The sequence below is a fragment of the Xenopus tropicalis genome, chromosome 3, assembly GCF_000004195.4.
Source record: "Xenopus tropicalis strain Nigerian chromosome 3, UCB_Xtro_10.0, whole genome shotgun sequence".
Classification (NCBI taxonomy): Eukaryota; Metazoa; Chordata; class Amphibia; order Anura; family Pipidae; genus Xenopus; species Xenopus tropicalis.
Window position 1 is genome coordinate 96199066 of NC_030679.2, and position 72089 is coordinate 96271154.

The 72089-nt window shown below is 37.9% G+C and overlaps 1 protein-coding gene and 1 long non-coding RNA gene across 3 annotated transcripts; one reads left to right on the forward strand and one right to left on the reverse strand.

Annotated features, from left to right (window-relative positions):
• Window positions 1-21916: 21916 nt before the first annotated feature.
• Window positions 21917-24507, reverse strand: foxb1 (forkhead box B1). 2 transcript variants are annotated; one of them, XM_012969995.2, is made up of 2 exons: window positions 24152-24507; window positions 21917-23966 (listed from the first exon to the last, which is right to left on the reverse strand). In XM_012969995.2, the coding sequence occupies exon 2, from the start codon at window positions 23941-23943 to the stop codon at window positions 22975-22977; it is 969 nt and encodes a 322-aa protein (XP_012825449.1). In that variant the 5' UTR covers window positions 23944-23966; window positions 24152-24507; the 3' UTR covers window positions 21917-22974.
• A 71-nt stretch (window positions 24508-24578) lies between these two features.
• On the forward strand, window positions 24579-40911 carry LOC101733305. The gene is made up of 3 exons (XR_209029.4): window positions 24579-24719; window positions 36638-36799; window positions 40353-40911. It is a non-coding gene; the product is annotated as an uncharacterized LOC101733305 (long non-coding RNA).
• Window positions 40912-72089: the final 31178 nt, after the last annotated feature.

A 72089-nucleotide genomic window follows, 5' to 3' on the forward strand; every position in this document is an offset into this window, starting at 1 on the left:
TTTAAATGTAAGGACAGCTTAAAAAGTAACAAAATGTTTTAGTAGACTTAACATATGGTGATCCAAATGACCACCTCCTAAACTTGTAGTATATTATTTTCAATTTGCTGTCATATAATTGTAAATACAGAAGAGAAAAGGGAAAGTTTGCTAAAAAGTAAAAACCAAACTTCAGACACTTTTACAACTACCAAAAAATTGTTTCCCTGTACTACTGTCTTTTTTAAACATTTAAGGTGTTTTACTAAGGTAGTCCAGACAAATACACAAATCCCACTGCTGCTGCTGCTGTAAGTAAAAAGTACAGGCTGTGTTTATTCCTATGTTCTCCTGCAGTGGAATGAATGACAGATCAGCTGCAGGGAAACGCAGAAAGTGCGTAAGAGGCCTTACTTTGCAGTCCTCTGTCCAACCCAGTGTCACCCCATACTGTAACACTTTTTTATAACCACAGTAGGTGCCTAGTACATAGATGCCTGCCTAAGACTTCTGATTTGTTTTCCTTTAACTTGAAATGTAGACATATTTGAATCTCAAACAGTATATTTTGTTGTTGTCTGTTTCATTATACATGCTGACTTTTGGTCTTAAAGCGTATTCTATTGCTTTGTTACTTCATTTATTCTAAAATTAAGTTAAGCTAAATACCTTTGCGTATTCATCAATCTCATTTCTCCAGTATCTATTGCATAGGTTTAAATGCATTTACAGTGTCTGGATTTGCAATTGCAAACAATAAAAAGACCTGGCAAATTAAACTTTTATGTATAAGGATAGACCAGTTCAATTCCTACAAGAAGATAATGTTTGCAGATGCGTGCAAATTGTATTTGTCCTCTACGGACAGCAGCTCTTTCAGGAAAATTAATGAATTGACAAGAACAGAATTTCACCTCTTTACCCTCAGCTCTATAGCGAACCTAAGCTAAATAAACATGTGACCATTCAATCTTCTCTACTTAAGGTTAACTTGAGTTTATTATTCAGGCTACTGCCCTTGTGTATTAAGCAAAGCATAAATTATGCATACTAATTACCTTGGATGGGGCAGCTATTTAATGAATTCTTTTAATTAAACTGCAACACAGTGGTTTTGCACAGGATGGTCTATATTTCATCTTTAAACTCTGGTAACCTTCAATTTTGTCTAGAAAAATCACACATATGCAAGGGATGGGTTCTAGATGAACACATTAACCCACTAAGCACATCACAATTTTTACTTGTATTTATTATTAAATACCATTTTAGACAAAGTCTATAGCCTGCAAGTCTATAGCCTACAACATGTTAGGTAAAAAGGCTAAACTCTTCCAGAACTACTGGTCAAAGAAAAAACTGGCCTTTGAGCTAAGTTAAATTAAATAATCTAATATGTTATTATTAAAATTAAGCACATATTTTGTTATGCAAGCATATGACCTATTATAAAGAATACGTAGGACTATCATCATCACCATTATTATTTATATAGTGCCGGTAACTATGTAGTTCTTCACATTAATTTATAACAAACAGGGGTCTTACAGTAATTTAACAAACAAGGGTTACAGAGTCAAAATAGGATCAGAGGACTCAAATAGCAAGAGCTATTTTATTATTACAGAGGAAAAGCAAATAAAATAATTGTTTGACTGTTTAGGACTATGAGAAATTGTACTCCTGTATATTAGAACTTTTATGGTCTATTTAACAGATCTCATACATGCACAGGCTTGCAATAATTAAGGACTCATTTACCTCTGCCGGGCATTGTGCAGATTGCAAAAGAAACAACACAAAGCACTGTATTTTTTGTACATTGCTCCATTTTTGCATCCTGAAGAGCAACTAGTTTTACTCTTACAATGGAGCACAGAGTGTTGCAAAAGTTGGATCTCACTATGAATGCAGCACTGTATGTGTTCAGCTGCACTGCATACAGAAGGGGTGAAACATGGCTATCCCCTGGGACACCTCCAAGCTTGTGCATGACTCCAAGGCACAAGCAAGTGAGCCCTGAAGGATGCAAGTAGCTAGGGAGCCCCATTATGAATGCAAGCTTATGACAGCCATTAAATACAGGGATCCCTAGAGTCTGACATCACTACGCTTTTACCTTGCACAGCATTTATAATTCAGTGCAGAGTACATCTTACAGGGAGGATGAGCAGGGGCACAAATGGTAATTACATGGGGTCTAAGGGGAGTAGTTTGCAGAGTTTTGGAAAAGTTTCTGAACCCGCAAACTATCACTCACTGAAATGCATTGAAGTCAAAAGGTGTTTTCTAGCTCTGCAATAGCATATACATTTCTCTACCTTGTTAGTAGTGATGAGTGAATCTTTTAAAAGATTTGCGAAACGGCGAAAGTTTTAAAAACAAAAAATTGTCGCCCGCAACTATTCTTTTGATGCGCAACTATTCTTTTGTCGTCTGCGACTATTCTTTTGTCGTCCGCAACTATTCTTTTGACGCACGACTATTCTTTTGTCACCTGTGACTATTTTTGGATGTGAGGCGTATTTTTCCGCAGCAAATTTTTTCATCCAATTCATGAAACAATCTGCCAATGGTGAAAGCCTGGTTGCACAATAATTGCCCCCAAAAAAGAATTTTCTTAAATGTGATTTGTATAAATTAATGTTATATTTCACACAAAACACCATAGTGGTTGGTAACATTTTTCCTTGAACAGCTATGGGCGTATTGCTGAGACAAAAACACAGAACTATGGAACATAAGATGGTAGATTGCAGACTTTGCGCACATTGTTTAATGAGTAACTGTACGTTAGATTAAGGTTCTGTGTAATACTTAAAGGTACTGTTATAGGAAATGGTCCATTTCTTAAGGCATATGCCTTAAGGTCATATGCATGGAATAAATGTTGCTCTATTTTTATGGAAGCGGATAAGGTGATATTAAATCATATGTACTGTACAGTCAAATCTGTTCATATCTTATGTGCACACTGATTACAGATATGCTTCACTCTTTCAGTGCAATATTTTTTTATGCGAGGGTTTACATATATAGGTTAACTTTTAAGAGAGGCAGCTCTTTGCTTAATGGGTAAATCTACAACAGAGAATCTTCTCTACCTTAAAGAGGTTTTATAAATTGTTGCACTACTTTGACTGCTAATGTTCACGTAGGCCTTACCCTTATTAAGCATGGGTTACAATTGAGACACCTTATAGTCAAAAATAAACTCTAACATATTGGCAATTTGCATTACTATTGTTACACTCAGAACGGGTGAAGGTTATTGTTTAGGGTACTTAGTTTCCCAGCAGGGCCGCCATCAGAAATCACGGGGCCCCTCACAACTAAATTTTCTAGGCCCTCCCACGCCCCCAATGGCCCCTCCCCCAGTGACCCCTCCCATCAATACAAAGTACACATAGACATTGGTAGCCAGGGCCCCCTAAAACATTGGTAGCCAGGGCCCCCCTAAAACATTGTTGGTCCTCCCCCAAATTACTCATACTATGGCCCGCTCCCCGCTGCTTACTGCTTCCTCCCGTGTCCTTTGGCTCCCCCCCAGCATCCTCCAGGGCCCCCCCAAGCATCCTCCAGTTCCCCCCCCCCAGTGTCCTCCTGCTTCCTCCAGGCCCCCCAAGCATCCGCTAGTCCCCCCCCCCAGTGTCCTCCTGCTTCCTCCAGGCCCCCCAAGCATCTGCCAGTTCCCCCCCCATGTCCTTCTGCTTCCTCCAGGCCCCCCCAAGCATACTGCTGCTTTCTCCAGCCCCCCCCAAAGATCCTTCAGCTCCCCCATCACCCTCCAGTTCTCCCCCCAGTGTCCTCCTGCTTCCTCCAGCCCCCCCCAAAGATCCCCCCCCCCCCCCAGTGTCCTCCTGCTTCCTCCAGCTCCCCCAAGCATCCTTCAGTTCCTCACCGGTCCCCCTGCTGCTTCCTCCGGTCCCCCTGCTGGCTCCCCTGCTGGCTCCCTTGATGTCCGCCGCTATGTCCCACTGCTGTCTGCAGCATCCTCCAGGCCCCCCAAGCATCCGCAATTCCCCCCCCCCCCAGTGTCCTCCTGCTTCCTCCAGGCCCCCCAAGCATCTGCCAGTTCCCCCCCCATGTCCTTCTGCTTCCTCCAGGCCCCCCCAAGCATACTGCTGCTTTCTCCAGCCCCCCCCCAAAGATCCTTCAGCTCCCCCATCACCCTTCAGTTCTCCCCCCAGTGTCCTCCTGCTTCCTCCAGCCCCCCCCAAAGATCCCCCCCCCCAGTGTCCTCCTGCTTCCTCCAGCTCCCCCAAGCATCCTTCAGTTCCTCACCGGTCCCCCTGCTGCTTCCTCCGGTCCCCCTGCTGGCTCCCCTGCTGGCTCCCTTGATGTCCGCCGCTATGTCCCACTGCTGTCTGCAGCATCTGCGCTTTTATAAAAGTTGCACCCCGTGCGTGTGAGGTCACTACGCACGGGGCGCAACCTTATATAAGCGCAGATGGAGCGGAGAGCAGCGGGACATAGCGGTGGACGCCAGTAGTGACAGGGCCCGGACTCAATTAAAGGGGGCCCGACCTAAGAAAACTCTAGCACGGCCGGGCCCCCTTTAAAGTTAGAGACGTCCGGGCCCGGGATGATTGTCCCCCCAGTGCCCCCCTGATGGCGGCCCTGTTTCCCAGAACTTATATTGCACTACTAAAGCAATTGGACTTTTAGGAATTAGCGTTCATATCATAGCCTCCCCTGAGATTATGTTGAAAAGACAGCTGTTAAAGAGATTAACTGACAAAGTAGGTGGGGTCCTTGGTGTCAGAAGGAGGTAACTTTGTGGAGGAGGGCAGGGGAAAAAAGCAAACATTTAAAACATTTTTCTTCATTTTACATAGCTAAGAAACTGTTACATTAAGGTTCCCTTTTAATAGACCCAATTCTGATAGCTGAACTATTGATGTCTGGGTTATTCAGGAGGAGGTCTAAAAAGTAAATACAGATCCCAGACCTGATGGTATTCACCCTAGAGTACTTAAAGTGGTTATCCCTGTGATTGCCAAACAACTTTTCTTAACATTCCAGGATTCTTTGGTGTCTGGCATGGTTAGTTTCACACTAAACTGAAGTGTGTTAAAAGCCACCTTAATTTTGATGGATTTGATTTTTTGTGTACAACAGACTATGCAACTCTAGGCAGTGTCCACCAGTAGCTACTAAAGCAAATACACTTTCTTGCATAAAAAGGACATTGATTCAAGCGATGAGAATATAATTTGGGCTCTTTATAGATCCTTGTAAGGCCTCACCTTGACAGTTTTAGGACCCAGTTCTTAAAAAGAATGTTAATAAGCTGGAAATGGTGCAGACATAGGTATTTTAACTGATAAAAGGTATGAAACAAATAAATTATGAGGACTGGGAAAAGTTTGGGTTGCTAACTTTGGATAAAAAGCTCTTGCGAGGGGACATGATTACTCTTTACAAGTACATTAAAGGACATTATTGGCAGATGGTGGAGGATCTTTTTCCTGATAGAACATAACAAAAAATAAGTGGTCACCTGTTTATAGTTGAGGAAAAGAGTGTGTGTGTAGCTGTGTATAAAATAAAGTAATAAAATATATAACAACTAGAAAGGTCCTAGTTATTTTTGCTCATCTAAAATAGAAAAACTATAGCCTATAGCATGACACTTTGCCACTGGGACAAACTGTAAAAGCCTTTAAGCTTTATTTAAAGCAGCATATGTTTTTGATATGCAATCTGGACTGCATTCCCAGCTGAATTATACTAGATGCTGAGACAGTCAGATGTGTGTTACCAAGGAAAATCCCTCATTCCTAAACTACCAATACTTTTTCCATTGTATGTGCTGTTTTAAAAAGGATTCTACCACTAAACACAAAAACACCACATGGGGGATATCAATATTGTGTCTTTTCATTAAGTCTAATAATATTTCTAAAACTCGCCAACAACCTGTTTCTATACTGCTTCATGTGCAGACCACATATGCATCCTCTTTGAATACAAGAAGGCTTTATTATGGTTATATCTCCTTTTTAGATGTAATAATTATGGCTTAAGCTCATTAATATCTTTTGCTTTTGTTGTCATGTTATAAACTCCAAATTTATATTTTCTTCTCATTCCCTCCCATGCAAAACTCTGCTGCTATGTTCCCTGCTTTATCTGCATTGACAACTGTCCGTCAGTTGTCTAATAATTAATCATCTGTTACAGTGAAATGAACTTGAATAATTTATAAACAGAAAAATGAAGGAGGAATCAGAAGATGCAGAACAATGCTGCAACTTACTTTATTGGCTTTGCACCACACTACATGTTTTTAGCCCAAAATTATTGTGCTGGGACAGGAACACAGAGGGTTAAGCCTTATAATATCCTTATAAGCCACGTCTGCTTGAACAGAAAATTATTTTATTGTGTATTTTGTATATGTAACACTGTCTCTGCTCTCATATTGTCCACACTGTTCCTTATCCCAAAGAACTGACTCTATCCCCTTCAGTTATTCTCCTGCATGTCAATAACACATATGTAGACAGCACAGACAACTATCGAAATTACCAATACTGTGTCAAAGTTCAATTAATAAATGAAAAGGTAAAAGATTAGAGTCCACTTTCACAAAGAGATTTAATTGGCAGCAAATTGCATTACACATGACCCACATGGTTTACTGAGTGCAGTGCAGAGCACACCATGCTTGATGCTGTATGTAGGATTAAGCTGTGATGACAGATTTTTGTATGCTTTCCAAGGTTTGGTAAAGTAAAGTACAGAAGGGAAGAATTGTTATTGGCTGGTGCCCCGCCCATTAATAAAGATGATTAATTGAAGCATCTGGCACAGACAACCAAACCCATTTACCCACTAAAATGAGAGATGTCCTATTTGCATAGTGATCACCAGATCTATCAGTAAATATATTTAGTCTTCATTTGTTTGGCATTGTGCCAAGCAATGTCCCTAAAAAAGGCATTAGCTGCTGTACAAATATAATACCTAGAATGACTTATTCAGCAACATAATTTATAGGAATGGAAATAAGGAAACATCTAAACTATACCGTAATATATATGCAAGTGGAAGCAATAACAACTTAGCAATTGCCAGAAGTAACTCTGGTACTTTTAATCTAATACTCACATTTTATATAATCAGGGCCAACTACAGAGACTCAGGAAATGAGATCAAGCCATAAGGGTCACGCGTCAAGCTGTACCAAGATGTATACATTAATATTCAAACCCAAATTACATGTTTTTGTATTCTGCTGCACTATAAAATCCGATGTAACATATGGCAATCAGAAAGTTGATTCATTCTGAGTCTGTCATTTATACCACTGCCTGGTTTCTACAGTCAGTAGGACTAGATAATAGTTTTAATTAAAAAACATTATATATTTATATATACAGAAACATGCACTGGACCATTATCAATATATATAGGACTTTAATACATTCTGTGCATTAAGCTATTAGAAAATAGGCTCTTTCCGTAATTTGGATCTTTCCGTAATTTGGATCTCCATACCTTAAGTCTACTAAAAAAATCAATAACACATTAATTAAACCCAACAGGATTGTTTTGCATCCAATAAGGATTATCTTAACTGGGATCAATTACAAGGTACTGTTTTATTACTACAGAAAAAAAGGAAATCAGTTTTAAAATTTGGAATTATTTTATTAAAATGGGGTCTATGGGAAACTGGGTTTCTGTAATTCGGAACTTTCTGGATAATGGGTTTCCAGATAAGGGATCCCATACCTGTATATTCAAGATGGCCAACTACATCAAAGTTATCACCAGTTTTGTCATTCCTACACTCACTTTCATCTGATTTATTAAGAATTCTACTGCTTTATTACACATTTAAAAAGGGACTAAGTTTTACCTGCAACTTGCTTTCCTATGTTAAAGCTCCCAAATTGCTGCTCTTTTTATTGGCCACCACTGGGATCACCTGACTGTAGCTGGAAAGGGTGGGGCTACAACATGGAGCTGGCCACTGCTCCTTTATAAATAACAGCAAGAAAGGGAAAATTGTGCTTACAACTAAGTTTTAAACTATTAGGCAGGGGTGCAATGAGGCTGTGACCCCTAGGGCAACCATTTGGGAATTTAAACCTAAAAAAAAAATAAGTTGCAGGTAAAACTTAGTCCCTTTGTTAAATGTATATTGAAGCAGTAGAATTCTTAATGAATAAAATGAAAGTGAGTGTAGGACTGGCCAGACCGGGAATGACTTTGACACAGTTGGCCAGCTTGAATATATTACAATATATAGATAAACAATACCTGTTTGTTTAACAAGAGAGGTATTTCTTAGTAGCTTAATGCACAAAATGTCTATAGTGGGCTATTTCAACTATATTACCTATCAAGGCATGTATGGCAAATTGGGGGCTGTTTTGACTGATAATTCAGTGATCCTGTTTGATTGAGGATTAATTGTTACTTTCTGGTACATTCTGGGATGTTTTTACCCAAGATAATCATCCCTTAGAGAATGTTTCTGCTAAGTGTTCTGTTTATCTACAACACTCTATATCCCCTTCGTAATTGGTTAAGTCTGATTTTTGTTGAAAGTTGGAGGATTCAGCAATTCAAACTTGTCCATTTAGGATATGGAAAACGTTTTGTTCGTAATAAGTGCTTTAAAACAAACTCTTATTGCCCCAAATGTAACGAAACTGGTGTTAATTTATTCTACTACCTATGGTCTTGTCCGAAGATTGGTAACTTCTGGAACATGGTGGAAAGATTCTTGAACCACAGGTTGAATTTAAATATAAAGTTATCTCCTAGTTTCGCCCTATTGCACATTAAAAAAGAGGAAGTGTTTTTTACCAGTCTCCTTAGCACAAAAAATTGATAAATTATTATTTTTGTTTATGGCTGCCTCTAAAAAAGCATTATTTTATTATTGGTTAAAAGAGGAAACCCCTCCTATAACAGAAATTTTTTCTTATCTTAATCAGCTTAGCTGGCAAGAGGCCATTAAAGCAAAAACAAGTGAACCTAAATCCAGGATTCCTTTTAAAAATACATGGTCATTTTCCTTTAATGCTATAGATATAAGTAATAAGGATCAGATTTATAAAATGCTGCATATATAGATTTATTTCAATAATTCCCGAACATATAAGCAAAATTATCCTTCATTTTGCTCAATAGGAAACTTTTCTTTCCTTTTTTTTATATAGTTTATCCACTGGACAAAGTTAGTTAATTTGTTTTTGTTTTGTTTTTCTCTATTTATATTACTTATTTTGTTTCTCTGTAGGTATTCTATTTTCTTCATTTCTTGTCTTTTTGAAGGACAAACTGTTGAATGTGACTATTGTTGTACAACCTATGTTTAAATAATTTGTCATTATTCATCTTACATGTTTAGTGCAAAACTTCAATAAAATTTTTTAAAAGAAAAAAAAGAGGATTAATTGTTCTGACTAAAGATTTTCATTGGTTGGCAGAAATTAAGTTGAAAAAAAAGCAGCTTAAGCTCATCTTCACTTGCTGCTAATCATTCAGGAGTTCTGTCTGAACTAACATAACAACAGAAACGCAGTGATACATGTATATGGTCACAGACATGATAAGTACTGTCATTGCAAATAAGGGAACAGCAAACAATTTTTGTTTAGATGAAGCACAAGTGCAAAGAATAAAGAGAGGACCAAAAAATGGGGATCATAAACTAAAGTGAAGCAAGAACACAGAAAAGGGAAATAAATTGGGGAAAAATAGTAAGAAAATCAAAAGAAAAAGGGTTAAAAGGAATACTGGCATGGGAAAACATGTTTTTTTCAAAACACGTCAGTTAATAGAGCTTCTCCAGCAGAATCCTGCATTGAAATCCATTTTTCAAAAACACAAACAGATTTTTTTTAATTTAATTTTGCAATTTCACATGGGGCTAGCCATATTCTTCATTTCTCAGGGAGACAAAACTCCCTGTTCGCAGTCGACTAATCTCCCCGAGTTGCGTTCCCCTGCCATCCCACCGGCGAAAATGTAAGTCGCCGGTGGGATGGCACACGCGGCGGCACAATTTTGCGCAAATCACCGAAGTTGCCTCGCGAGGCTTTTTTCGGCGATTTGCGCAAAATCGCGCCACCGCATGTGCCATCCCACCGGCGACTTACATTTTCGCCGGTGGGATGGCAGGGGAAGGCAGCTCGGGAAGATTAGTCGCCCGCGAACAGGGAGTTTTGTTGTGGGTGACTAATCTCCCCGTGTGCCAGAGCCCTAAGGGCTCTGGCGGCGGCGCAATTTCAGTGAAATTGCGGAAGTTGCCTTGAGAGGAAACTTCCGCGATTTCACTGAAATCGTGCCGCCGCATATGCCATCCCACCAGCAATTTACATTTTCACCGGTGGGATGGCATTTCGGGGAGATTAGTCGCCTGCGAACAGGAAGATTTGTCATGTGCGACTAATCTCCCCATGTGCCAGAGCCCTAAAGAGAAAATCACTTGTATAAGTCTGTGTTTAATATACTCTTTTTAGCATTGCTAGTCAAAAAGAAAATAAATCTATCAAGTTTTAAATACAACACCATAATGTATAAAAAAATTATTTTAGCAGGTCACTACATTTGACAAGATATGTAGCGTCTGGTAAGAGATTGGACTGCAGTAACTGAGAAATCGGTAAGGACATTTTTTTTTATCTCTGATGATAAAATTCTGATATTCTATGATCCTCAAGTTATTTACTACACTATTTCTTGATATCTGTTGTATTACTCTAATTACTCTAATTCTGTGAACTATTCAATAAAATGAAGCCTTTCAAAATAATTTGATAAGTAGAGATATCTACTGTCTATTTGAAAAAAGCAGCATGATGACTTTTCTGTAGTCCAGAATTGTGCAGCTCATACGAAAGTTATAGTCATTCAGCCACAATAACAGGAATATGTAGGGCAGCAAATTAGTGTTCACCTAATACCTCTATCTAATGCACCCTTAGGGCCTTGCTAGAAGGGGGGAATAGTCACCCCGCCTTGAGAGGAAACTTCCGTGATGTAGGGAAATCACAGTGCCACATATTCCATCCCATCTGCGATTTATATTCAAGCCGGTGGGATGGCATATTGGGGAGATTAGTCGCCCGCAACAAGGGAGATTTGTCGCAGGCGACTAATCTCACCGTCGCCATGGCCCTTAGGTTGGTTTACCAGAAATATCTAGGACTAAATAAACTGTCTTTACAAATCCCAATCTGCTTTTCATGATGTCTGTCCCCCCAACCTCAGTCCCACACTTTAGAACCACTTATTTAGGGGTTAAAGACTTGGCTTACAGTAGGGTGTAAATACAAGGACTTTCCTGCTTGTAGATTACCAAATTATGCTGAATTATGCCATATAATAATATTTAATTTTTACAATATCTAAGACAACTAGCATAGCTGACAAGAAAACACTGTCTGTTACAAAACAGTTGTAACAAATGGCATGGTGTTTTGTTTTTTTTTCCTGTTAGATTCATAAGTAATCACTTCAACCATTCCGATTTAATATTTGCAAGAATATGTCACCTTTTTTAGACAGATTACCTTATTTTGATTCCATCAATGAACACAGAGAAGCAGCAGAAAAGGCACAGTAAACAGAGTTGATAGCCACTCCATCTGTATTATGGCACACAATGATAGCTAGATGTTAAAGATTTGATATATAGATCTATTTTTATTGCCAACCCTGCCCCTGAAGAAAGTATTAAAATTTCCAGATGAGTAACCAAACAATAAATAGATGAGCTAGTAGTTGAGAATATAAGATTTTTTTTTGCATAATAATGAGAAATTGCAGGATAACACTTTGCAGTTGGCAGTTTGTCGATATTATCATTTTGATTGGCTAAATGTAAAAGGAAGAAAAATACAACAATAAACCCATGTCAGGTGTTTTATTATTTAGAGATTTAGCTCAGTCATTATTTGGCAATGGCCTAAAGATGATCTTGAAAATCATGGTAAAGTAATGCTTACACTGAATTTTTGTTCTAGAGGGTCATTAGGAAATTCTGCCTTCCTTGTTTTTTCTTAAATGTTATACACTTTATATTTAGAATAAAATGTATACAAAATTGTCCAACAGGGTAGCGTGGGGGGGAGACTTAAGTGGTCATCTTGGCAGGACCCTGGCAACCAATTATTTATATATAGATGCCACAGACAAGACATGGTATATGTGTGTGTGTGTGGTGTTTGTGTATGTTACAGATACTTTGTGAATTATATATATATATTTTTTTTATTTTTTTTTTTTAAATTAAGTATAAGTGGCTAAAACTGACTGATTAACCCTTTTCTTTTGTCCGCAGAAGACATGGCATATGTGTGTGTGTGGTTTGTGTGTGTTACAGATACTTTATGAAATATATATATATATAAACCATATAAAACTACATAGTGTTACTGTTAATTATAACATTAATTATTGTTTATTTCCTGTTATTTATATAGCGCCACACATTTCCGCAGCACTTTACGGAGATTATTTATCATTCACATCAGTCCCTACCCCATAGGAGCTTACAATCTAAGGTCCCTATCACATTCACACATACTATGGTCAATTTAGTCAGAAGCCTATTAACTGTTTTTGGAGTGTGGGAGCAAACCAGCATTCAGGCTGTTACAGGGAAACAAAGGTATAAACAGTTATTGCAAAAAGGGCAAATCTTATTCAATAAATGCAATGAGAAATGGTAAAACTTTTGCTATGAGTTCCTTTTCCATGCCACTGGGACCAAAGAGATGAATTCTGGCCTGAATTAAAAGAACAAAAGAATATGGCCGTGTACATGTATGACTATTGAATGTCTTTCTTTAATCTCAATGTTCTGCAGGACTTTTAGGTGATGAAGTACAGTAACATGGAAAATATACAGCACTATTGTCAGTCAACATACCCCTTACAATACTTCCCAAATACATATACACACACACTTGCCATTATCTTTTTGAGAGGGAATTAAACCATGATCTCATGGCTCAGTAACTTTATCATAAACTGATGCTTCAGGGTTGTCTGCAGGATTTTACCCCAATATTCCCACCTTGCCTCTAGGGGAAAAAAGATTGGATCACAAGTACGGGGATACAGGGCTGTCAGGGCAAGGACATATCAAAGAGATACTTACACCAGAAATTAAACATTTTTTTACAACTATCATAACATTGTCTTTGCCTGCTGTTTATAATTTTGCCATAAAAGTATTTGCCTGTTGCTTTTACATTACCTATCTGATCCCCCATGTTCCCCTATGAGGGGGCTGCCATATTTGTGCAGCAGAAGTCCATTAGCGTTAGAAGCTATAACTGACAGGCTGAGAAGGGACAGTCAGGTCGGTAAAACAGTCAGGTTTAGGAACTTCAAGTAACAATTACTTACAAAAGCAGATCTATCAGTTGATCAACATGATCTATAGGTAAAAGACTCGCGAGTCTTTTTCGGCGATTTCGGTAAATCGCGGTGCCGTGTGTGCCATCCCGCCGGCGACTTACATGTTCGCCGGCGGGATGGCGGGTCATGGCAACTCGAGGAGATTAGTCGCCCGTGAACAGGGAGTTTTGTCGCGGGCGACTAATCTCCCCCGTGTGCCAGAGCCCTTAAGGACAATGAAAGGTTAAAAAATAAAACTCTTATTATAAAGGCATTTTTTTGTATAACTTACAGCGCTAGCTTATTCTTGTGTGCATTCTGTCATTCAGAAGGAAATGCACTGCTTGTATAAAGTGAATCCAGGAGCTGGCTGACGTCACAGAGTTTACTTTCTATTTCCTCCCGCTGCTGCTGGCAGCCTTAAGACGCATTAGCTGATTTCTATCTATTGCGCATGCCTGTAAAACTAAATTCTCCTCTCAGCAATAACATGCAGCTCGGGACAAGTGGACGGAATTTTTGCACATGCGCATAAGCAATTTGTGGTCAGCGCTTCCTTTACTAAGATGGTGGCGGTGTTACTACAGACAGGATGCAGATTAGGAACAGGTATAACTTTTTAATAAAAGGATTTAATGGACTAAAAACATAGCGATCTGCTAGTACTATCAGAGACCTATTATAGGGGCAGGCATTATATTTTTACCTTTCTTTCTTCTTTAATGACATGTATCCATCACCTAATAAGATTGATCTGATTGATTATCTTATTGATGTATGGCCAATTTTTGGCCAGATATGAGTCAGGTGGGCCCATCAGAATGCCCCACGGGCAGATAAGCTGCCAACTCGGACTGAGGGAGCCAAATCAGCAGCTAATATCTGTCTATGGTCAGCTTTAGTCCTAAGGGCTCTGGTACACGGGGGAGATTAGTCGCCCGCGATAAAACTCCCTGTTCGCGGGCGACTAATCTCCCCGAGTTGCCTACCCCTGCCATCCCACCGGCGAACATGTAAGTCGCCGGTGGGATGGCAGACGCGGCGGCGCAATTTCGCGCAAGTCGCCGAAAAAGACTCGCGAGTCTTTTTTGGCGATTCCCTGAAATTGCCCTGCCGCGTCTGCCATCCCGCCGGCGACTTACATGTTCGCCGGTGGGATGGCAGGGGTAGGCAACTCGGGGAGATTAGTCGCCCGCGAACAGGGAGTTTTATCGCGGGCGACTAATCTCCCCCGTGTGCCAGAGCCCTTAAGGACCCCATACATGGGCCGATTATAGCCGATTAGCTTATCAGCCCGTGTGGGGGCAGAACCGAGGGGCCTGGCCGACCGATATCTGGCCTGAAATTGGCCAGATATCGATCGGCCAGGTTAGAAAATCCAGCCGGATCGGGGACCGAATCGGCTCGTTGATGCGGTCCCCGAACCGACTGCCCCTTTGCCGCGTGTAGAATTCGATCGTTTGGCCCCAGGGCCAAACGATGGAATTCGCCTACATGCCTCCCCGATATCGCCCACCCATAGGTGGGGATATCGGGTGAAGATCCGCTCACTTGGTGACATCGCCAAGAGAGCAGATCTGCCAGTGTATGGCCAGCTTAAGGCACAGGGTTAGTAACAGGCTAGAAAACCTGTTCTGTGTCTATGATGGAAATAACAGGGTTCCAAGTGAACTAAGAAGGTACAGTTCAGGGCTGTATAAGCAAAAAACAAGCATTGTATAGATGTACAATGTGATCTGCCCAGGAAAGACATGTAGTGCACTTCTCAGTGTCACACAGATGTGAAGCTTGGGATGCTCAGAGAATGCCACAAGCCACCTAGCACATTTCCACATTATGGAAAGACCTCTCAGCATTTTGGATAATAGAGTTCAGGCCTGTAATACTATGGGGCAGATTTACTAAAACTCTAGCTTTTATCATTTTTTTCTTTTTAAAAATTTTAATTTCCACAAATGTCTGACATTTACTTGAAAGTCTGAACTGAAACAGTACATGCGGTAAAAAAGTCACAGAAAAGTTGCAAGACTACAACTTCAAATTGTTGCACCAAGTCAGTCAAGCAACAATTTTTTTTGAAGCAAGTTTTGAAGCAAGGAAGTATCCTCCAGAGAAGGAGGGGGCATCTGCCACTGACTTCTACATGATCTTGACAAGTTTTAGCTGGCAAATTACTGTATTCTGATTTTGTAGCAGTTTTGTTGGATAGTAAATCTTAAAACACTTTTTGGCAACTTTTAGAGCTAAAAAATCCAAATTGGAAAAAAGAAAACTGACTGTTAGTAAATGGTCTCCTAAATTATTTTGCAACATGAGTTAAAAATGAATTGCCATGCCAGGTCATATTTTTATGGGTTGGCTCCTTCCTGCTTGCTTGCATTTCTTTGGAAAAGTGTCTTATGGCCAAAAGCATTGGTTTCACAGACTAATCACCTCCTGTTGTAGCTTTTATAGGGGAAAGATCTCCAAGACCAACACCAATTTAATGGCATTAAATAGATGGATCTGAGGGTACTATAAGCAATGTTGGTCTTCCTTCCTGTAGAATGGAGGTCCTCAAACTGAACACTGAGAATATAATAGAGAAGCACATAAATGGTGAGAAATTGTAAGAAAGCATGGACAGTCTCAAGGATATGAATCCTTCTCCAGACACTGCAATGTTCCTGTCTATACCATAAACAATGTTACCAAAAAATCTGAAGCCTATACATTGCAGCCAGTATCCTTGGATATGGACACAAGTCCCCAATACAACATTCAAGTTATTAAAAAATAATTGAGACTTTTTGTCTCAACGTCTCTTTGTTTACAGTAAAAGTGAAGCCTTCAAAATAAAAAAACAACATGTAAAACATGAAGGAGGTTTGCTGATGTTTTTGGTTGCTTTGCAGTTCCTGACACTGGATGGCTCAAGTGTACATGGCACAATAAAATCATGAGAGGAGGCATTTTTGAGTGTGATATTAAATCCATTTTCAGAAAGCTAGGTCTCCATCGCAGATCATGGATCATCAGGACAATGACCTGAAGCACTCTTCAAAAAGCACCCAGGAATGGTGCAGGACTGTACTGAAGTGGAAACAAAGGGTCCAGGAGTAAAGACCCTAATCTGCCTGTATCCCTGCCTGATTCTTCTAAACTTTGCCATTTTGGGGGTCTGTGATTTGGGGCAATACCATGACCATTGAGTAGTATTTTAACTGCATTCAACCTTTTCTTCTTTAATTCTTTGTCACGCCTTGTTCCACCTTAATGTGTTTTACGTGTCAACATATTGTTTCATGCTTTGACATCGACTGGCCAAATTTAGCTAGTTATCTGGAAGAAGCACACCCAGGATGGATTTCAGGTGTTTAGCCTGCAGCAATTTTCGCATGGTACCAGCAGTCTTGTAATTGTCTGCTGCTGTCTCCAAGTGTGTTGAGTGGGAAATGCCTGAAAGTTGCAGCACTGATGTTTTTTAGGTGAGTGTAACCTGATAACAGTCACTAAAACTAAATTTGCCTGAAGAGCTACAGCATAATTAAAAAGCAGGGCAGGCAAAATGTCCAAAATCTGCCAGGTTTGCTATAGACATTGTCATTGTAAAACATTTTCAAAATAATATCTCATTTGTTTGTTATGGGTTATTATTAACTTTGCCTCAGTTATTAAATTACTTCCATGCATAGTTTTTCAAATTAAACCAAACCTTTACACCCCACACAAGAATTGCACTAATTGACATCTGACAGCAGCAGTGGGTGCAAGAAAGCAAGAAGGCTTTGTGGTTAAAAAAAAAAAAAGGCCCTTTGTACTTGTTTTGTACATTGTGTGCCTTGTATTCTTTTAGTAAATAAGCCCCACTTTGCTTTGCAGGGTTATCAGGAGGTGACAGTTGTTTATTAAAAGGGGCACTCCAGGACAACAGCACTCAGCAGGCTACCAGGGGTGGCAAAAAGTAACCAGTAACTTTAAGAACCAAAATTACAGATTTGAAATTGGAATTATGGCTCTTGTGGTGCAGAGAGGGCAATTGCACCCCGCCCTTAACCCACTCTGACCCTACAAATGTAAAGGCGGGGGCATCATCTAAGCTGCCTCAGGGTGTCACTGAGTGCTCAATTGCCCCTGCTTACAAATTGTCTAAATGCCCCACTAAGAAAGTAATCCTTTTTTCACCTGCACAGATGCAGCTTCAGTTTTGGACTCCAACTGTCCTAGGGTTAAGTTCCTACAAGAAAATCCATCTTAACAGCAGACCGCACAATATGACATTAAAATTTTCTTAATTTCTCTTGATTTAACATGCTTAAAAATGAAAATAGTAAGTTATTGCTTAAATATTCCTGATAAGAAATAAAGAGCCTTTGTCTGTAAACTTTTAATGGCAAAGACAATTAGCAGTGACATTATGTGGTATATTACAGTGGCTTCTCTTTTGTTTTAGCCTAGTAACTGCAACACTTCTGTGCTTAAGCAGCCTAAGGGACTGGCTCATCCCTCCCCTTTTATCATAGTGGAACGTTGTAAATGAGATTATTAAGGGGATTCAGAGGAGAAAATGATTACCACTGGACACAGGATGATGCAGTAGTACATCTGTAATCCACTTGTACAGTCTGCATAGAAAGTGAATCACTAGATATTCCTGTGCCCCCAGAGACCATGATACATGTCAACAAAGTTGCCAGATTAACAAACAAAACAAGTTTAATCATCAGCAAGTGACACAATTCTATTTTCTTCCTGGTGTACATTTTTTATCCAACAACAAAACATAAAGTCTGCATGCTGGTACACCTAGGGTTAATATTGAAAATTCAAATAAATACATTCTCTAGATGCCTCCAGTAGTTTTACATAATCTGGTAACCTAACATATAGGTCAAATATGTATTATATTGTATTATAGCATTGTAGTGTATTAGCAAAGCATCAAGAAAATTAATTAAGGGAATCTAACTACAAATACTAACTAAGGCATTTAAATCACACACACACTTAAAACATAGTTGTTTTTATTATTAAGTGCAATTGATTTATTTTCTAATGGATAATAATGGGTTTAAATATATGTTTGGAAAGACATATTTTATAGGGTGTTTACATATAACTAACTATTTATAATGGCACTGGGTGGGGGTCAGATCTCTTATGGCACCATAGTGAGTGCTTCCTTTTCTGTATGTGCTGATTCATAAATCATAACAACCACTCCTGATGTACCTGTTAATTTTATTAGTGTGGCTTTATTAGCTGCAAAATAAAACCGTCAGTCCACTTTTCATATTCACTGAAGATGTTTTCATTTCACTGCGGCCGCACAGCAGAAGAACTGCAAAGTGACAAGACCTTTCAAATCGAGCGGGTAAATACCTGTTGATGTGTTAAGTAAATTAAATATTGAAGTTGCCTGCAAATATGCATTTCATACATGGAAAGGTATCACACCCGCAAAAGTAGAAATGGTTTAATGTCCCTTGTTTATTGATAGTGCATAGCAAAACAATGATGTAACCATTAAATAGAAAGGAATTCTATTTCAGGAAACCATTGTGCTGCCAGAAGTTTGTTCTTGATCCGCTGGGCAAATGGTGCCTGTAAACCCTTTTCACAACCCCCCCCCCCCCCCTTTTTTTAACAGAGGATGCCAATATAACTTGCACTGTAGTGTAAACAAACCCTAAAAGGAGGGGAGATAACACGAATTTAAATTCCAAAGGAGTTTCAGAGCTGGTTTCCTAGTCCACCAGTCAGTAATGTGTTTGTGGGAATTCGGTCTTTTTGTCTCTGCAGAGGGAAAAAAAGCTAAATCTACATCGGTGGCCCAGTCTAGGTTTTGCTATTCTTTAGAACTTCTATTGAAGTGAATGAAGTGGCCTGGGACCCTTTATTTAATCTACTCAATTGCATAAAGTGACAGAATTCTAATATATTTGTTTAATGCTCTTCAATGGGGTTTCCACTTTCTAACTTTCGAATAAAGCCGGGATCTTTAAAGATTTTTTTTGTTTGCACATGGCACTAGCACATATTTCATATACTCAAGCTGCTGTTTTGTGAGGGATGCACGAATGTTTTCCCACTCAGAAGTTACATGGAATGAACCCGTCAGTTTAGATTCAGAGAAATGTAATTCTATTGAAGGGAATTTTCAGGGGTTAATTAATTGAAACGAGTTCATTAGGTCATCTTGTCTATTTTTAAGAAGAAATAGCATTATTAGTAAAACTGTCGAATGTTTTGAAAACGATTAACATTTTTTAAAACGATTACTTGAAATAAGATTGGAGGTTTTAACAACCTGATGCATCTGTAGTAATCGTAATGGTAACAGTAATAATAATATTTCTTCGTTGGAAATATCAAGAATAAATCATTCTTTTTCATGTAAGGAAATCTGAACACACGTTTCACTTGTTTCATTGTTTCTTTGCGCAATAAAATCAGTTTGTATGTGAATGAAATACTAACGAGTTGAATGTTTGCAAAACAGTTTGCCTTCACTAGTCCCCTTCCCTGCACATTCCCTAAATGTGTGTATTGACTTTGGACTTGAGCCATTAATGGAGATTAAATAAAAACAAAGCAGTTTATTCATCCCCCTATAAAGCTACTTTATTTGCCGATACGCTTGGAATTAGTGGTGCATAACACAGACCCCTAGTAGGTCTCTGCATTATCTACATTAGCTGTTTTGTTCACTGATCTTTTACTTTCTGTATATGCATTCTCCCAAAGAGAAGGAAAAGTAGACCGGACATAATGTTAAAAATAAATATTACTTACGGTGTGCAAAATGGAATTAAAGCTAATTTTCAATGTATAAATGTTTCCCTCTAAATTTAACTTCTTTATTCTAAGGTAGTAGGCAAACTATATTTTTCCCATGGAAACGCATGTGAACCCTGGGTGCCAGAAGAAGTACCCACACAACTGTGAGCCTATTTTAGGAGATAAGGTACTGAGTTAAGAGCAGTTTCCCAGTTCTCTATGTAGCTGATCATATTGATATATATATTTATATAGAGGCCTGGGCTGAACTCGATGAATGAGATGACTTGTGTGCGCCGTGACAAGCCTTAGTAACTTCATGCATTTTAATAGGGTGGATGATTCATGGATTTTCTACCCATTTCTGCTTGATGCACAATCTAAACCAAACCGCAGACCTGAGCTAATTCCCATTTCCATAGTAATGCAGAGCGGAGAAAAGATGCGCAATGTAGCAGCAATCAATTAATGGAAGACAGGAGGGCAAGCCCTAAGCGCCCAGACACTGTGGCTAAAGCAGGTGTTAGTGGCAGGGCCGGAGAATAAACTTTCAGCTGAGCAGGGGGAACTTATTGCACTCACTGACATACACCGCCTAATAGAGCAGGGAATCTAGCTATCTGCACGGATCGCACTAAGGTATCAGAATGAATGGCAGCGCAGACGCTAAATCACAGTCTTGGTGCTCAGAGGCAGATTTAGCCAAGCAGCCCAAAAATGAACATCTGCTTTAGGATAGGTGTGTGGCATTGCCCATGGGCTTCCTCCCAGTCATCCAGAGAGGCACCTTAGCTAACCCCAAGGAAACTCTGTCAAATCTGCAAAGAATAAATATGTGTATTTACACACTTACGCACATATATTACATGGTGTTAATTTACCCTCGCTGGCACAGGCGCACCTATGGTGTGTCAGTAGCTAAATAAATAGCCATTGGTAAATAGTACTAACAACGAAATATAGATAAATTTAATAAACAGGATATCTGTTTGTCACAAATAACTAACTTTTTTTGAAATTGAGAAAGTCATTATGGATACAACTCCTAATTGTAAGTTCCACCTTGTTGAACTCTATCCTCCCTTGCTATCAACAAGATAAGGAGATGATAGATATAGATAGATTAGATAGATAGATAAATAGATAGATATTCAATATATACATATTGTTTAAAAATAGTGCATGTACAAAATTTTACATGTATAGGACTCGAATTGTAAAATCTACACCTATATACAATACGATATTTTCCACCTTGTTCACATCTCTTCTCCCCCGTTCTTATGAAGATAGAGTTTGATGAGAGATGATAGATAGATAGATAGATGATAGATAGATAGATAGATAGATAGATAGATAGATAGAGTATATATTATATATGAAACAATTATACACCTATGTACAGCTATATAACAAAATATAAATATATATGGAATACCTACTGAAAACAAAATCAAAATAGCACATAAAGAATTATACACCCATTTCCAGTTACAAGGACAGCTACTTTCCTTCTCAGTACCTATCATGATAGACAGAAACAGAGAGATTATAAAGAGATAAAAAGACAGACAAGCAGACATTAAGAGCATGAAAGAAAGACACAGACCGATGAAAGACAAGGTTTTGACATATACATCTCTTTCTACATTTTCCAACCCAGAACTCTACTGGAATCAAAGTGTCCAAAACCCAGCCCCAATAAATATGTAATAAACTTTGTAAAACATCTGACAAGTTTAGGAATCAGGTATTTTCGTTCTTAGAAACCCCCTTGTGGACAGGAAAAAAGACAAGCAGTAAATATATTTTAGACATTTTAATGAGAAAATATTATTTGCACAACTATTATCATAATTTAACGCCGTTGTCTTTGTACATGGGCCTGTGTTACAGTACACACATGCTGCGAAGGGAACACAACACTGGAGATGCCATGCTGCCTGTACAATAAGCAATCGCAAGGGTCATTTACTTTACAATTCCGTGACAGCCGATTTACTTGGAATGAGACAGTCCAGCACATACAGCAAAGAAGCAAATTTCAGCTTTTAAAAAAGCATAGAAACCAGCTGGGGGTCCAAATCAAAGTGCATTATACACAACGTATATTCTTTCCTATTCACAAACATTTACAGGTGCCTCACAGGAGCAGTATTACAGAGGTCTGAAAACAAGCAATAGCTATATAGCTAAATGCCTGACTGCTCCTTTTTTTAATAATAAATATAATTTTCTCGGTGTGTATCGACTAAATAAATCATCCCTCAGGCCTGTGAAATGATAACCACTGACAAAGATTGCTACACCGAGCAGAATAGTGGGTTCAGTATTTACATATGGGCAGGTAATGTGAAAACAAGGTCGACAGCAAATTTCTGTCACTATGATGTATTTGTTTTTATTATAAGTTGTAGTAGCTATGGATCTGATCACTTCTACTTGGAAGGTATAGCTGTAACTGCAGAGGGAACCCAAAATGTAAAATAGGCAAAGCACAAAACTGCAAAAGTACATTGTGAGTGCTGATTACTGTGACAAGTCTATGTAACTAGATTAATTAGGGACAGTTAATTGCAGCCATCACTAATTGTGTAATTCAGTGGTTATCCTGATATTTAGGTTTCATTTTTCCACAGTTTTGGAAAGACATTTCATTTTCTATGGGAATTCCCACGTTTCTTTTTGAACACCCCTAGTGCCCACATACTAGGAATTACTGTCAGAAGACAAGACTTGCCCAAGTATGTTGAAAGGGGGACGTGATGCAAAGCTCTATTCAGAAGTGAAGAGTTTCTCACTAAGAGCCAACAAACAAGTGGGCAGCAGACTGTGCGGATGGGTAGAGTGCCAGCAGGTGGGTCAGTGCACGGCTACAGAGAGCAGAGCAGTGGGGGGGCTGGTGAGGGTGTCGCTGGGAGTAGCAGGGCTGCTTTGGCTTGTGGCTGTCTGTGGAGAGGTTGGACTCAGGGATGGAGAGGAGTTCGATAGGATAGCTGGGATATGTGTTGGGAGGGCTGGAAGCGCTGGCACAGATGCTAGCGTTGGTTTTATAGGGACTGGGATGGCCGGTAAGGTTTGTGCCCCATGGCATATAGGTTTGATAGGTACTCCATAGGCGCTGACACTGTAGTCGCTGTTGCCCATTGATATGGGGGTGGTTGTGTCCAGCATGCTGGAGCTGTACATGTGGGGCCAGCCTGTGCCAATGGAACTTCCAACAGTAGTCAATTGGTTATGTAGAGGGTAGGCGGCTGGCATGGGCTGCATGGTGGAAAAGGCAAGTCCTCCAGGCATTTTATACTCTCTGGCGATAATATTCTCAATGGCGAAGGGGTGTTTAAAGCTAGAAGTCTGGGATACCCCTAGATTATAGGTGGACATCTGAGGCAAGTGAGTGCCAGAGGCCGCTAGGGCGCTGAGTCTCAGCTTGGCTTGTTGCTGCAAGTATTGGGCGGCATCCGAGGCTTTGCTGGGGGCCAAATGGTCCGATTTCATCACCTTGAACCTCTTTCTGCGTCTCAGGAAACTGCCATTTTCGAACATATCCCCACAGCTGGGATGCAATGCCCAGAAACTGCCCTTTCCAGGCTGGTCGGGTCTCCTTGGGATTTTGATGAAACAGTCGTTGAAAGACAAGTTGTGCCTCAGAGAGTTTTGCCACCTCTGGGTGTTCTCTCTGTAGTAGGGGAACCTGTCCATGATGAACTTGTAGATCTCACTAAGGGGCAGCATCTTCTCTTGGGAGCTCTGGATGGCCATGGCAGTCAGGGAAATGTAGGAGTAGGGAGGCTTCTGGTCGCTGTAGGTGTTTCTCCCAGGACGAGGCATCTTCACTTGCAAACTGGGGAAACCTGTCCAGAAGAAGAAGATCAGGTCACTTTATGGGAGAAAGCGTTAATAGGAATAATGGCTTAATATGAAACATGAGGCGATGAGACCTAAAGAGAATGAACTGATAAGGCTGCGGATAACTACTATTATGGAACAGTATTCTCGCCAACCCCATCCCACTCAGGGTGATTCTTGATAGAAATACCTTGGAGTTTTTAGAAGTTGTCACTCTGCATCCGGAATGCAGTTTAGAAGGAAAAGACTTGTCCAAACGCAGGACCCCCTCCCTGGCAGAGCAGATGGGAATTCAGCCCTTCGCCAGCCTGGTCCCTCTTCGGAGAAACTCTGATCTTCACTTCAGCATCGGGAATGAGCTCCTGTCCTGGCCAGTGGCTGAATTAACAAGGGTTGGGGGGAAAGGTTTCCTTTCTTGCAGGGTGGGAGATAAGCTAAGTAGTTGTCTCCATGTCCTTCCTCAAACCAACTGATAGTTTTATGTGGTGACATGAGCAGAAAAGACCCCTGTAGAGGCGCTTCATTAATGTGCCACTTCTTTGCTATCATCTGACAATCGCCTTGGGAGGAGGAGGAGGGAGCAGAGGGGAGAGGCGGGGGGAGGGGGGGGAGAAAGGCATAATCTGGTTTCATTTACACCTATTTACATGGACACCTTGGGCCAATAGAAATCATTTCCATTTGAAGACAAGGCAAAGGGTGAAAAGGCTCAGCAACCGGAATTGAAGTGTGATGGCACCCAGTAACTGTGTGTGAAGGTATGCACTAACCTTTCTGGGGGATTTGCAGGGGGCTTAGTCTGCAATTCACACTTACAAATGGAGCTAGTGAGCAGTGGGATGTTTGACATGGAAATTGCTTGGCTGTGGTATTCTGTTTGTTCTATATTGTTATCTGATTTGTATTGTTAGCTAACTTAAGGCAGCGCTTTTACTTTTTAACAAGAGCGGGGGGAGGTGAGGGTTACACTCATCCTGACTATACTAACTGCCTGATCTCACTTCAGCTCCACAACTAGATCCGTATGGGGGAAAGTGCATACTTAAAAACACACACACTTGTCAGCCATTCTAATTTTCCGGTATTCCAGAAAGTAGGCTAGAATGATAAATAAACGAGAATTTACTCGAACTTATAAAATGACCATATCCTGGTCACAGAGTAGCTTTAAGTTTATTAACGTGTTAATGTTATTTCTTCTTTAATCATTATTATGCTTTGCCAGCCATTACAGACACCAGATTTGTGCCTCAGTTCCCTGTATTTCATAATGTTATTAAAAACTAAGCACTTTCTACTGACCAATTGGAACTCATGGCAAATCTTAGTTTCATTGTTTAGTCATATATAGTGATATTAAGGCCTATAATAAGCTTTGGGCACCCATAATGCCTTGCAGGTCTTTTTTAACCCAAAAGTTATAATTAATATTTGCAGTGTCTATAATATTGACAGACATGCAGATATATTTATATTGTGTGTGTATATATATATATATATATATATTTTCCATGCATTCCACTGGGTCTTTTTTAAATTTTAGCTTAATGGAAACAGTGATTATAGTGATTACACCATTTTCGTGAAAATGACCATCGTCCCAAGAAATATATCCACCAGCAAATTGTGATTCAGAGATAACTCTCAATTCTGTGCTAAATAGAAGCACTGATAGAAGCACTGTCTCTCTTTAGTGAACTGGCCCTTGCTAATGTGCCAGACTCCCTATAAAAGACAAATGTATTATTACAAATCTTTTATTAATGCCAACACTTTCAGCTGCTATGTGAATTCATATGAAATTAGTACATCGACATAACACGATCATAGCCTGGATGTACCAGCACTACTGCCTGGGTGCACAGAAAACTGCAGCTAAATAAAAACATAAAAACACTCGCACACTATAAGTCTCATCAGGGACCACATTCCCAATGGGACATCACAGAGGCTGCCCCCCCTACACACACACAAACACATCTATCCAGCCATCAGCATGCGTCTGACTCCTAATGGACAGCCTGTATGTTGCAGACTGAATAGATGAAGTCTGACAGTGTGACTGCCATAAGCTTAGGCTGTAGGTAGATAGGTTCAACTCCTGAGACTATGCATTTGGGAGCAATACTCCAGTGAGTGAGAACTGCAGTAAAGTTCTGCCCCTAAGTTATCTAAAATACAAATAATGGTGAATACACAGGAGTGGAATATGTTTATGGATTTGAACCCAGCCTTGTTTGGACCTGGGTTATGGGTGATAGTTGATCCATCTTGGAATCAGGAAGGATTTTTTTCCCCTCTCCTGCAAATTAGAGAGGCTTCATATGGGTTTTTTTTCCTTTGGATTAGCTAGTGGTTAGGCAGGTTATATATATGCATTAAGGTTGAACTTGATGGACGTTTGGCTTTTTTCAACCCAACTTACTATGTTACTATATATGAGTCTGTCTCTGTTACTATGTTTATGTTGTAACTTCTGGGATTTTTTTTGTAGATATGGTCACTTTGGATTTTGTTCTTGAATCAGATAGAAGTTAGAAATAATTTACTTGGGTAAAATGAGATGCATGGGTGTGGAACCATGATTTCACAGGCATTCCAGAACATTTAGAGACACTAGAACAGATAGCGGTCCACTAAACTTTTTAAGGTGCTAGTGACATATGGACACATAAGTATAGGTGCATGTGTGGTTGTATAAACCAGAGGTACCCAGTCAAGATTAGTGTAGATGATCTCTTACCTCTTTGCACCTCTTGACTACCAACCAATTGAGAAATATAACCGGTGTGAGAACTTGAGGTTCTATTTTGTGTTGGAATGAAGGAATAGCTGCACTTTATGTAAAATCAGAGCCCCAAATAAATCCCCAATAGCTACTGTCATACACAGGCAACGTGTCATTGTGTCATCGCTGGCAGGTAATTGGGGATCCATTGTAGGAGTAGCAGAACAGTGGATCTTTCAGGTTCCTCTGGGAAACATCCTTCTCCATGGCAGCCCCAGATGAGTGATGAGCCGATCTCATGTACAAGAAATATAGGCATAAACATCTGACCTTTATTTCTTTATTTCTCTAACTGGCATCTTTAGTCAGAGCCACAAAAATATTGTACATTTTAGGTGTAGAATGCCATCAGAATAATCTTCGTAAATAGATAATTATATATTACCTGTCTTTCTGTCTATTAATCATTTAATCTGTCATCTATCTATCTATCTATCTAATCATCTATCTATCTATCTATCTATCTATCATCTATCTATCATCTCTATCTATCTATCTATCTATCTATCTATCTATCTATCTATCTATCATCTATCTATCATCTATCTATCTGTCTAATCTATCATCTGCCCATCCTATGCTCTGTCAGTCAATCGTCTATCTCGTTATGTTTCTCTTTATACACAAGTATAAAACTAACCCACAGAGTTAGGATTGTGGTGTGTAATCTGGGCTAGTTAAAGCCCAAATGCATCTGTACAATTAGTTGGAACAAGACAAGTGATGCTTTGGGGCAGCCCAAACATAAATGACAGCTTCTTGCTGGTCAGTAAATCACCGAATCGTTACTTAAACACGATGAATTTAGGAGATTAAACAATTTCATTAATATTGAAATAGCTGCTGGGATTCAGATTAGTTGCTTGAAATGCAGAATCACGTTTTCCAATATTAACAGAAGCACTTGAGTACTAACATATTATGACCTTCTAAATTCAGGTAAAAAAAATGGAAGTGCATATAGTGTGCAGAGTTTTTGACCTGAGCTAAGAATATTTTTTACTGTTAACCCCTTCTTTTTATAAAGGGCTAATAATGGTTTTGCCTCTTCTAGGGGATAGACTATTAATCGTTACGAACAGAAAGTATAAATGAATTGCAATAAGGATTTATATATGGGTATGGCAAGGTTATGATTAAACACTCTATAAAATAACTGTAAAGCATAGAAGAGAAAATACCCGTCATTAGTTCTATTGCTAAAAGTTTAATCGAACGAATTAATGCGATTGGCTTTAAATCGTTACGATTAATGTTAGCTGTCATTTTTGTTTTGCGTTATTTAACTTAATCACTTTCCATATACTTTCTCAGCTCGAGTTATCAAAAAAGGCAACTATTTGTTATCGACCATCTTCAGTTAAATATGAATAATAACACAGTAGATATAATGTAAGAACCAATAATAAAAAACATAGCAAATCCAATAAAATATTTGTGTTCGCAATTTAAAAAAAGAAAAAAAGTTTATCGCCTTCATTTCTTCATATCTTTGAGGGGAAGTTGTAGCAATAATAAGTGTTATATACATTTTTACTTGTTAGAAGAATTGTTGTTTTCTGTCTGGTCGTCTCCCCAGATTTCGAATCCAGATGAATTTACTTGCACACATTTTGAATTTAGGTAGGAAATTCTCTAGCGCCAAGCTATGTTACAGACACACCTGTCCTTACTCTGTGCGCTGCGCTGCACCATTGCGCACTGTATTTATCCGAGGCAAGACATTAACTGCCGCACAGAGGCAGCTTCATAACCCAGACAAAACAGGTTTATTTTCCTTTTACTTTGTTGCAGTCAATCAGGGAAATTAATAGCATGCTAAATGTGTATCTGGGATTTGAAGTGAATGTATCCTTTGTAAATAAACGCCGAACAAATAAAAGAACTTTTCTGTGGAACTCATTTAAATAAGAAGCTTGGCTAGTTGTTGGGAAAACGGAATAAAATACACATAAGTCAATGATATCAATGTGCAAGGCAAATGGGCATCTATTTCCAGCGAAGGCTATTCAGCCTTTCTATGGTGATCAGCAAGACTCAGCTTTCTGCATGAAAGGATTGCAATAGACCCTTTTTTTCCCCAAAAGCAGGACCCCACACGTTTACAGATTTGCCAATAATTTATGCTAATTTCTCTCCCATAAATCCACAATTCGTTTCAGTGGCATGCAGGCTGTTGAGATGGGCAAGAGAAAGCCAAAGATAATAGTCACTAACACAATATTGGTTTTCATCCCTTATGGTTTCAATGCAGGTGCGAGTGTGCAGAGGTTCCAGGCTCTGTCCCAGAAAAGGAAAATACCCCTTTTACTGAACCCGTGCTAATATTTACAATAAAGCGATGGGGAGAAGTTAAGCAGCTTCCTAGGGTCTCCCAGGCTTCAAACAATGCGGAGAACAAAAGCAGATTTCTCATCTTGAAAACAACTCAACGCATTTCGCGCTAAATCCTAGATTATATTTGATGAACTTACTCGCAGTCGCTCTGTTTGCTTACTGACAGGGAAAGGAGAAAGCACAGAATTGGGTCTGAGACTTTCTTTTGTGCAGCTGCAGGTTTTTGAGTTTACCAAAGTGATTTCGTAGCATATGGGGAGCAACAGAACAGATGAAGTTCTTTGTCAGCATCCGAATAATCTTTACCAAATCTGCCACATTTTTGTGTAAGAAAAATGCTGTTTCTTAGCTGTGGAGACTTGAGGAGTGGGTGCAATGTTCTGCTTTGCTGGGAGCTAACTGGGTGCCCTATTCATCAGGCTTAAATAGTGGGTTTCATATGAACGGATTTTAGAGATTCTAATTCTGCTTTTGTATTATTTTACAAGTGGAAGATACTACAAAGCAACATTTGTTCAGCAAATCTTTATAATATCAAAGACAATTAGTACTTACAAGTATTTACCTGAAAACACCATTCTGTGAAATATATATTCGGCTGGATACATTGTGTAGTTTTGAAAAGGCATACTCCCAATGTTCCATTTAGACAGTACAATAGGCAACAATAAGTAAAAAAAAGTGTATGTTTTTATTTAACAATGTATACTTCTTTTTTCTTTTATTTTTAAAACATCTCTTCAAAAATACAATTAAAAAAAAAACAACCAACTGGTGTATTATTAAAATTAACTTCTTATAAGTAAATATGGTTGTGTATTTCTGCTTTTAATAACTTTGAACTTTATCACTGTTTAATTTAATAGTTTTTTACACCCCCAACCCAGTTATTTTGTATTGCAGTCATTGAGGACGTTAATGCTACCAGTAAAAAGTGTAGTAATGAAAGTAGGTTGGCCTTTTTTTTTGCAGTGCTTGAAGGAGGCAATGTAATGACAATCTAAAAGTAACCAATAGCATCCAAACTGACAGTTTCTTACAAACAGGTGACCATATGCTACCTGTTGCTGAACTTGAACTCCCAAACTTGCAGTGAAAGCCAGTGGCTGAAATGAATATTTCCAGGTTTTATACATAAAGAAATGTATTTGTACATGTAACAATACAACAAACAAAAAAAATATACATATCTCCTAATTCAACTGCTGTTTTACACAAGTGAGGTAGAAGGTAATGGCATATTGGGTCATCTGGGATGTCTTGGGGTAAAGTAATAAAACATAAAAAGTTTTCATCAGATTTAGTAACTCACAGCAACCAATTAGCATATAGAATTTAAAGGGGTTGTTCACATTTGAGTTTCCGTAAGTATAGAGTAATGTTCTGAGACAGCTTGCAATTATTTTTTTATTATTTGTAGTTTAATTATTTACATTTTTGTACAGCAGCTCTCCAGTTTGGGGTTTCAGCAGCTATTTGGTTGCTGGGGTCCACATTACCTTAGCAACCAGGGAGTGGAGTAAATGAGAGAGTGGAATATGAATGGGATAGGACCTGAATAGAAAAATAAGTATTAAAAAGAAAAAATAACACTGCGGCCTCAGAAAGCCACAGTGCTGGGGTCAGTGACCCCCATTGAAAAGGTGAAAACAGTCATAAAAAGTAGGCAAATAATTTAAAAACTATAACAAATAAACAATAAAGACCAACCGGAAAACTGCTAGAAGTGGCTTGTATCCAGCCTGAGGTGCAGAGCGCAGACATACCACAGACGTAAGCACTCTCTGCATGAACATTAAGGGGTAGTTCTTAAGGTGGCCATACACGGGCCGACTATAGCTGCCGATTTCGGTCCCTTGGACCGATTCGGCAGCTAATCGGCCCGTGTATGGGGAGAGCAGAGCGATCAGATTATTTTTTTTTAACCTAAATGCTCCCCGATATCGCCCACCCGTAGGTGGGGATATCGGGGGAAGATCCGCTCGCTTGGCGACATCGCCAAGCGAGCGGATCTGCTCGTGTATGGCCACCTTAACTCTCCTTAGGCTCTTGCACTTTTGCCTGGGATTTGTATGAATAAACCCTATTTTTTCATTTAATGTTATCTAGGTGTCCAGATCTCTAAAAAAAGAACAAATAAAAAACAGTTTTTCCCCCACTTAAACCTCTTATAATTAAGATTTATTAATCACAATTCTATCACCATGTGTTTTTTAGGTAGAAATCCTACTAGTGTGCCCCAGGCCAGTACTAGTGGGCAAAATTGCTCCTGGGTAGTTCTACCTGCAACTCTGGAAAAAGCGAAGTACTGACATAATTGCTATGGGTTTCTGCTCCGGTACAATTTGCCCACTGGTACTGGGGCACACAACTAGGATTTCTACCTGAAAAACACGTGATAGAATAGTGATGTCCAGGTCAGGAAACCTTAACCTGCACCCTAACCTGCAAAATGTTGCCATTATAAAACACCCAACCCGTATCCTTGTCTTTCCACTCTGTACCCTTCTTCTGCAAGTGTCTTAGGTTCCAAGAGAGGGAAACTTTGGGAGCAGAGACAGAGTGTACTTCCCCAGACTGACCTACATCCACCCTTAGCCTGCAATGGTCGCCTAAATTTCATCAATGTGATAGAACACTAACAGCACTTGGTTTGCTTTCTTTTATTGTTAAAAATTTTTTTAGTAATGACTACTGAAATTGTTTCCTAACATGTTCTCCTAAATTGATTTCTCCATAAAATTCAAGTATCACACAAATATCTAATTGAAGTAGATCAACATATGATAATGTATTCTTTCATTTATACCTTTTCTAGATTTTATGATTTTGTTGTTATGAGTTTGCAAAACCATCATACTGTATGGCATGAAAAGAGAGTAAAATAAATTTTATCTTAAAGGAGACATATCCTATAAATATTATGAATGTACCAGGGAATTATACTCCTCTAGATATAGAAGGATTGTGCTTAAAAAAGTTGTTTCTGACTGATTTATTGAGAAATTCCACAAAAACCCCACTAGCCCCGCCCATCTGTTCCACTTCCTGCTGGCTGAATTCTCTGGATGAGCTGGGGAGCCGGCAGCCCTCCGTACCCTGCACTGTGGGATAGGAACCAATCAGCAGCTAGGCTGACCTGATAGGGAACTTAAGCCTGTCTGTGCTTGTGTGAGTGCAGGGCTGTGATTGGCTCTCCCCCTCCTACTGTGCTTCTGGCAGGGACCGTTAGGACACGCCCACTCTTCATTTCAAACTCGGACAGAGAAGTGATAGGATCTATAGGGAGCTCCAATAAAGGGGCCATTGTTACAGATAGGGTTAATGTTTAGCCCAAAGTGAAACCACCGGATATTATTCATAATTGCCTACAAAATTACCTTTTTTTCCCATTTATCCAATATGTCTCCTTTAAATATTAGCAGAAACAAATGTGGGGATTGGCAAAATGGTGTGGCAGGAAGAGAAGAAGAGTGACTGGTGAAGTTTATGAGCATGAACGTTGCATTTATTATGGGCTGTAGTTGTGAAACCCTCTTGAAACATAGTCAAATGTAGCTTGCAGCAATTAATATATCACATTATGAGACAGCAAGTTATACCTTTCATAGTAGTAACATAGTAGGAAGTTTTGTGATGACTGGTCATGTTGTAAAAATATTCTATAGGTTATAATATGCTAAATTTGTTGTTTATTGACTATGAGTGAAGGCGATGCTAGAATCAAAGATAAAATCAAGGCACCAGTCGTGGGGAAAGGGAGTGAAAGCAGAGATGTTAACTGCAACAGAAAATTCTGAGATTTTATGGTTCTTGATGGAAGGAAGGAGGACTTTCTGCATCCGTTTTCATTTAAGGTAGCCCAGGGACATCCAAGCAATTATGGCTGATAGAAAAAACCTGAATTGATTTGTGTTAAGAGCAGAAAAGTAAAGATATATTTGAGTATAATCATCATAGGGTTGTATTGGAATACAAGTAAATTGAATATTTATACAAAGAGAATATTAAGGTGCCTAGGACAGAGCCTTGAGGAACCCCAACAGAGAGAGGTAAGTGAGGATAAAATATTCTGTTGTAGGAGACACTAAAAGAGCAATTTGAAAGGTAAGAGGAAAACTTAGGCAAGGCAGTGTCAAGAAGGCCAAGTGATTGACAGTGTCAAAAGCAGATGAAAGATTAAGGGGTTTTAAGAAGAAGAAGTGTTTTTTGCTTTTGCAAATAGCAGGTCATTGGTGAGTGTGTAAGAGCAGTAATTCTAAAATATACAAAACCCTCAAGTAGAGAGGAGAAAAGGTGTGATATCAAGAGAGGCATATCCATTATGGGGGTGATTAGTGCATGTTTTAATGCAGACATATTAAATTATTAAAAATTACCCTTATCGTTTAGGCAAATATCATTAATAAATGGTGTCTGATTTAAATGTGGACTACAAAAAAGTAACACCTTAATGGTAGATTCCCAGACATCCTCTCTGTTCTTTTTACTGTTGCAAATGGGCGGTGTGCATGACTACCAGTCCTTGCCCAGTAACACAGGAGAGGTTAGGTAGCCACTCATGGCTCTGCCTATACACTGGTTAATAGAACTGCCCATCCATATGAGATCCATTTAATTCTTACTTGCCTGGCCTCTTACTGTGAAATGTGTTGATAGCAGCAAGTCTCCCACACAGCTGGTAAAACAGCAAGTGGAACAGATGGGTTTTGGGGGGATTTCAGTGAAGTAGCAAAATGGCAGTTTTTAAAAGTCATTCCTATTTAGGGGAGCATAATGAAAAAGGCAAATACTTGTTTTTGACTCAAAAGGGGTAATTTACTAACTCTGGCCAATTTTGCACCTGGGCAATAACACATAGCATCCAAGTAGAGATTTGTTCAGACAGTAAAACAATGAAAAAAAAAATTGTTGTCATGAGCTACTGCCCAGGAGCAAATACGCCCAGTGGTAGTAAATGACATCCAATATGTCTCCTTTAAATCAGAAGGGAAGATTGTAATCTACAGGGAAAGACTAAATAGACTGTGACGTTTGGAAGGAATAGGATCTAGTGGAAAGTGGCATATTTGAAACCAAATAGTTAAAAAAAAACCAAAAAACTTCCTTTTTAATAACAAGGGGAAAAAAAAGCACAGAAAAGATTGAGAAATATTGAGACAAGTGGATGGATAGAAGGATAATGCTGTTCAATGTAATTCTGTACAGCATTTGGCCTTTGAAGCAATATCGATCTATGACCTATGTCACTCTCTGGTACCTGTATTGCTGGATTACTTTAAATAATCCTACTAGATTATGAGTTCTTAGAGGCAGGGCTCCCTGATCTCATGTCAATGTTTTCTTATGCTTATTCCAGTGTTTCACTGGTATGTTGCTGTTTGATATGTTGCGTGTATTCTTCCTACAGTGTTTTTATAGCACTTCAGAATATGTTGGTTCTTCCTAAATAAGGCAATGATAACAATAAACCAAATATAATTGAGTGGGCACAGAGTCTGTGAAGGTGAGTGCAGTTTAGGGGTATCTTAGGTTTAGTTTTCTCACCTGTCTATAAAGTAATGTACAGTACTGTGTACTTGATTATGGGTATCCAAGCAGTTTATTATTATAGAAGGACACCTACCCATCCTATGCATGTTTGTAGCTTTTAATATTAATAATATAATTTTCCTTTATTCATATAGCACCTACATATTCCGTAGCACTTATGAGAGATTATGGACTAGGTTGATATTCAATGAAATGATCTAAGGTTTTTCTCACAAATGTACTATGGTCAATGATTGTATGGGAAGAGAATGAGAAAAAGAAGAGCATAGTCACAGTTTGACTCTAAATAGCACATGGATACAAAATTAGCAAGGTTGCAAACCTTGCTAACTTGAAACTTCAAAAATCTGTACCACATAATATAGTCCTAAAAAGTGTGGTAACTGTCAAGGCCCGATGGCCCTTAATAGCCCTGAAGTCTGGACCAAGGAGGAAGCTGTGTACTGATTCACAGTATCCAAGAGATTAAGAAAGCTCAAATTTGTATTCAGGCAGGTAGCAATTAACGTGGTCAGAATCAAAGCTGAAACTCCGAAACTAGAAGATCAAGTCCAAACAGTACACTCAGGAGCTCACACGATGGCACGATGACATCACTGCACCGGCACCACATCCCACATGTCAACCATGGGTGCTCCCATCTTGGATGTGGCGCCAAAGAGGAGAGGAGTGCCATTGGGCACTCCTGACAGTAACAATGAGGACAGCAGACTTCACATATTTAGGGGTGCCTGGGGGATAGGGGTCTGTTTAGCCATGACTATGGGGTTAGAGTTCTCCTTCCATGATAGGTCAGGACCTTGCCTCTGTGACTGTATTGGATACAGACAGTGGCAAAATTATCATTTGAATACCTTCTATAGTAACCTACAGTCCACAATAAGAAAAGCTAAATAGAGCAGAAAAGGACTTGCAAGAATGAATCATACGAAAGCTCAAATACATTATCCCATAATTATCATTTCCCCCAAGTTACTTGTATGCATGGATAAAATACACATATGCATGATGGTCAGAAACTGAATGTAGAAACCATGAAAGAGTGTTTGAGGATATTTTCACATCAGGGGTGAGATTTACAGAGAGTTTTCATTGTTAGGGGCATTAAATGTCAGTGTCAAGAGCATACATTGAATTTGAGAGGACACTGGAAGCCAGCAAGGGGATTTGCATAGTTGAGCAGCCGATATGGAATTGTGAGATAAGTGGATAAGTCTCATCAGTAGCATTTAAAACACACTGAAGTGGTAAAATATGATAGAGAGGATGACTGAGAGGACTATGTTGTTGGAATAATAAGGAAATAGATACACTGTGTCTACTGCATTAATTAAATATTTGCAGTTTGAATTACTGCTGATGCTTTGAACGATTCTTTGTTACTTTCTACAATTTTGTGCTGCAAAGTATGGCAGAGACATTATTGAATTGGCAGCTATACCATTTTTTTTTTTTTTTTTTTTAAATCAACGTAACCAGAATTAAAATGTTGGCTTATACAATAATGGAGTAGATAGATGTTTTGGCATTTTCAAAGGGAAAGGCAAACTGGACTAATATTACATGAATGATAGCAGCAGGATTTGATGGGATGATGAGTGTAAAGGAGAGATCCCACAAAGTGAGACAGTGTGGTAAAATAAAACACAACAGGGCTACTTATAAGTGAAATGTAAGGGATTAAAAGGGATACAATCTATCATAAGCTTCTTGTACTCTACCAACATTCATGTCACTGTTTCATGACACTATTCTGCCCTGGTTTTTACTTTTTTTTTTTAATATTCTTTTTTCTTTATTCAGCACTATCTCCTTTCTCTGTTAACATTCTTCATCCTCTGTAGGAGGCCCCCTGCTTTCCTCATACTACACCACATCCCTGGGGAAAAAACAATTTGGTAATTTGTATTTCAAAATTGTCTTTATGCAGATAACTCCTAGATCTACATGTTTTCTCCAAATAACTCTCCTTCTGTCACATACTTCTTCTTCTTACAGATTGCAGTTCTGCTATCTTTTCTTGGATGTCACAACACTACCTAAACCTTACTATCTACAAAAGCAAATAAATTGTTTTTCAATGGCTGTGGAGCAAAAAAAGCATAGAGTTTGAAGATGCTCCCTTGCCATTTTGCTAGGAGAAGGTTGTTGGCCACATTGGTGAGTCTGTATATGTCATATAGTGTACTGTCTGTTATATTTTATATGATAAGTGAAAAATCACCAGAAAACGTTATAATATTGTGAGGAATTACAGTGGCTTTACATGGTGGCATTGTTTTAAGCAAAACTAAGCTGAGACCTCGCAGGTATAATTCAACGGGGAAGGGCATTATATTATTATGCATGTTTTTGTTTCCTTTTCTGCATTGTATCATATGCAGAGCTCATCAAACATTATGAAGTTAGGGCTCACACTTCAAAACTACAAGATTTTTTAAGGCATATGTGTCTAAGAAGCATTTGATTTTTGGTAAGATACAGATATATACCATAATAGAAATATGTACAGAAACCCCAAGAGTTGCCCTAATTTGCACAATGTTTTTTATTTCCAAAGTTTTTTGCTCAGGGCTGCAATCAGATCCGAGGATAAGAATGAGTTGCCCTATTTTTAACTGATGTTCTAGTGTTTATTACTTTTCACAGGCATGTTTTGGAATATTAACAACCTTCTATTTGTAGTAGGAATAACTACTTGGTTTGCAATCCAGTTATTAATACTGTTCCCGACTGTCAGGAAAGTGTAAATGTGCCAGCTTGTCAGAATTGATTTGATTGCTTTGAGCAGTCAAAATCAATTATTCCCTAAGGGTATTAGAGTTCAGCAGCAGCACTGACTCAGCACCCTACATCCACTAAAACAGCATTCAAATAAATGTTCTTCTATGAGGCCTCAAAATCCCTAAAAAAATCTTCTGCTCAAAAAAATATGAGCACAAATAAATCTACCCTCTGAATCCACAGTGATAAATGGAATATAGTTTATATTACTTCACTTAAAATGCAAGTTATATTACACTCCAGTAAGATTATGCTCTACATTTCAATATTCACACTATAACACAGACTTATAGGTATATGAGTGCCAAAACCAAGGTGGAGCCATTACCTTTTTGAAACCTGGTACCTCACATAATATACCTACTCCATAGCCTCCCTGCTGTTTTTCCCATTTCTATTCCATTTCTGCCTCTTCCCTTCTCCCTACTCCTCCTATCTCTAGGCCCACTAGCCTCCTCCCAATTTATTCCCTGATCTCCAGGCACTCTTCACTTCCTCCACACTTTTTCTCCTATTTCCATGTTCATTTGCCTTTTTTCATCTCTTTCTTTACACTCCATGATCTCTATGCTTCCTCCCCACTCTTTACCACTCATTACTGAGGCTCTTTGGTCCCCTTCCTGTCAATTGTATTATAACTCTTCATTATTACAATAATTTCAAACCTGTTCTAAAGTTGATTACAATTGCTGTGAATTTTACTCATTTTTATTTTATAATTTCTTTTTAATTGTACCTAGTAGTTGCAGCAATTCAAGATTTAATTTTATCCAGGAAAGGTTGAATTTAAAAAAAAACCATTTACTCAGTCTTTCAGGGGTGTCTCTAAAGGTGGGGTTTGTTTAAAACTTTAAAAAGATTAGTAAATTAAGGTTGCTGTTCTGGCAGTAAAAGTACCTATTCACTGAGATGAAAGATGCAAATTTTGACACATTATACACAATTGAATCAAGCACATCTGCAATTTATCTGCAATTACGCTGGACTTATAAGAGAAAATGCTGCATTGTTGGTTAAAAACATGGTGACTGCATTTAAAAGTTTACTTTGCAAACTAAATTTGAGAGTCATAAATGATTTGCGGTGAAATAAATATGATTTGGTTTACATTTGACGTTGTTATGGTCTGTTAATAATGTTTCAAAAAATGAAGTTCTTGAAGTAGCAAAATGTAACCGAAACACCGCTCCAATTACTTCAACCCGATAATAACATAGTAACACAATATTAATAGATTCTTCTTCATTTTATCAGTATGTTTTTTATCTTCCCAAATGCAAATCTTAGAGGTATATTGCTCAATGCAAATGATCTTTTTTTTATTAAATAGGATGAAGTGAGAAATTACTATTTTAGGGGAAGTTGTGCAGATATATTAATATAGTAATAAAATATTTCTGTGTATTTAGTAGTCTTATAAATAATCAAGTTTGAACAATTCTTGAACCCGCAACCTAATAGAAAAGGTCCTGTGACTACTTAGGAATGGCAAATGGTATTGATGGAAGCATAAAAGACAAGATAACACTATGTGAAATGTTACCTACCAAAGTGTTTTTTGGTATCAGGACTGGGTAAAATTGACAGTAATCAATTGTACAAAAAAATATTTACAATACTGTGCTAGTTAACAGAGTTGTAAATATATATCAATATCAAAACAAATGAGAAGTAATTAAATGGCACATTTCCAGATAATTCATATTCGCATTTGTCTGTATACCACAAAGTTTTTTCCCACAATCAAGTTAATGCTATTCGTTTGCAGTCTCTCCCCACACGTTTAGCAACAGGAGAAACATTTTATAGCTTTACTGCAAGCTATCTAAAGTTTTTGTTTTATATTATAGTTGATTAAACCCAGTAATTAAGAGTTTAAGATAAAGGGTGCAATTGATGTTGGATTATGAGCAGTAGGATACTTATCCTTTCTGAAAACCATCAAATGAGAATTTCCACATTTTTCTCAGTTGGAAATATTGCAAACGTGGAAAATGCCACCTTGGTATTGGAGGGATTAGCTTTCTCCCAGCCTCTAACTCCAGTGTTAAGGCAGCAGTAGATCAACTGTATAATGTGTGCACTGTTTGGTCATTTGTACGAGCAGAACAAAGGTTGAGCTTAGCCAAATTGCATTGCACTTGTGAACTGAGTCCCAATTTGAAGTATCTTTTACAGCAGGGGGAATGAGAACAATTTCGTGTGTGTCTAAAAAAAGGGGGGAATAACAAAGCCACTTTCTAGAGCATCTCAAAGTGAAGTAGTGAGGCGTGACATTCCCAGGGTGACAAGGGACAAAGGCAGGGTCAGGGGGATGAAAAAGAGAATCAAACAGCCACTTTCACATGTCTGCCCTCAACTGCTGCACCTCTCCATAAAAGAAAACAAATGTTGTAAAAAGGGGGATTGCTTCAACTCATTCAAAATAGCAAATGATAGCTAAACAACATTGTCAAAAAGGAATCAACTTCTACGCAGTGCCACCCAGAGTAGCCTATTGTGTGGATTTAATAAGAGGCTGCGTCACTTTTAACTCTACTTAAACATTTTGAGAACTGTCCCAGGAAGGTCTTAAATCAATCCAGGGATATTTAGAAGGTTTCCAACCTAGTAGACTCATTTTGTTACTGTACTTTAAAAAAATCAAAATGAATTATTCTATTTTTAAAGGCTAACTCAATTTTTATATATTAGTGTTCTGGGTTTTTTCTAACTGGTTTATGTTTATTCTTTTAAATTAAGTTATTTTTGTATAAATTTGTTTTTGCATTGTTTTATTTGTAAGTGGTTGAATCTTTGACTTTCTTATTTATTCTGCTAGTCATATATATAGTTTAAGTATACCAACAGTTTATTATTGGCTCTTCAAAAGGTTAATAGAACTCTATTCATTTCATTCAATTCGTCTTCTTTATTTCTCTTTCCTCAGTTCACCACTGCATTGCCACCCACAAAGCTGGCAAAAAAAAGAGGCCATGTGATTATAACTAACCTCCAGTGAACCAAAGGATGGCTAATTCCTAGTGTCTAAAAGCAGCATTGATCCCTTTCCAATGAATGATCTTTGCATTCAGCAAAACCCAAGCACTTTCTACAGGAAAAAGGTCACTTGCAAAACCTGTGAACATGAAAGACTTTCAGACACAATATAGAGTTTTTTCCTCCCTCAAGTGTTAAAATGAGAATGGATCAGCTTGGAATATTAAACTAAACCTCTGGTCACACAGATTGAATTTACCAGTGTTCAGGCAATGCAGAATAGCAAAATAATCTCTTATGTGAAGAAAGTCCTTATTAATGGTGAATTTACATGTATTATGTGTTTTTATAAATATGTACTTTTTTTTAAAAAAAATACAATTAAATAATTAATTAACATTGTTTTCTGTAACCAAATTGTATCTAATGTATACATCCTGACGACGATCCCCAGTGGATCGAAACGCGTAGATATGGAGGTTCAATAAAGGATTCATGGTTGGACTTTATGCCGTGAGTGCCGTTTATGAAGGTATATGTATATATATATATATATATATAGTCCAAAAGAATTTCAGCACACCAAACATATAAATGCAAATTACCTAGGTGCTACCTCCGTGTATCCAATTATCCACAAATCCAGAAGTATAAGGTGCACACCAGGATTTTAAATATAAAACATGACTTTTATTACATCATACTGATAAAACAGGCCAACAAACAGGTTGGCCTGTTTTATCAGTATGATGTAATAAAAGTCATGTTTTATATTTAAAATCCTGGTGTGCACCTTATACTTCTGGATTTGTATATATATATATATATATATATTGTTTTTTTCATTTTGCCATGTTTACAAAGATGTAGATTTATTGAGCTTACACTTTTGCCATAAATATGATATGTAAGAGATACAGGTATGTGTGTGATGTTGATAAATGTGCATAGTAACTTATTATATTATTAAGGGCCAGTTAATCCCTTATACATCAAGAGCCAAATTATTATAAAATTATGACATCATACAATGAAGATTATGGAGCCTTTAAGGAGACCGGAGGCCTTAAAAACGCACATCTGGGCCTGGACAGCTCTGCTCTAGCAAGACTGAAATTTACCCTAAAATTTACACAATGAGCTATGTAAAAAGTGCAGAAGAAAACTGTAAATTAATCTATACCATGTAGACACTGACAAGAACTTGTTTTGATTGCACTAAACCTGCATTATAAAGTTTAGATTAGACTTGCATATAAACAGTATGGATAATGCCAGGAAAAATACTCTCACTCTCTCTTTCTTTCTCTCTATATATATGCACACGCACAAACATATATATATTTGTATCCAAATGTGTTTAATGTACATAATTAATGTGCAGGTTTCTTTTATTTTGTTCTCTCTATACCACTGATTAACTGTAGGTGGCTATCTGAACCTTCAAGCTATCTGTCAGTGGGGGTGCAGAGCACTGTAGTTTACTTTCATCTTGAGAGCTACAGGATGGCTATATCTACTCTATACACTGTATACATTCAGAATATTTTTTTCGCAGGCTGAAAACTTACATTGACTCAAGAAAATATGTTATACTTTATTAAAATGTAAAAAGATATGACTTTCCAATGTACAAATTGTTGACTCCTGCTCCTGTTGAAAGCTCTTATCGAATCACAGTGCTAGAGAAGAAGGATATATTTTACTTGTTTAATATTTAATTCTGGGAGTATGTTCTTTAGATCTGACTTTAGAAAAGGATTTTCCCTGTAGCAATTCACTTCTTTGTGTTGTCTCTCTGTAAGATATCACACATGCCGGATTTAATCACTTGCCTAAAGTGGAGATTCTGGCTCAGATTTTTTTTCTCTGAAGACAGAAAACTTTCATGATAATGGAAAGATTTTAAAAATAGACATTTTCAGTAGATAAATCAGTGCTCTGCCAGTATTTTGTAAAATTATGTACTCTAAAAATTCTACAAACTTTGTACTGGTTAAAAATTCTACCAACTTTCTGATAAAATTTCTGTATATGTAAAAGTAACATTTTGTTATGGTTTTTTTTACATTATGGTTAGTATATATGCCATATCATATGAGTTTAATACTGCAGATATATAGAGAGTAATATCAAATGTTCTCCATTTGTTTCTTTTTGCACGGGTGCCTGTGTGAATGTATATCAAAGTGTGTATGATTTTATAATACCAATGGGGGATTGGGAACAAGTAATTAAGGACATTATTATTATCACTATTTATCAGTATTTATAAAGTGCAGATATATTCCACAGTACAAAGGGTAATTGACCCATATATTTAAGCAACTGCCACCTGGAAATTGTGTGTATTAGAGAGAGATATGATATATATAGATATATTGTGAAGAAAGAATGATAAAGGACAAAGAATATGGAAGAGAATGTGATGTTCAAGCTGGCGAAGTCTACAGCAAGCAGCAGTTGGAAAAAGTAGAATAATGAAACCTGGAATAGGTATGGAACCTGTTATCCAGAATGCTCGGGACCTGGGGTTTCCTGGATAAGAGATCATTCCATAATATGGATCTCCATAACTTAAGTCTGCTAAAAATCATTTAAATATTGAATAAACACAATAGGATTGTTTTGCCTCCAATAAGGAATAATTATATCTTAGTTCGGATCAAGTACAAGGTACAGTTTTCTAATTACAGAGAAACAGGAAATAATTTTTAAAAATTAGAATTATTTGCTATAATGGAGTCTATGAGAGATGGCCTTTCCGTAATTTGGAACTTTCTGGATAAGGGATTTACAATGGGATCCCATACCTGTAGTTGTGTGTTAAATAAACATGTGTGTGTAGAATCCCACAGCTCACCCTAAATTATCTCTAAATATTTTTTGATCTAAAAATTTGTGGTCACTGAATTACTCACTTTGCACGCAAAATAAACCAGAGCTTGGTGTCAAACCATGATTTCAAAAGCAATCAGAAATAAACTAAAATAGTTTGCCACTAATATTTATGTTGATTCACAAATTTCCCTGCCTCCCTAAAAAGAAAACAAACTTATTCAAGAGGGGAGGTAGATGTTAGTGTTGGCATCATGATAATTACTGGTACCATCAAATGCAGTGAGCCTCATTGCTGGCTTGTGTACCCTGACTGAAACACCTGTCAAAAGTAGCGGAAGCTGTGGGATGGTAGGCAGTGACTTAAATGTGAAATTTGTACTGGGTAATTTATTAAAACCACATTGATTCCTGTTAATATCTGGAATGTATCCGTATCACACATCAGATTTTTCTGGTTACTGTTTGAAACCAAAGTGTGCTGGGGCCAACTGCCTTCAGATCAGGGGCATATTAGACTTTTCCAGAAAGGAAAGCCCTGGAGCTATAAGTGCCGGAGCTGCATAACAAGGGAACCAAATGACCAGCAGCCACATTACACTGGTTTATGTTTATGAAGATTTGCAGAATCAGATGCAACCATTATTAGGTGAGAAGGAAAGAGTTAAGGCAGGAGAAAACTGGACTGGGGGTGGAGAAAGAGAGGCATGTGATTTCAGGGGAAGAAGCACTCACTTCCTTATCTTTTGAGGAGGTAGAAAGATCCCTGCTGACCTTCTTTCATGGTTGATGATGCAGCTCCTGCTGGTAGCAGAGTTTAGGGCAATCCTCTCTGTAGGTAGATGCAGTCTAATACAGATATAATGACATACTGCTGATCTCAGATGACAAATATGGAAGTACAATTCAAGTCTTCAATGAAGATTGGCAGAGCATAGTAGTGATCTCTTATGGAATTCCAGCTTTAGAATATTGCCTTGGGTTAGGCTGGCAAGGTCCTATTTATTTGATAAAATGTAAATAAATGCTGTGGCTATTTTACTCCATCTCTGTCTCCTGGTGTTTTATTAAGTTATGTAACAAGGGGGTCCAATAGGTTGGCTCAAGGGAGGAAGGTCAGTTAAGGAGTCCCCTTGTCATGACATGTTTGCAACCAAATGAAAGTCACCACTTGTCAAAGAAAGTTTGTGCCTATTTACACTCTTAACAAGTAGGTGTCAAGTAGATGGGGCATTGGTGTATACATGCACCGCCCTTAATCATGTATCATTGAGGGGCTGTATACACTTATAGGAGAAGGAAAGGTAAAAACTAAGTAAGCTTTATCAGAAAGATCTATGTAAAACAGGCATAAGCACTCACAGAAACACTGTACTGAGTTCTCAAAAGAAACACAGAATTTGTTGTCTCTTTGCCTGTGCCAGAGACACGCAGCTCTCTCCTCCCTCAAGAATGCTAAGAACTCACACAACACCCACCCCCTTAGGAATGTGTGATCTGAGCCAATCAGCAGGAAGCTTCCTCGTAGTCTTACACCCTGCGCATGTACACCAGTCTTGGTCTTGGAGTGAGGCATTATGGGAACTTTCTTTACAGAGCTCAGCGTTTTTTTTCGTATGAGGCTTCTGATCATCTGAACAAGAGAAATATGGGGAGACTTAAAGTCTGAAGGTATGCCTGCAGCTTGAGATTAACTCTTTATTAGCCTTTCCTTCTCCTTTAAAAACTTTTTCCAGTGGTCAAAGGTTATCCTGTACATATTTCATGGTTATTGGCAAGCATAAAGAACAGGGGTTCCTTGCACTTCTGTATACTGCATTCTATGTTTCATGCCCAGCAACACCTCCTGGTGCCCCCACTAGTTAAATAAAGACTATTAATACACAGGTAACAAGTAATGATCAGCACACCTTATGAGGTTCACTCTGCTGTTACAAGGGTCTTGTCTTTGGCAACCATCAAGCTTGGCAGCATCCCTGCATAGTGCTGAGCTCTTAGGCATGCCAGCCTCTACCCTTTGCATACATGATGAAATTATTTTTCAAAAACCCAAGTGTATATATATATATATATATATATATACACATACACGCACACATATACATATATATAGATGTCCATGCAATAAAAACCTATACAGACAAATTTCCACTGTAAAGAAAAAATCCTTTCTGTTATGTAAAATTGTGTTTGTTCGTATATATATATATCCTTACAACTTTTTGTGACACCTACTAATGAAGTGTAAACCCTGCTGAGCAGAGTATGTAACTGGTTGTGTATTTCACATTATTATCCATCTATCTAGAGGCAATGTAGATTTTATAAAGATCTAATGAATAAACAACCAGCTAATGCTGGCGGTGTCATTTACATTGTTAATGCCTACATGTGTATAATAAATATGCATTTGGTGTCTTCAAACAAACTCTTTTTAGTTTGTAACCTGTGGTAATTTACGTTATCTTCCTATGTACAGTCACCAAATTAATTAATTTTTTTTTAATATCATTTTTACTGTTCCTACCACAGTGATATATATACAAATATAATAAAGTAGTACACTACTTTAGAAAATTAGAGTATTAACTCAAATAGAAACAATTATGAAACAGCAGTGCCACATTATGCCTATTTCAATCCTAGCTTTAAAAGTTATTAACTATACAGATGAATATTAGTTTAATCATAAAGAAATTTTGTAGGAAAATATATTTAGACTGCACTTGTAAGTCCACCGTGCTCTGGCATAGTTTGTCATCCACTGAGCCTTTTAGTATTCCAGTCAGATATACAATATCATCTATTGCCTTCTACTAAATAGTGTATCATTTAGGACTAGAGTTACCTTTGTATTAAAAATATCAGAAAGTGTTCATACAGCTTGATGTTCTGTGCAAACTATAAAACATTGCACTGTACTAAGTAAAGACTGTGTCAGTTTAGAAAATACTACAGGTTTCCCAGAGTTGTTTTCCAAGGGCTGTGAATAGGAGAAACAGCTCTGGAATCCACACACAGTGACACTCTATACTACAACAGTTGAAGTTAGAATTATTGTGGCATAGCAGAGCAAGATAGAATTTAGAATAATGGAGGGCACTCCGGGCTAAGATATACTTGCCATTTAAAGAAACACAAATTAGAACATAAGTGCTAAGGTTTCCAAAATCCCCCCAACAGAGGATTAAATATACTATAGAGACTCACATACAAACCCTGCACACTAGAAAAAGATATACCAGGGTGGTACTATAGTTAAAAAAAAACATTTTTATTTACCAGGTTATTGTATAACAACAGTATTGCATTTGTAAAAAAAATCACAATATCCATCAATGAACAAGTCAATACATACCACCAAAAAGAAATGAAGGCAGATACTCTGGTGCCATATAAAAACTGTGGATTGCACTATATACACTAGAGTTCCCTTGACAAAGGTGTTTGGGCTGAAACATTAGGGTATTCTCTGCCTTCATTTCATTCCCCAAAAGGAAAATGAAACGCAAATATAGTAACAAAGATGTACAATGCATATTTGTAAAATATCAATGAAAAGTAGCACATTACTGATTACACTTAATCTGCGTCTCCTACACTAAGAAAGAAAAAAAAGCGAGGTGTATTGATATAAGCAAGCAAGACACTCATGCAGTTCATGTAAAATATAAAACTTTTTTTTTCTTAATAAAACAGTGTAGCTCCAAGATAAAGAGGCACATTCTGACAGAAAACTACAGTATATGGTACCTTGTTAAAAAGATCTAAGAGTGGGAGAGTATAAGACTGTATAAGAGCATACATTTTACTTTCTGATTTGACAGTATTCTGTAGCCTTCCCCTAAGCTTGCACCTAGCTGTCTTTCTGATCTTTAAATCAGAACAGGTGCCTTTATTGGGGCTTCGAATGTCTACTCTTCAGCATGTTATAGGTGGAATATATTATATTAATTAAGTCTAAGGCAATTTACTGTCCTCTGAGATCCATTCCACTGAACAATTACGGACCTAGTGGTAGTAGTATATATGAATATTCAGAAGGGTGTCAATTAATTATCAGACCGAAGAATCTCATTATGGCACTCAAACTCCTTTATTTCTAAGCAGAATTAGAGAGGGCTTTGGGCAATGCAGTGGATTATTGAATATTTTACTGTGCACTCATTTACCTTAATTATTAGATTACTTACACTGCCCTTTGATTTTATCAGTTAAGAAGTTCATTAATTTGCATACCACATGTGTTTTATCATAATTAGCCATTTCAGGCGGATTTCTACAGCTGCTGTAGACCGAGTACATTTATAAGCAATTATAACACACAGAATTTCAGAGTTGATAAAAATATTTTGTTTTTATTTCCTATCAGGAATCAGACCGAATTTCTGGCAAGTGCATGGATACAACAATTACTTTTGGTAAAGGTCTGTGGAAATACAGGTGGGAAATTGGCCTTCTCACTATATTTTGTGAGAGGAAAGAGTTCTGTATTTGGGTGCAACCTGGGAATCTCCTGTTCTGTTTTTTTGCACGTAGCACTGCAGTAATAAATAAGGCTGAATGTAAAACTGATTTCTGTAAATTGCTATGTTTTTTTTCTGCATCTTTTTGAGCACAGGATTTTGTAACCACTTTCAATAACAACATACATTTGCCATTCCAAAAAACATATTGGCTCAAACTGAATGTGGTTTCTAAGTCAGTTCCAGATATTCCAATAGACTTTAATTGAGTATTCATTTGATATTCTCGCATAAGAATGTCTGGGCCATTGTCAGCTTGTGTCAACAGCAATGTTTATCTGTAACTTTGGTAATCAAAATTCAACAAAACAAGATATACAAGGTGAGATTATCAGTGGGGTTTGAGAAAAATGCATACAGGATTTTATGCTGTGAATTCTCTCTGTTGCTGTAATTACTGGATATGCTTTTTTTCTTATTGAGAATACAGAATAGAAAGACCTTAACTGATTTATGGCAGGGAGTAGATCACAAGCAGAGTGCCACAAGATAAAGCAGGGCCAATTATATTCATGTTGGGAATGTGAGGCTACAGATGCACAGGTGATTTAGGAATTAAAGACTGACAGAGTTAAAAATGAGGACCCAAGAGAAATGTAGAGCATAAAGACAGTAGAAATTTGTGTGTTGTGGCAGATAATATGTGATTCTAAACCAAATTACTCTTTGAAGGTTTATCTAGTATTTGGACAATCTCAGCTATATAAGTTTCAGTTTACTTTTTCAAGTATAAATCAGCAAAAGCAATTTAAAGGAAGGTAAAAGGACTTGTAAAGGAAGGTAATTAGAGCATCTTAACACCAACATTTTTGGTGAGCAAAAATACAGTGGGAGAAAACGTTCAAAACAATGTGGTATATTGTTTGTCTAAAAATATAGTTTGTTGAATAAAGATTATCTGGTTCCTAACCTATCGTAGATGATAACAACCACAGCACACATGATAAGTTCAATTACCTCCTCTGAATTACATTTAGGGCCTGATCTTAGTTAAATGTTCTTAGGGATGTAACCCATAAAGCCATTAATTGCAAGGAGAAGGGGGAGTGATGACAAAGATCACAAAATTGGGGGGGAAAGGGCAGATAACTATACTGAAGAAATTAAAAAAGGAAAGCAAATGTGATATATTAATTTAGCAAAGCAATAACATAGATAAAGAAATAAGTTAATCAAAAGGATAAAAAAAGATTAAACATGGAGAGAAATTTTTCTTTGTTAAGAGAGATATGTGAGATAAGCAAACAGATTCTGATATTATGAACTAAGAATAAACATTAAGAATAAACACTTAAGGTGGGAGATCGCCAAGCGAGCGAATCTTCCCCCGATATCCCCACCTACGGGTGGGCGATATCGGGGAGCTTGAAGTTAAAAAAATAATACGAGCGTTTGGCCCTGGGGCCCAACGACCGGATTATGTAGGCGGCAATGGGGCAGTCGGTTCGGGGACCGCATCAACGAGCCGATGCGGCCCCCCGATCCGACTGAATCTTTTAACCTGGCCGATCGATATCTGGCCAATTTCAGGCCAGATATCGGTCGGCCAGCCCGCTCGTTTCTGCCCCTACACGGGCAGATAAGCTGCCGAGTCGGTCCAAAAAAAATAAATAAAACATTGGCAATAGTCTTTTATTGGATTCAGCATGTCATACCACTCATTATTTGGAGAGGTCTGAGATATAAAATTTGTGAAGTCTTTGACAATGATAATTTAGAATTGTGTAAAATATTCCTAAACAGGTCAAAATACTGGGAATCCCCTGGGGAAGCTGCAAGATTCTCAGTTTGATATTTCATAAACATGCCCCTGTGACATCTACTACAATCAGGTAACTATAGGGTGAAAGAGGCTTTATTGTTCCGTTCTATTAGTTACAAGAATTTTAAACATTTAGAAAAATAAACAAACAAGAAAAATACAATTAATATAAACTGTACAATATGAAATAAATATTGAATGGTTTAACATTTCATCAATAGGTAATAGGTCTGTATAAATATCTCAGGGATATTGTTTTCTGAAAAACAAACACAGCTTTCTCATGAAAATGTTTAATTAATAATTGATTTTGAAAAAAGTCTAAACTGCAACAGTCATCAATTTTATCTTTGAAAAGCTAATTACATTTTTTTTACTGAATATGTGCATTTAATTATAGCACTATGTAAATATTCCAATGTAGAAAGGGAAGCACATTAAATAGTATTTAGAAAGTCACTTTTATTTGAACAATAACTACAGAATTCTCCCCAAATGGTTAGAAAGATAAATATTAAATCAGCCTTCACAAAAAGAGATTCAAAACAGATACTAAATTAATATGCATGCAAATTTAATAAGCTGCTTTTTGTGACATCAAAATAAATACCTGGGATACTAAACACCTCCTGGGCATCTTAGGCATATGTTAGAATTATAGTTTAATAGACTAATTACATAAATTAGGAATTAATTTTGCCACACATCAACTGTAAAGTGTCTTTTAATTAATTCTGCATACATTACAAAACCAAAGATAAACTGGTATCAATGGTAACTATGTTAAAAATGTGTTAAATATTTTATAGTAGGTATTATAAAACACCATGTAATAGCAGATCTGGCCTGGACCCTAAACATTACTCTTTTAACAGGTTGTTCTGAAGCATTAGAGCTCTCCTATAGCATTAATGGTAAGAAGTGCCATCCTAGAACTAAGCCACTCCCACTCTGTCCTCTGCATAGCCCCAGTATGTCTTATGTTTCCATTAAATATCTTATAGTCTAATAATTTAACATTGTGTGCAAACATTATAATAGAATAACACAGCTGCAAGGCACAGCTAAAGACAGAAACACATTTTGTTGAAATGAAACCTAAAAAAACGGAAATTGGTTTAAGATGGCTATACTTATATCTGCTCATCTGGTCAGGATGCCAGGCAAGTGAATCTTTACCAAATTTAGCCATCCTAGTGATGGGCCTAAATAGGCAGATCAGAAGAAAGGGAAATGGCTATCCTCCTAGTCATGCAGTTTTATTTTAAACCAAACCTGGCATCAAATTAAACCATTGATGGGATCTATACCTTTACCTCATCAGAGAGAGGGGGGAGAGAGAGATAAGACATGGGATAATGTTTTTTCCGGCATGGGCCGGCATGACTGTGAAAGTAAGGATGTGATTGTAGTCAAGGTCTGTACCTGTATAGTTCACCTTTATCATTTTTAATATATCATTTTTAAGGATGAACATTATTTTCTGAGACTGGACTATATTTTAAAAACACTATAATAGAAGATAGAGCCTAGTTCTACAGGGACTTGCTGCAAGCAATGAACAAAAGAGATGATTAGTCTTAAATACCCACTAAACGTTCTGGTTCTGGTGACTAGTCAGGCTGATTCACTAAAAGTGTTAATTCACCTACTGGGTCTTCAACCACGTGTAGTTGGGCCAGCTGCTAGAAATCTTACTGCTTATTAGCCAGCAGACATTTTTTTTTCTTTATAAGTGTCAGCCACACTTAAATATTTTCAGAATTTCTGCACTTTCCCATTATCCTCTAAAATATTTGTAGTCTGTTACTAACCCCAACACATGGACAAGGGTTTATTATGGGGCAGATTTATCAAAATGTGAGTTTAAAACTTACCACATCAAAATTCACCTACTTTCTATTGATTATTATGAGATTATTAGAAGCATTATTATCAAATAGTGAACTCTAATGTTCACCTATGGATAAATACACTTCTAAAAATCTCATAGGAATGAAGAGAATATAAGAGAATTTTTTGTGGTCGGCTCTAATGTCCCATTTTGATAAATTTGAGCCTTAGGGGCACATTTACAAAAGCACGAATGCTCGAGCATTCATGCGAACGTTCCGAGCATATTTTCGTCGTTTTTTTTCAGGCGTCCGCACGACTTTTTCGTACGGCGCACAACTTTTTCGGACGTTTGCACGAAAAAATCGGAAAGGTTTTACCGCTGTTTACAATTGTTCGGTACGAAAATTTCGTGACTTTCGGATCGCCAATACGATATTATCGTGACTAATACGATTTTTTCGTAAGCATTTTAGTGATATTTGCGATCTTCCGATTTTTTCCCATTCGTGATTCGGATTCGTGGATTAGTAAATGTGCCCCTTAGTGTTAGTGAAATGTAACTGGCTGCTGCAGGAATCAGACACTAAGGTAGGGTTTTATTTTTAAAGAGTGGAATTAGAGCTTGCCACAGTCTGCTTGAGTGGAATTGCACCCCAATAGAGAACAATTTTGGGCATTTTAGCCCTACAACATTTACTAACATTTTTTCAGCAGTATCCTCTAAAACTGCCAGTACTAACGCTTTTAAGTAATTCTCATAGGCGCACTGGAGGACAGTTTGGCGTTCTTCAGTCCAGTGAATAAGTCAGTAAGAATCCAAACCCTACTATGTGTAGTATTTTGTTTTGCTTTTTGACCTTATACTTCAGAGTAATATATACAGTATATTGTAGGTTCATTTCTTTCTTCAAAAGTTTAAAACACATTTTCTAAATATTAACTTTCGGAAGTAAAGTTACCAAATACTTGTATTATTTGTATTTATATTATCTATTTAGAAATATATTTTTATTCTTTATTTCCTTAGGTACAAAGCTATTTACAATGTAATCTGAAAGACATTGTGGTTAGTGAAAGCAGTACTTAATACATAAAGAAAGCATAGCCGATGAGCAAAAATTTTGTAGCATTTTGGCTGATCAGATACACTGATCACAGCCTCTCTTTACATCTGTTATCTCTTTTTATTAGTTACACTTGTTACTGAGAATAATTGCAAGGCTTATTATTTATTGAGCAATTCCTTACTAACATGTGTCTAATGGGCTAAGCTACCAGTGGTTTTACAGGACAATCAGTTTTAAGTAAGATCATTTATCAAATATTGGGAAGAAAAGCACAAGATTTCCTGTGATGGTATGAATTATATGAGGGTCAGCAAGTTAAAGTCTCGGTTGGCAACACAAACATTGGCCTGAGGAATCAAACCTATCTATCCAGCTGTGCTTAGCCATATGGGTTCAATGAACTGTGGAGAGTACAAGACTATGCTCATTGACAATGTTTGTGAGATGCTATTTCATGTCAACAGCATCATAAAACAACCATAGAAAAAAAGGTGCGTACAATTCATCAAAAACTCATCTGGTAGCCAGCTGCTGACAAATGAAAAAATATAGATGTTAGCAGCAAACAGATGTGTTATATCGACACAGGTGCTTAAGATGTTTATGAAATGTACAATTTAAGTTTTAAGGAGCAGTAGGCAATGCACCTGCAGCGCAGCATATGGAGTCTGCTTTAGAATTTTACACAAGCCCATACTAAATAGGTTATCTGTTAAAATGTACCAGCTAGGCAAATACATGGGGCCAGATGAAAATAACTTTTCTATAAACATGTTATCCATATTTAATTATAATTTGAAACAATTGTAATTGTTAAATTGGTTCTGTGGTTTGTCTTGAAAAAGCTAAAAGTTAAAATAAACTGTATTAGGACACATATAATATGAACCGAACATAAGGACAGCAGGATGACAGTGAAGATTGACTGGTGCATATACAAATTATACACAATTTTAGAATTTGTCATGCATAAGGGGCATTTTAAGTATACTAGATTGTTTATGTATTATTGTGGTGGAACCAATTTATTCAGAGTTTTTAAAAATTATCAATTTGGGGTTTGATTAGTCAAGAGAAGTCAAGATGATTAAGACACTCCTTTCTGAGCTAAGGGCTAATCAAATGTGTTTGAGTCGGTATAAATTATACAAAATGCCTAGTAGGTGTGTGTGCTTGGAAACATTTTTAAAACCCCTAGGACATTGAATGGTTTCCCAAGTTCTATTTGTGTTGCATTGTATACATTTTTCCTCAAGTTCAGACTTGATTTTTTGTTTACTACAGTTTAGTTTTGAAAGTTTGACTTGCCCCTCCTGGCTAATTTCTCACTGATATGACCAATTCAGCTAAATATATGAGAATAGCTGCTTCCATGCATGTCTAAGCTGCAGCAATGACATAATCATGCTAATGTTTCAGATTTTCTCTTTTCCTAAATGGATATGCACACCTATTGTGAAAAATATTCCCTGCTTCTGTAAAAGCTTAGATTAATAGTTCTTGTAAATAGGGCCCTCATTACTTTTTGTATCATCATGTTTTGTATGTAATCTGTATGTTTAATGTATACACCCATTTATTGTACAGCACTGTGGAAATATTCTCTGACATTTTTTTATAACCGCAAATGAAAACATACCACATCCCACAGACAAAACATTCTTTAAAATACCTGCACTCAAAATAGGATTAGTTGGGGGATGGTCCGCTAATGGAAGCCAGTTTTGGCGACTCCCCTTTTTGAAACCACACCCACTTCAAACCACACCTATTTTGTCACAATGGTGGTAGCACAGCAAAATCCCAAATGCTTGGTGCTTAATGTGGGGATATCAACCATCATTCATATGTGAAAGAATTAGGTCATATTAAGATATACCCTTAAATTCCATATGCCGCCTTCTCCTCCCCTGTGGATAGCAGAGCAACCCCCAGCACATAATTACACACCTTAGGGACAATTTAATGGCTATTTCCAACTGCTAACAAACTCCCACAAACCCCTGCCAGGTTCACCTCCCTCAAGCAGCATAGGGCAAGCAGAGTATGGCACACACAGGCAGCACTCTGCCTTTCCTATGCTGCCTGTGTGTGCCATACTCTGCCTGCCCTACCCTGCCTGTGTGTGCCATACTCTGCCTGCCCTACCTTGCCTGTGTGTGCCATACTCTGCCTGCCCTACCCTGCCTGTGTGTGCCATACTCTGCCTGCCCTACCCTGCCTGTGTGTGCCATACTCTACCTGCCCTATGCTGGCTGTATGTGCCATACTCTGCCTGCCCTACCCTGCCTGTGTGTACCATACCTTCCCTGCCCTATGCTGCCTGTGTGTGCCATACTCTGCCTACCCTATGCTCCCTGTGTGTGCCATACTCTGCCTGCCCTACCCTGCCTGTGTGTACCATACCCTCCCTGCCCTATGCTCCCTGTGTGTGCCATACACACAGGCAGCATAGTCCAGTACCTACATAGCTACCTACAGTACCTATGTCTGAGGTGTGAAGAAGTGAACAATGGGGGTGATTACAACCTGAGTCTGAGGTGTGAACACTGCAGGGGGTGAACAATGCAGAAACTAAAAGGGGATTACATTTTTAACAATACAGGGGGATTACAGCCTGAATCTGAGGTGAGAACCATGCAGGGGGGCAGTTAATCTCAGTACTGATACCATTTAAATCTTACACAAAGGTAAGCCATCAAAGCAGCCAGACAGGTGGGGGGCCGCCAGTTGGACAGCACTGCCCTACCTGATTAGAAAAGCTCTATTCCACTATGTTACATCTGTTCCTATGTTGCCATTTTCTTATAAACATGGTGCCTGGACAGACACTTAGACAGACAGTGGGAGAAATCCCATCCCATTTTATGATATGGAAGGCAAAGGGTGAATAATAAAGAGGTTTTCAATTTTTTTATTGTTTTTTTCAGCACAACAGCCCACATGATGAGATTCTAACATGGATTGACAAAAAATGTTGGCGCTGGAAAAACAAGATCTTTCCTAGTAAAACAGACACGTGAAATTGTTCTCTCCTCCTTAGGGCCACATTTACTAAAGCTCAACATTTCTCATTTTCTTATTTTTAGAAATTCAAACTAATTTCCACAAATGTCTGACATTTACTTAAAAGTCTGAACTGAAAAAGTCCATGCTGAAAATAAGTTACAGAAAAGTCGCAAAATTCATTCAGAATTTTTTGAATTGTCGCACCAAAACCTCTTCTTTTCAAATTGTCCCACCAAAACTCTACTTTTTCAAATTGTCGCACAAAAAAACAGCATCAAAAATCTGAAACCTCTAATGTTTCAAAGCAAAAGATGATTCGCCAGGGAAGGGACATCTGCCATTGACTTTTATGTGATCTCAGCAGGTTTTAGCTGGTAAATTGTTGGATACGTATTTTTAGCCATTTTTACATATAGTAAATGGGGTTTTTTGCAACTTTTAGTCCTGAAAAATCAGAAAAAAATCCTACCTTTTGTAAATGGCCCCCTTGGTGTTATATTTTATTATAAATAATTTGTACCATTTAAATACCGCTTTTATTAAGGTAGTATAAGGAACCAGACATAAAGGTATATTTCTAAATAAAAAATTTTTAGTGATTTTATTTTGTGTACTGAAACATTTTTTACATGCATTTACATCATTTATTTTAATGAAATTGACCCAAGAGAAAATATATAATTTTGTTTCATTCCGAATATAAAAGTGTGACTTTTTTCTCCATCTGGAGTATAAAAGCCAGTTAATAACAGAGAATAATCCATGTGATTGAGGCTAAGGAGGAGGTATTGATTTTGTGTCACAGAAATGTAGGTAGAACATCTAAGCATTAAATAATGTTCCCGGGACACTTTTCAGTGTGACCAGTGGAAGCAGAAGTGCACAACATATTTAATGATCTGTTGAACACAGCCTCTGTGAGGTCAATCATATGTACTTAACCTTTTGCCTTTCCATGTTGTCTGCTTGTCTAACTGGTTTATGAAGTGTATGTTAACATGATTGGGGATTTAAGGCACTGATAACTTGATCTCACAGCTGCTACATAGAAATATCAAACCTATACAAGAGAGCATTGCAATATTTTTTTACCCTAACCAAATTCATTTTAAAAGACTTGTCTTCTTAATAAATAAACATAGATATATTATGCCATATAATGACATTTAAGAGTAGACTGTAATTATCTTTGCAAGATGTAACCAAGGGATTTGTAAAGGTCTACTAATGAAAACAGTACCTTAAGCTATGATGGTGGCCATACACTGCCAATAAAAGCTGCCAGGCTTGCCAGCACCCTCCAGTCCTCTCCAACAGTCTGTCTGTCTGGTTCATTTGGATATCAACCAAGAAGATTTTAGGCTCATGCCACACGTGGTGTTTTTACGCTGCGTATTTTCTCAGCCTAAAAACGCCGCACAAGCCACACAGCCCCTGACTATGGCGTTTTTCAGCCTAGTACTGGTGACGTAGCAAATCCCATTTCCATGGTGCTAATAGTGCGAAATAGTAAAAAAAGCCGCGTATTTTGGCTAGGTCTGGCAGCTGGCTTTGTGTATACATAGGAATAGGTTGCTGTGCAAATACTGGCGTATTTCGGCCAACGCTTGAAAAATCCGTGCTAAGGCGTTTTCTAGCATATTTCCGCATTGTATGGTTTGCTTCGAGTCTTTTCAAGTTATTTCTATGGATGATGTTATCGTGCATTTTTCAGCCGCTGAGAGAATTAGAAAATACGCATCGTAAAAACGCCACGTGTGGCATCAGCCTTAGAATCCTCTCACAGATATGGACTGTATCTGGGTATTGATGCAGAGCTCTCCCAAAAGATCTTAATAGGCCCACAGTCTGATCCAAGGAGACAAATGACTGGATTTTGCCTAGTGCGCTGAAGGTTATCTTGGGTAAGTACCCACTGAATTGGCAACCTGGAATCTTACCAAGTATACCCAACAGAGTATGTATATACTTGTGGTGGGCATATACTTAATGGGGTATATATTTTACAGATGATAAAAGGTTGCATGCACTAAGCGTGTGGTATTGTAACAGGTAAATGCTACATTCTTTTGCCAGCTTATGAAAGTTAGATATTGGGCCTTTGGAGTGAATGGAGCGAGAGTATGGTGGGTACCCCATTCCAAAGGTCATCCAGAGTTTGCAACAGTTGTGCGGGGTAGGCCTGATCCTGTTAAATAGGGCTTCAGTTTGGGAGTCTGTTCGTGCCTGGGGAAGCATAGAGCCTGTTGGAACTTTTGGGATTTTTTTTTAAAACTGTGTTCTGTTGTTAGGGGCTGGGCACTAGGCCTTACTCCTCAAAGAGAGGGTTGATTCTTCCTGTATTACACAGCACCAAGTTGCCCTAGTTTTCATTATTTTGTGGTTTTTTTTTACTAAAACTGACCATGGCCCTAGTTTGGGACTCCTGTGTGTCATTATCTGGGTGTCTGGTCTGCCCCAGGAGACCAACATCCGACTACCTGTAATACCTACATAATAATAATTACTTAAAAATATCCCCAAATTGTCCTTTACATATAAACTAAATATTGCCTTTTTACCATGAGCCACCATTTAGTGATGTTGTGTGTCACTTTCTGATCATCTGACAGGAAATATTGCAGGACCTAAGAAGCTTATTTATCAATATTCTCCTTTTGCTGGTTTTAGAGGTTTTTGAAACCACAAAAAAATTAATTTCTCTAAAACCATATATACCAAGTGATTTATTTAAACAACCTTTTTTTTTTTAAAAAAAAGAAAAACACAAAAAACCTGTAAAAATGTGAAAATCACATAATAAATATATACATATATGGGTATGGCCCTGACCCACTGGCTCTCGTATGCTTGGGGGGAGATTTATTACAGTCTTTGGTGCATAAGAAACAACATAAAATAAGCATAATTTTTTTTACACAATTTTTTCTTCTGCTAGAACTTACATAAAATAATGTTGTAAAATCTGGCATTTGGATGGCGAACTTCTCCATTTATTTTACACAAGTTTTTTGGCGAATTTCATGTTACACAACATAATAAATAGGCCCCTTGATCATGGCTTCATCTGCTCCTTGCAGTGGCAGTCCCTCTGGGAGTTCCTAACACAGACAGGTAAGCTTCCTGCTCTGAGAGACCTTTCCCTCTGAGTGACCCCCAGTGTAATCCCACAGCTCTTTCATTTGCTGCTCACCTGCAGCCTAGTCAGGCAGCTCCCTACAGCTGGGCAGCTAAAAACACTAAATGAATTAGGGGATTGAGGCTGATGCCACACGTAGCGTTTTTATGCTGCGTTTTTTGTAATTCTCTCAGCGGCTGAAAAACGCCCAGGTCCCCAAGCATTCTTGATAAAGAGTCCCATACCTATATATACCCATACCTATATATGAGAAAAAGGGAAAGAAAGTGATATATATATAAATAACTGGAGAAAGTGGCACAGAAGGGGTCATTTACAATGGCAAGTGCAGTATGAAACTGTAATTTCGGACATGCCATATTTTTTACATACAATGCAGTGTTTTTTCACATATTCTACTGTAATTTTGTGAGGCACAGTTGCAGCTGATGCATTAAAACACACACAACTGTGCTTGCACTTCAATTGCGGAACTATGTTTTTTCACACTTCAACTACAGTAGCACTTTGTGAATGACTCCTAGGACATGACCTTGCATAGGGCCTTCCCACTGTAACTATCCTCACTCTGACTTCCCCATATCTATTGCAGCTGAGTACATTTAAACACAACAGTACATTATTTTTAGTTCAGATAGCCAGCTTTGTTGTGGATTAAACAACAGGGTGTTTGTAGCTTGAGTGAATTTTAAGGACTCTAGGAACTGAATCTTTTTACTGTGCTTTGACAAATGACATGCAGAAAAGAGTCTTTTTCCTGCATGTTACCTCAGCATCCCATTGTACTATAGGGACTTAATTCAGCTGCATATTCTGTCTGTACAAGTGCGTGTGAATGAGGTACAATGCAGGAGGCCGCACATGCAGTTAAAACAAAAGTGCAGATTTTGTTAGAATAGTAGTATTAATACTGTTTTGTCACTTGTGTTCTGATTAATTAAAAAACAATGTTACACTGTACTGAGAAAAGAGAAAGAGTATAGGGTCTAATAAAGCACTATTGATTTTAACTCCATTTATCAGCTTCATTTTCTTTGGGTCAGTATTCTAGTAAGGCTAATGTCCCACAGATCGATCTACCTCCGGAGACTAATCGTTCCAAAATAACTTTCCACCGCCAACAGAAGCAATTGCCGTTGGAAGGGCCTATGCATGCAGGAGGAGACTTTGGAAAACTGAAGTGATGCGTATGCCTTTCCAACAGTGATTCCCTTTGTTCCCAGTGGAAAGGCATTTTGGAGCGTTTAGTCACTCGCGGTAGCAGGAATTTATCGCTGGTGGAAAATTTACTAACATTTGCTATGATTAAGATTGCCACCTTGGATTTAAAGTACAATTGCATTTTCCTATAAATGCAAATGTTCTTCCTATTTATGAAAAGCTGAAATCAGCAACTATTTCTTCTAGTGTGCATGCTTGTGTAGCTATGCAACTTTGAATTTTCCTTATTTTCCCTTAAAAGTATTTGTCTGTTGGTGACATAAACTATTTTAACTTTGCCAGAATTCTAAAAAATTATATTGAATAGCTGCAAAGAAGGCAACCAAATTGCAATTTTAATACATATTTCTGAATTATAGAAAAGTACTGGTTAAATTTCAAATATAAACTGATTAGATTTGCATTAGATAAAAAAGGCTAATAACAATGACTTTGTGCAAGTGACAGGCTGAACATGCCTAAATAACATAGAATCTCTTTAGCTGGGAATCTCAGCCTTTTGTACTACCTGGCACCAATTATCTTTAACTTCAATCTGCCTTAAAATTGCTATCAAACATGGGGGAAATTTGACTTTTTTGTTAAGCTAGATATGGTTTGCATTCATACAAATACACAAACTTAGTGGATCTCATTTTTCTGCAGATTCTGTAGTTGGTCCATATGCAATTGAAAATATGTTTAAATGCACTTGTAATTGTTAATTGGTACTGAGATATTCCGTGCAAGCATTTGCTTTTCATGTTTGTGACCAAGGCAGGCAACGTTATGATGAAAGATATGGAAATATTCGCCCCATAGGCAAGCCAGAGAAGACTAGAGAGGGATGAGAGGGATGAAAGGGGTAGATCTTCACTATAAAGATTACTAGCAAGAGAAACCTTGATGCTGTGGGGTTCTTGCAATCTTATTAAACAACATGTATTGTCTTAATACAGTATAAGTAACATGAAGGTATTTGCTTAGAACCTTACATTCAAATGATTGCCTATGGCAAATAACACACAGGGCAGCCTGTCCTTATAAAGCAAAGGGTCAGGCAGTAATTGGAGTGAAAAAAACACCTTGTAATGAAGGAATTCTGCTTCCAAAAGGTAACCCCTATCATAATCCCTGATTACACAGCATGAGAGTTTGGAGTGTATGTGTGTAGCAAGTTTCACTGTAAATTAATTATTCCCCTGACAAATATCTGCAATAAATCTGAAATGACACATTATTATTATTATACTTTGCATATGTTGAACTTTTTTACATAGCAAAAGGCATTTTCTACTGTGCTTAATAGAGATTTAAAATCATTAGCATCAGTCCCTGCCCCAGTGGAGTAAAACCCACAGACACATGTAACAAACCGTCTGCTTCTCCCCACTCTCATCCGTACCTCAGTGTAGCTGCACTGATAGGCACAGTGTTGGCCTGCATGGAACAAAGATCAGTTGAAAAACGTGAACGCAGTTATTTTCAGGCCAATCTCCATGCTGCTTAGCTGCACTCAGGCCGAAGGGCAGCTAAACTGAGCTGCGGATAAGAACAGGGAGCAGCGGAAGGTATGTCACATGTGATTGTGGCCTTACAACCTAAGATCCCTATCACTGTCACATTCACACATACACTATGGTCCGTTTCAATTAACCTGCTTTATGTTTGTGGAGTGTGGGTGGGTGGAGAAACACACAGAAATGGGGACGGCATACAAACCACTTGCAGATAGTACCTTGCTGCATTAAACCAGTGCTTGATGCTACAGTGTTAATCTCTACTGTCCATCGTTTGCCACACGTTGACTCAGCCAGTCAACAAACTCTCTCTGGTAGTATTACTATATGTCTGTAATTTACTCTCTATTTTGGATATCTTGTATGTATGTATATCTTTATTTATAAAGCGCTACTTATGTACACAGTGCTGTACAGTAGAATACATTAATACAAACAGGGTGTTAATAAGATAATAGATAAATACAAAGTATAATAATAAATACAGATAAATACAGCAGCAATAAGTTAAGAGTCGAGGACACAAGAGGAAGGAGGTCCCTGCCCCATAGAGCTTACAATCTATATGGGAGGGGTAACTTACAGACACAAATAGTTTTAAATAGTTTTTCAGTTCTGCTTTGATTAATAGCAAAAAAACAATAATAAATGTATTTTTTCAAGATCAGCTGATACATAAATGTGAATGGAGAGCAGTTCTAAATAAGTGATGCAAGCATGCTCATTGAGCAAGAAAATACATCTGTAAAGTAAACTGTGCTTGTATTTTTAGACTATTTAAGGTATTTTACAACAGGTTGATACAGCATATGGTGGGAGACATTGTATAGCAGCCCTAGATAGGGACACATTTGCATCACCCAGAACACAATAGGTGGCTTTTATTAACCCCCAAGAAGCAACTGCTAAAGTGCTAAGGGGCACAAGAACGTGAGCCTCGGTATTCTTTAGCTCCTAGTTCAACAACTTGGAGCTAAAGCTTTTACTCACTTAACATGCACTTGTCACCTGGGGAATGCTGCACTCTAAATGAGCTCCAGATTTTTAGAGAACAGTCTCAGACAGTGCAGGATTTCCCTGTCCTTACTTCCAGCCATAGGGTAGGCAATAAGGATAGGGCCCCCTTGCAAGTTAATGGGAGAGGGGGTGCCTTCCCCCCCACACTAAAACAGTGCTGATTTATGCAGTTGGCAATGTATTTGTGTTGAAGCAACAGTCACAGACTCCTGCGGCAATTCCTAAACAGCAGAATGTATTGTACAAAGACAATGGCCAATTTAGTACTTTGCCCACTGCATTCTGTCTTGTAAATGAGTGAACGAATGAGCGAGGGAGATTAATGTAGCTCCTTCAGTACTCAGCAAATAGATTAAAAGAGTCACAGACCAAGGAACATGCAACTGAGCTGAGACACACTTAAAGCAAAGAGAATGGTAAGTAATAGCAGTTCTCTTTTACCTGAGCCACCATTTAGTGATGGGCTGGGTGCTCCCTCAGAGATCACATGACAGGAAATAATGCAGCTTTAACTGTAACAGGTAGAAGTGAGTGAAGAGTAAAAAAGACAGCCATGTCCATGAATTGGCTGAGGTGACCTAACCTGTATGTGTGTGAGCACAGGGCCTTATGTAACACAGAAAGATTATACAGTGCCACATAATATTAGAAATATCATTTTTTCATGAAAGAAATATTAAACACAGAGCTGTCAACTCCCCCCATTATTCTGGGAGTTACCTGTTTTTGGCACCTATCCCCCAGACTCCCAAAACAGTAGACAATTCCCAGTTTTAAGCTTTTACAAGAAAATGTTGTTATGCGCATTATGCGAATAATCATTAGGTGCCATCTAGGGCCTTGTGCAAATAAGCGAGCGCTGAACTGACATTTGCATGTGCGTGATGACATCATATGGTGACTAGTGATGAGCGAATCTGTTTCACTTCGGCAAAAAATTTGCAAATCTTTCAAAAGATTCTCGAAACAGCGAAAATGTCACACACCAAAAAAGATTTGTTGCCCATGACAATTCTTTTGACGCAAGACTATTCTTTTGTCGGCTCCAAATATATTCTTTTGACGCGCGACTATTCTTTTGATGCACGACTATTCTTTTGATGTGCGCAACAATTTTTGGACACGCAGCAAATTTTTCTGCAAATTCATGCCTGGCGAAACATTTTGCCCATCACTAATGGTGACGTCAATAGGCCATGCCCCATTATTGAGACACCACTCTGCACGCAGCACAAGTCCCCCGAATTTGATTATCGTTAGTTGACAGCTCTGGTAACAGCATGACATGAATTCATGTACAATGCCTATTGTATTCATGTTTGTATGTAAGAATGTATATAAGACTGAAGCAGAGGTGGGCCAAGCCAGCCAGGTGCCCTAGGCAACCCAGTCCTCACCTGTGTGCATGCAAAAGAGCATGGTGACATTTTGGGGGATCGAGTCGTAAGGAGCACTGGGGAGAGCCCAGACTAGGGGTTGGCAGAAGAGGCAGCATTGTGTACTGCTGAATAACAATGGGTTGATAATTCACCTTGGAATGCATCCAGCACTGTCACCTACTAGGGGGACAAATATAAAACACTATGGGGGGAATTCACAAAAGTGGAGAGAGCCCTTTTTTTCACCAGATTCACAAACAGAAATCCGCCTAAATTCCGACTCAACCGCCACTTTTCTGTTTTTGGTGAAGGAAAGACAGTTTACAGACACTTTTGTGAATTTGTCGTTTAAACGACATTTATACGCCGTTTTAACAACATTTTTCCCCGACATTTTCAAAATGGAGTAAAGCTCAGTGTAACTCTGTCAGACCAATTCTAAGCTCTTCTGTTTTGTTTTGTTTCCCCCAGTCTCCATTTCACACCTAAGGTAGGGGCCCCATTGGGGGATCAGTAACATATTAATGGGGATCAGCAGCCTATTGTTAGGGGACAAGTTTCTGTCTAACCCTAGAACAATAGGTGCAAAAAGCCTCATTAACATTTTATAAACAAGTAAAACACTGATTAAAAAAAGTTTCATTTAAATCTATCTTATATATAAAAAGTTTTTACCTCACATTTGCATTGTTATGCTAGTTTTAGCTTAATCAGTGAGGCAATAATAACATTTTGAGTGAATATATTGTAAACATTTTTATTAAAAGGAAAAGTAAAGCCTCCCAGGCAAATTTTTAGTTTTAGCAGCAGTGCCCCCTCTTTAACCACTTCACTGACATTTGCCCCAACTTATTTGTGCCCCCATAGCATGTCCAGAACTACAGAGCTGCTTAACAGCATTGGCCCCCACCTGTTCCCAGCAGCCATCTTGGTGGCATATGCACACTGGCATCCAAACTGGGATATTGGGGTACAGGGTTGGACTGACCCCAACAGGGCACTGGATAAAAACCCAGTGGGTCCTAGTCCTGTTGGAGCTCTATTCACCGGGCATGTTGATGTGGGGGCCGGATTGCTGCTGACCAGTAATGAGTAGGGGCTAGAGAAGAAGATATTTAGGCCCTTAAATCTTGTTACAGAAGTGGAATTACACAGAAATATAGAAACCATTAGAAAGCCCAGACTGTCCTGAAAAAATGATGTATAGTTTCCCTGGGCAAACTAAAATTACCCCTCAGGAAATGCCCCAAAGTGAAATGGCAAATGGCATATGAAATGCAAAATCCTGCTGGTAAAATCCTACCCCCGAGGCTCCTGTAGTTGTGGGACTGGGTTTGATGGCACCGACACATTTACTAACAGCTAAAGGCAAATTCATTAAAAAAATGTCGGGAAAATTACAAAATCTGAAAACTGTCTGTTTAAAGCGGACCTGTCATTTTAAGAAATAATTTCAAATTGTTTTCTGTTGTGTTTGGCAAGCAAAATAAACTTTACTTACACTGTATAAATTATTTTAATTTTATTTTCTTCATCCTTGGAATTCACAGCAATTGCAGCAAGCAGGCAGGGGCCATTTTGTGGACACTGTTATCAAAGCAGGCATTGCATCCTGCCAAAATCTTGTTTGAAAAAAATAATAAAAGTATTTCCTCATATCTTTTAAACACTGGAATAATTTGTTAAAATTGTTCCAGCACAGAAAATGATTTGCAGGAACTTGAAATCTACATGGGGATCAATAGTTTGGTGGGGTTTTACTGCCCAAAGCAGCTGAACACATTCTGACAAAGTGACTATTAACATGGGCAGCCCTATCTAACATAGCTCAGCCCTATTTTTTTTCGGCCAGGCTGGCAGAAGCGGAACTTTCCTACACTCCTCCCTGTGCCTGCATTAAAAAATATGGCAGGGCACGCAGAGCGGATGTCGACCTGGAAAACGGTGACTTTCGCATTTTTCAGGCCGACATCCACTCCGCTCTGTGTGCCCGCACTCAGACGGTTACTGTAGTTTTTAATGGAGACATACAGAGGAGCAGATCTGCTTCTCTCAGCCTGGCCAGGCTGGGAGAAGCTGAGAGAAGCAGATATACACACAGGGGCACATTTACTAATCCACGAACGGACCGAAAGCGCCCGAACGCGTTTTTTCGTAATGATCGGTATTTTTGCGACTTTTTCATCGCCTTCGCGACTTTTTCGTATGCTCCGCGATTTTTTCGTTGCCGTTACGACTTTATCGTATATTTTCCGCTACGTTTTTGTCACCGTCGCAAAAAAAAATCGGATTGATTTTTCCGCCGTTTACAATTGGTCAATACAAAAAAATCACGCAAAATACAATAAAGTCGTGACGGTTACGAAAAAATTGTGCAAAATACGAAAAAACCACGATGCCGACGAAAAAGTCGCAACATTTTCGTTTCCAATCCGATTTTTTTCCCATTTGGGATTCGAAATTGGTGGATTAGTAAATGTGCCCCACAGTGTGCCCTTGCCCTTAGGCGAGGGTTTGACAGCAGACTTGCTATAATGAATGCTATGTTGAACAGAATCAAATACATTAACTGCTTTGTTACTACAGAAATAGGATAGGATCCATTATCCAGAAACCTGTTATCTAGAAAGCTCCAAGTTACGAAAAGACCATCTCCCATAGAGTCCATTTTAAACAATAAATTAAAATTTTTCCTTTTTCTCTGTAATAATAAAACAGTACCTTATATTTGATGGTAACTAAGCTGCATGAATCCATATTGGTGGCAGAACAATACTCGAGTCAATACGTTTTTCCAGTTTTCTTAGGTAAAATTAGGTACCTCGGCTTATATTCCGATCGGCTTATACTCAAGTATATACGGTAAACAGACTTAAGGTATGGAGATCCAAATTGCAGAAAGATACCTTATCCGAAAAACCTCAGGTCCCCAACATTCCTGATAATTGATCCTATACATTAAGTCTGCAAAAAAAATCATTTAAACATTAAAAATAAATCCTATAGAATTGTTTTGCTGCCAATATGGATTCATAAAAAATTCATTAAAAAAATAGAACCATTTCAATCCTACCCAAAGTGGCTTGTTTCCTCATTGTGATCTTGTTTTATTACATTTTGGTATCACTAAAGTTTAATGGCAGTCTTAAAGTATTGACCCAAATAAAAGTTTATTAAAAAGTGAAATAGTGGTGTGTCCACTGAGCTTAAATCCCCCCAGCGCAAATGAATATACAGCGATATTTATTTGCAATTGAGATTTTATGCTAAACCCTCTTTTTATTAAGCTTGCCTTCATTTCTTTTATATTACTGGCTGTTTAATCCCTGCATTATTTAGCATAATCTTCATGTGCTATAAAAGAAATGCAACAATTGTAATGGTTCAGTCTTCTCTCCTATGAAATCTTTGGCATTGTCTCCCCTTCTACTATTGTTCAGTTTGTTTCCTCTCTGTTTCAGTTCTGTCATATTCCATTTATGTTCTCTCTTCCTCCCCTTTATTGCCTAGTCAAGTTCTTTATTCTCCTGGATTTTACCTGCCACTCATGTCTATTTTGCTTGCTGATTTGCCAGCTTTGCTGTATACTCTTCAGTGTTATCTCTGTGCCATCAATATGTTGTTTATTGAAGTTTTTTGCAGATTCATCCTGTGTAAGGCTGTGTGTCCTGTGTCACATTTATGCTGTTTGGGAACTTTTTTTCTTGTCCTCGTGGCCCTTTCTTATACCCTTGCCCCTTGCAATATGAATTTATCCAGAAATTCTGCCTGGTTTATCTGTCAGCAGACCTTTTAAGTTTCTTTTATTTATTTTTGCTGCTTAAAATCTGCTTGCTTCTTTCCATATCAAGATTCTTGCATTCTGATAAAGCATCTAAAACAACTTGGCAGCTCCTACCAATACTTTAGTCTTCCCTCTATTGCGGGGATCCCCAACCTTTTACACCAGTGAGCCACATTCAAATGTGAAAAGAGTTGGAGAGCAACACAAACATGCAAAAAGTTCCTGGGGTGCCAAATATGGGTTGTGTTTAGCTATTGGTAGCCCCTATGTGGACTGGCAGACAACATGATGCTCTGTTTGGCAGTACAGATGGTTTTGATGCAACTAAAACTTCCCTCCAAGCCAGGAATTCAAAAATAAGCACCTGCTTTGGGGGCACTGAGAGCAACATCCAATGGGGTGGTGAAGAAGATGTTGCTCATGAGCCACTGGTTGGGGATCACTGCTCTATCGTGTGCCTGTCCTGTACCTGAAAAATAAAAACCCATGGCACTTAGAGAGAGAAGGATAAATGAATACAAAATATGTCCCATACCTTAGCACGAGAAGCCTTTTGAGAGCTTACAGTCTGAAGGATTGGAGATAATTACAAAATGTAAGGGGAATATAAATAAAAGAAAGGTTAATACTCCCATGGGAACCAATGCCTGCTTTTATTAGTTCTATATGGTTCATATGTCCTGCTGTAAGTAATAACATTCACAGGAGACTATCCCTGTATAATGTATTTGTATGTAAACTCTGTATTTGTACAGTTGGTAAAATGTTATTTGATTCAGAAAAGCTACAAAGTAATATTAAATATAAATCAAACTACTATTAACATTTGTTTATTAAATATATTTTTAATGTGAACATATCCTTGCTTGTAGAACTTCCATCTGCCTTAAACTGGCTACATGTGTAATTAAAAATACAAATGTCTTTAGTTCACTATATCCTATTAGTAAGATTTTTGGGAACAAAATTTAATTTATTCACATTCGATATGGTCAGTAAATACCACTATTATATGCATTCTGCTGGCCTTTGATTAGCTATGGATTAATAAAACTTTTATATCTTCTTTGTCAGCCTCATTTTGAACTCCGTTTTTGCATACTGTTACTATTAAATAAATGAATTAGTGTCCAGAAATGTGTCATGCATATTACCTAGCAGCAGGAAGCCTAATACAGTGGTCAGCTTCCCGAATGCGCTATAAATCCGAACACGCACACTAACCTGCTCATGTGGACCTATTAAAAGCATGGTGATTTAGTGTGAAGCCTTATTTGTGCTTAACAATGGAATTTCAGTTAATTCAAAACAATGTAAATCATCTCCAATTACAGTATTTGAATATTCACAGCAGTTACACAGAGATATTTGCTGTTGCCAAGGAAAAGCAGTGTTAAGGTTGACTGGTGTTTTGATTCTGGCAACTTGAGCTTGTGTTGCTTTTATGTTTTTCATATTCACTGGACAGATTATTATACAGAAACATGATATAGGAACAGTATGTTTAGCCTAGTAGTTTGGGCACAAAAATGGATCCACATGCTGTTTAAAGTGAGCCTGCGCGATCCCCCTTTATAATGTGAAACTTCTTGAGTAACTAAAAGGTAACTAAACAAAGTTCATAACAATTTTTGGGTTTTAAAGCGGATTCCATAACTTATTTTGGGTGCCCTAGGCAAAAGATTAAGGAACCCTGATAGAGTGTTATAGTGTTAAAACATAAATAGCAGAACAAGTTATATAGTGCTATAATGGGTCAACTCCTAACTGATACATAATGGAGAAGAGAAGCTTTTTGGCTAGGTCGCATTCTTTGTTTCTGATGTTCTGGTACAAAATAAAAAAAATAAATAAAAAGCAAAAATGAACAGAAGAAAAACACAAAACAATTCTCATATTACAAAAATGAAACTATAACAAAGGAAAACAATAGCTGACTTCCAAGTTTCAAAGTGACAAGAACTTGGAAACATGGGATTTTTTTAGGGGCAAGCCACAAGCATGAGCAATGGTAACCATCAGTTGGAGTGGTGTAATATTTACCACCACTGGACACTGGAACAGTGGAATTAAGTAATACTAGGTTTTTCAATTATATTTGGGCTTACTTAACCACTAGTCATGCCACTGTTGCTTTTGATAGAAACAATACATCCTCTGCACTTACCCATTATCAATATATTTAGGACATTAAGATATTTTCTGCATTGAGCTTCTAAAAATGCCCTCTGGTTTAAACAAAACAAGGATTGTCTTTCCACATTTCGTAATACAGTATATTTAAGCAATATGTTCAAGCTGGATATATTCATCCCCAGTCCAGCCAGTCCTACACTCACTTTTAATTCTACTGCTTCATTATACTTTTTACACAGGGTGTGTAAAATGTATAATTAATTTAGTGATTTCCCTTTTTTTTTATCATTTTGGTTGATCATAACGCATGTGGGCAGGTTCAGTGTATTATAAAGAAAGAATCATTTTTGTTTAGGCACTTTGCATCTCATTAGTGTTTAATATTGCTAATCTACTATATTTTTTCAATTTACACTTATCCAGTACTTTGAATGCATAGAAGTAGATCATTGCTGGTGAATAGTTATTAAAATAATTAATGTTAATTAGTATTTGCATTAAATACCAAATTGATTTTCATTACATAAAGTCCATATTTCTACTGATACCCCACTGTAGCACTTTGCATTCAAAAACCCTTGTTGAATACATGATTAAATCTAAGTTAAATATAAATATAATACAGAATATAATTAATACCATCTTAATTATTGTTCTTTTACTTTACATGAATGCAAGTGTTACAAATTTTCCCCACCTGTACATAATAATAAGGAAGGACTTCTCGGTGAAACAATGGTTCATTGTCACAAAATGTTCATGGTTTGTCTAGCAAGGACTGTGGATTTAAAAACACACTAAGAAATAAGGCAAACAATGATATACAAACTCAGGGAACTGGAGTCACAATAGCAAAAAGAATGTTGCATATATTAGTTGGCCATAGTGTTTGGTTGATGTGGTTTAATCATTTACTCAGGGTTCTCTTGGGCAGCACATGGCTTTTACCCAGTTCTGACTTAAGTTGCTTTATAGCTATGATCCTCCTCATATGCAGAGAATGACTTTTCACAGGGTGTTCTCCTCTATTCATTCATTCATAGTGATTGATTGATAATTAGAACTGACAAAGAACAGATCAAGTCAAGTTACCAGGACAAAAACATCTGGGACTCAGTCTAATAAGAATGCCCCAGCCTCTCTTTAGTGCTAATTGCACAGTATGCAGAAGATCACATTCACAGTTGCCTTTGCAAATGGCTCAAATTAACACATCATAAAGCACTGAAGCGGCTCAATATGCTCCTTTAGAGGGGTTACGTCTGAACTTATTAAGTTGTCAGTCCTTAAATATGTAAAACTGTTATGAACAGTATGGTTTTATAGACCATACTTGGCAGACATGCACACAAGCAAAATAAATGCTTATTGGTTCTATTTAATAGACAGTGCAGGTCAAGTTTGTCTGCAGTAACAAAAATATGTAAATTAAGGGATTTTTTTTCTGGTAGAAAGTCTTTACTAGATTTGCAGAACTATACATACAGACACTCTGCATTATAGTGCATGACCTACTAATATTTATTGTCTAGAGAACATGGTATGTCCTTTTCATTCCAACATTGCTGAGCACTTATATAGTGAGACATTTCTAAGCTAGTTAAAAATAAAGTTCGAAATATCATGTAACGGTTATGATCCTTAACACTTTAATGTTAAATACAGCAATATGCCCTTATACACTTGCAATAAAGGCTATTACATAAAGCATACATGTCAGAATTGGTAACTGAATGCTGATTTAGGTGATGAAGCCTTTTATTCAACATATTTTTTGATATATATAACTGCATAGGTATGGTATAAGAATTCAATGGAACAACAGAAAAACAAACTTTTTACAAATTAATAAGATAATGTGACAATCTGTTAATTAAATAAATAGTACAAATTGGGGCTGATTTATCAAAGTCCGAATCTCGTATCTTAAAAAGTACGATTGCAAAAAATTTGTATTAATTACAATAATTTCTGATGTGCGTTAATTGCGCGCAAAAATCGTATCGTGGTCATACGAAAATATTGTGGTACGATCCGAAAGTTATTGGTTTTGGGCACATTGTCACTTAAATTTGAGCTATTATTATCAGACCCTTGTGGACTGTTATAATGCACAGGTATTATAGCATTTCAATTTTACTGGGGTCCACATTGCTTGCTTCTTCAGGCAGGCACAAGAGTGCAATTTTGTATTTGCAGTGTCTGTTAACCTTATCATCAAGTCAACCATCTGGTTATAGTGCTTGGAATTAACCCCTCATTACAATTCACATAAAGATTTGATTAATGTCAATAATATAGAGACTATAAGGTTATTAAACAAAGAAATACCAGCTCACTATTATACATTTAGGCTTTCCCAATGGGATCCCAGAACCCTTTTGGTAGGTTTTAATCATATTGACCTCTGTGGAGCTGTTTCATGGCAAGCTGGGAATGATACTTAAACCACTAGATGTCAGCAGGTTGAAAAA

Coding starts and splice junctions, on each gene's coding strand:
- foxb1 (XM_012969995.2), bottom strand. CDS start 23,943: ATGCCTCGTCCTGGGAGAAACACCTACAGCGACCAGAAGCCTCCCTAC.